The sequence below is a fragment of the Pogona vitticeps genome, chromosome 4 (genome assembly GCF_051106095.1).
Source record: "Pogona vitticeps strain Pit_001003342236 chromosome 4, PviZW2.1, whole genome shotgun sequence".
Lineage (NCBI taxonomy): Eukaryota > Metazoa > Chordata > Lepidosauria > Squamata > Agamidae > Pogona > Pogona vitticeps.
The window spans coordinates 204,628,312-204,700,400 of NC_135786.1; the positions used below are offsets into that span (position 1 = coordinate 204,628,312).

The 72,089-nt window shown below is 40.1% G+C and overlaps 1 protein-coding gene and 1 long non-coding RNA gene across 4 annotated transcripts; both read right to left on the bottom strand.

Annotated features, from left to right (window-relative positions):
- Positions 1–7,417: 7,417 nt before the first annotated feature.
- Positions 7,418–12,041, bottom strand: LOC140704835 (uncharacterized). 3 transcript variants are annotated; one of them, XM_078393530.1, is made up of 2 exons: positions 11,594–12,041; positions 7,418–10,364 (listed from the first exon to the last, which is right to left on the bottom strand). In XM_078393530.1, exon 2 carries the CDS (start codon positions 10,281–10,283, stop codon positions 9,162–9,164), a length of 1,122 nt encoding a protein of 373 aa, XP_078249656.1. In that variant the 5' UTR covers positions 10,284–10,364; positions 11,594–12,041; the 3' UTR covers positions 7,418–9,161. The 3 variants fall into 3 exon arrangements, with proteins under 3 accessions (XP_078249656.1, XP_078249657.1, XP_078249658.1); XM_078393531.1 differs by having other exon boundaries at positions 11,924–12,040; XM_078393532.1 differs by lacking the exon at positions 11,594–12,041 and adding an exon at positions 11,497–11,564.
- A 20,118-nt stretch (positions 12,042–32,159) lies between these two features.
- On the bottom strand, positions 32,160–40,954 carry LOC110075884 (uncharacterized). Its single transcript, XR_013545290.1, has 5 exons — positions 40,830–40,954; positions 40,253–40,387; positions 40,042–40,086; positions 37,166–37,242; positions 32,160–32,637 (listed from the first exon to the last, which is right to left on the bottom strand). It is a non-coding gene; the product is annotated as an uncharacterized LOC110075884 (long non-coding RNA).
- Positions 40,955–72,089: the final 31,135 nt, after the last annotated feature.

A 72,089-nucleotide genomic window follows, 5' to 3' on the forward strand; every position in this document is an offset into this window, starting at 1 on the left:
CCAAGACAAGTCCCCCATGGGGATGTGGCTGCATACTGCGCTACCCAAAAAACATAGCTGTGGCCCAGGATCTTGATGTGGTACCACTGTGGTACCTGTAAGACATAAACAAAACCAGCCCCCTGACTAGACATTAGGAAGTGCCCTTACATATCTACGATAAGAGGATGAAGCCCACCATCCTATTTGTTTGATATCCTCTGTGCAGTAATCAAGGGCTTACCAATTCTAAAGGAGTGCATCCCAAATCTCAGTCCTTGGACTCCCACCCCATGCAGAGCTAGATCAACTTCCAAAACTGGTACCGTTACAGAGGGGAACCATCCTCATGTGTAAAGAAATATCCTGGGTTGGATCCTCTAAGGATCAAGTATGCTTCAACAGCCTTCACTGGGCAGATTGGTTCCATGTAACAACATGACAGGGTGATACCTGCTCCTTTGCCCCACTGATAGGCCTTGGATTGTCTGACATGAATCTGCAATGTGTCATCCACTACTGTAACATCCTGCCTTTGTAAAGCTACCCTAGTTTTGTCCCCTTGCCTGAAGTGACTACTTTGCTAATCCTGAGGGCTCCAAAGAATGTTAATAAGGATGCTGTCCTGAATAAAGCAGCTTCGTAATCATCCCACCAGAGAACTTCCCACTGCTCACAAATGCCTTCTAACAGCTCAGGTGAAATGAGAGCTCTGATGTCCTTTACTCTGCCCCTTTCCTTAGACCAGCCTTTGATCTTTTTTCTAAGGCAGTAGTCTAAGGAATAGTCCTGGTACCCATTAATTTTTTCATACAAGGCTGGAGACGATAACCTACCCTGTATCATTCTTGGTGCCGAAACCTTTTCTATTTAGGTACACTATAAACTGCTGTAGATGTTCAGCTGGGGCAGGCCACATTGGGTCCAAGCCCACAAGTCTTCTAAATTCCTGAAATTCCATTCTCACAGCAGAGTACCCCTTTCGTGTCCTTGGTGCCAGGGCCAGGCCTATTGCCCTTTCCGCATCATCATGCCAATTTGCCAGACCTCTGGGGGAAGAGTCTCCAGTAACTCTTTGGCTCCTGGAGCTAACTTTCTGAACTGCTCAATCTGTTGGCGTGATAATGCATCCACTAACCTATTGTCTAAACCTGGGACATGCACAATGTGAAAGCCCTGACCAGAGTCATGACCCTTTCCGAATGTGAAGTCAGGTTGTTTACAATATAAATCACCGTCTGGTTGTCGCTTGCCCAAAGCCACAATGCACCAACTATGGAAAAAAAAACCTCCAAAAATATTACATTTCTGGTGACCCCGGCGTGGTGCCTTTCCTTGCTGGTGCACCATCTGCCTCTAAAATATATACCAAAACCCAAGGAGCCTGCGGCGCTCAACTGGACCCAAAACTCCGCTCTAAGCATCCTCTCTCCTCTCCAAAATGAAATGCCATTGAAATCAGCTAAAATCTGCCTCCAAACTTTCAAACCCTCTCACATGCCTTGAGTAACCCTGGTCCTATGAAAATGACTGAGCCCCTGCATTGCGGTACAAAGCCTATGCAGAAAGGTGTGACCAGGCACCACCATTCAGCAGGCAAAATTTAGGTGCCCAACCATCTCCTGTAGCACCTTCTTCTTTTGTAACATCAAAGCTACCCTGACCTTTAGGTCAACTAATTCTGGCAACCTGGACGTTTGCTGAAACGTGTCTAATACCATACCCAAAAACATCAAGGCCGTAGTCGGCCCTTCCATCTTTTCCTCAGCCAAAGGCAGACCAAATTCATCCGCCATGGAACGGAAGGTGTATAGTATAAATTTACACCTTCCAGTGTTCCTTTCCCCACAAAAAAGAAAGTCATCAAGGTAATGATGCATATTCTTACATCCCACTCTACTAAGCTTCCATTCCAGGAAGGAACTGAACTGTTCAAATGCTGCACATGAAACTGAGCAGCCCATAGGTAATGATCTATCTATATATAAAGCACCTTGAAAACAGAAACCTAACAGGTCAAAATCTCTTGGGTGAACTGGCAAAATCCAAAATGCGGATTTTATGTCACATAAATTCCAATTTATGCCAATTCTGCCTCCACACCACTCCTACGTACCATGTTAACTGCCTCATCAAATGAGGTATAACGCACAATACAAAGTTCCTGAGGGACAGCATTGTTAACTGAGCTCCCTTCAGGATAAGACAGATGGTGGATCAACCTGAACTCACCTTGTGCCTTCTTTGGTACTATTCCTAAAGGTGAGACCTGCAAAGTCTCCAAAGGAATCATTGCAAATCGATCCAGCACTCTCCCTTCTCATACCTCCTTGGCTATCTTGTCTTTAAACACTGCCTCCATGTCATGTACCAATCTGAGATTTTGGGTAAAGAACACTGTGTACTCCCCTAATGCTGGTATCCTAAATCCTTCCTTAAAACCTTCAAGCAAATAATTGGCATCATCCTAAAAATAATTGGCCTCATCGCGCAACCATGATTCTAAAACTATAACCTTAATTGGGCTGGGTCCCTTTTCCAGGGTTACCCATGCCTCATTGGGTTTCCTCCCACCTCCGATACCCTTATTTTGCCTTGTGGCACCGGTCCAGAAGCATGTAGTATGGAGTGCTGCCCCCCGCACACCGTACACTCATGCCTGAACCTGCAGCGTTTCTTGGTGCACACACCCCTGGAGTTGCACTCCGAGCAGAGCAGGCAGGGTTGGATCACCTGCCCTGTGCTTACACAGGGATACAAACTCGGAGCATTCTTCCTAATCAGGTGCCCACTATCAGTCCTGTCACCTAGATTGGGCCTGGACGGAGTCATAATCTGCAGCCAGAGACCTGGTAACGGCTCATCCCAGCGTAAATTTGGGTGAATCGCACTCCTCGTACGGAATGATTCGTAACAAAAAAGCCATGCCTGCCCTGCAAAGTCCACATATGCCCTATAGATGAGATCCAAGTATTGAAATAAGGATTGAGCCTGCCAAAGCTGTGCCTTTACTACTACCTTGGCATATATTAGGAATCTGGGTAGCCAATTTGCCCAATTCCTGTCAGGTCTCTTCCTTCTATGTCTCTCCTTATCCTTCTCATCCTCCTTATCCAAGTCCTTCTTTTCTACCTTTCTATTCATTAAATCAAATAAATCCACATAATTGTCCTTTCAGAATTTTTTTCTTCGTTGCAGGGGTGAGGTGGTCACCCAGGGGCATCGCACAATCCACAAATGGCAATGCTTCCAATGGCATGGTATTACAACCCGTGTCTGGAACCAAAGGGTACAGCCAGACACCTACACCAGCAGCTGGAGTTACTGGGGCTGGAAATGTCGGTTGTGGGCATGGCGTGGACCAGCCGCTAAACTGGGTGCTCAGACAAGGCCATGTAGAACCCAACGTCCCAAAGCTCTAAATATTATATGGTGTATACTGAGGTGAATTAAATTGCCACTGCCTGGCGAAAGCCACATAGGAGACTGTGAGGAGGTGCCGGGTTCACTGATTTGTCCACTGCCTGGCCAAGGCCAAGCCAGGAATTGTGGAGTGGTGTCAGAGTTTGTGGTTTATCTACTGCTTGGCCAGGGCCAGGCAGGGAACTGTGAAGAGGTGTCCAGTGTGACGGGTGACTCACCAGGCAAAGGCATGGTGACAGTCTCCTCCCTGCTGTGCATAGTATCTGGTCCAAACTCCTTCACTGCCCCCTGCACACCTAGAGTTCTGCAGCGGCTTCATCATTGCCTCTATGTATCTTAAGAAGACAGTATGTAGGCAAGAAAAGAGTGAATGTACATACTTGATTCTGGAATCATCAGTCTATGATCTTGGTGTAGAAACAGAACAACAAGAAGCTAGATGCTTTAACTTCGAACATCATAACTTTTTGATTTATTCGTGATTGAGACAGAAATATCATCAGATACAAAATACAGGGGAAAGCCAAATAGCTTAGGAAAAATGCAGAGCTTCTTGATTGATAAGACTTGGCATTCTGGCATCTCATAGCCTGAACCCAGAGTATGACAGCTAACATTATCCATCCACTCTGCAATATTGTACTCTGTCTTTTAACTACTATCTTGGAGGCATCACACTTCTATTCAGAGCAGCTAAGAAACATAGAAGCTGAAATAGTTAACCATAATATTTTAGTTCATCTCTTTTGTTACATACTCTACGAGTAAGTAACTATCTGATGCAGTACCCTCTGATCTGATCCAAATCCTGGATCTGGATGGACATTTGGATTTCTTTATTTTCAGAACTCACATTCATTTGAATATGGACACTGAAATGGCTATCACCTGGCCAGGCAGTGGGAGGAGCTGGCAAGATGGTAGGTCACAAACAGAGAGTTCATCATACTAAATTACAGACCACCACTGAGAAAGCTCTCTCCTTGTACCTACCAGCTTCACTGCTCTCACAGGCCACACGCATGCAAGACCTCTGATGAGTGTGGCTAGGTTAGCATGAGTAAATATGTGGGTACGATTCTATCAGACACCTTGAATAATATCCCAGAAGGTAAGTGTAATTTTTAAACGAATTATGCTGCAGTCTTTTCTACCTGCCATGTATTAAGTCATACAGTATTTAGAGCCATGGAGGTTGTTTCTTAGCATGTGTTTGTTAGATTCCATTTCATGCAGTCTTTCAAACATAATATGCAAACTGTGCATTAAAATAACAATTCTCCCCAACCCCATTTGATCTTGCATTAATACTTATGCGGTTCTATTGCAAACTAACACTCCTTAAATACATGCTAGCATTAATTACTATGGGATTATTAAAGACAGTATTATGTTGAACTTGTAATAAAGAAATATTCCAAAACATAAAAACTTAGTACATGTTCTGTTTCTTCAGTTCATTAGGAGCAACAAGAGGGTCCTTCCAGGGGGCTTTTCAAGTAATGGATGTACTGAAGAGCTTAGTGTTTAATTATCGGAAGTTCAAAATGAATGCTGAAAAGACGTATTACACTCCAGTGAAACTGAATGGAATTTATATTTGAACTGGGAAGGAAGGTGGGAACTGTGATATTTTGCTTAAAGCACAGGAGAAACAAGATGAACAAGGCTGGCAACTGAACATGTTGCATATAGTGACATGTTCAAGTCACTATATGCATAATTATTGTATCAGTTACAAAACAGGGTAGACATAATAGCTAACATGTTTGTAGTAAACTCTGCTTCTATAGTTCATCTGTATTTACTGTACTAACTAATGGAAACTGCAGACTTCCAAACATATAGCCTCCCAGCTTATTTCAAAGAAAAAGCCAGGTCAACATGGACGCCTGACAGAACAGCACCAATTGATATGGCTAAAAAATAACCTACACCAGTAGAGATGGGGGTATTTGTATACAAATATGAATATCCCCATGCAGCTGAAGTTAATGAGGGTCTGGCCCCTGGGGTTGGACCATCCACTCACACATCCCCTCTCTTCCTTCTAATCGCTCCGGATCGCTGCTCAGCTAGCCACTCAGAAGCCTTACAGGGAGATTCATCCTCCCTCCCTTGGCCAGGAGTGGCTAGATGAACAGGGCTTGGGAGCGATTGTAAGGATGAGTGGGGCTGCCACCACTACAGGACGTATGAGTGGACCCTCATTAACTCCAGCTGCACAGGGATATTCGTATACGAATACCCACATCTCTATACACTAGCATTACATTTGCCTGCAGTTTGGTAACAGTGCCACTGTGGTTGATAAATGAATAGCAAAGCTGTAACAAAGTTCACCTCCAATTACACAGCCCCATATAATTCTCAAAGTAAAATCTAGAGTTAAAGCTTGGCCTATTGCAGAGAACAACAAAGAGTCTAATGGCACCTTAAAAATTAGCACAATTTATATGGCACAGAGATGCAAGCATGCTATATATAAAACATAGCTGATGACTGCACCAGGTTCAGAAGCTGTATCCTAGACTCATTCAATGGGTTACCCTCCTCAAAATGAGTTTCAGTTCCACCTCAGCATGGTGGACAGGAGGGGGTGTGTGGAAGAACTCATAGGTAATTGGTAACATGGCTGTCCAGCACAAACCCTGGGAAGAATGTTCTCTCAATTTCAGTCCTGCAAAGTATTGTGCAGTAGAACAGATGCCTCCTTAAGGCCTTTACTTTAATGGCTGTTTTTGTCTGTCTGTCTGTCTGTCTGTCTGTCTGTCTATCTATCTATCTATCTATCTATCTATCTATCTATCTATCTATCTATCTATCTATCTATCTATCTATCTATCTATCTATCTATCTATCTATCTATCTATCTATCTATCTATCTATCTATCTATCTATCTATCCCCACCTTTCTCTTTAAAAGGACCCAAAGCAGGTTCTTTTCTATTTCATTTTTGGATGTTGTATATAAACCAGTAAGTTTGAACACCAATTTTCTCCTATTTCATTAGATGTTGCATTTGCTGATCTTTCAGTTTTAGGTTTGTTAGGTGTTAGGTTTACATCAATGTACTATTATTGTTGCCTCTATAGCTGCCTAAATAGGCAGCTCTATAGCTGCTGTTTGATGGGCTGGGGCAGATTTGACTAGATCTCAAGTCCCTTTACCAATTGTGTTTAAACAATGGTAAGTTTAAAACAGGGATGTTGGTCTTCTTGCCAAATAGCTTCCATCTTCCCTGATAAATGTTTATGGTGTTTGACACTGATGGGGCTTGCAATACAACATCTGGAGGGCCACTGGCTCCTTATTATTAAGTATCCTTCAGTCTCGAGAGACTATGGTAACGTGCTCTGAATAGAGGTCTTGGAACAGCATCTAGTGTGGCTGAGAAGGCCAACCTGAAAGTGACAATCCCTTCCACACTGAAGACAAATACAATCTGTCCCCTGTCCAGCTCCCTGATTTTGCTGGTTTTGGGACTGCCTCTTTGACTTGGCCTGCTGGACAAGGGTCTCTTCAAATTGGGAGAGGCAGTGAAGCACTGCCTGCCTCCAGGCTGAATGCTCCGATGTCAAGGTTTCCCATCTGTTGAGGTCCATTCCTAAGGCCTCCAGATCCTGCTTGCAGATATCCTTGTATTACAGCTGTAGTCTCCCTCTGGGGCGATTTCCCTGCACTAATTCTCCATACAGGAGATCTTTTGGAATCCAATAATCAGCCATTCTCATGACATGCATGAGCCAACATAGATGTCACTGTTTCACTAATGTATACATGCTAAAAAGTCTTGACAGGCCTTGCTAAAATGATTCATGTGTTGTTGCCCACTTTAGCAGAGTGGGCAAGAATGGCTGCATCATTGGCAAAGAGGAAGTCCTGCATGAATTTCAACTGGACTTTGGTCTTTGCTCTCAATCTAAAGAGATTAAAGAGCTTTCCATCTGATCTAGTCTGGAGGTAGACACATTGCTCCCCGAGCCCCGAAATGACGACGCAAGACAACCGATATTGGATTTAAATATGGGCCACACTTTATTGAACCAACTTAGATCAACCAAGTAACCAATACCAAATGTGAGGGGGCCTGCGGTAGTGCGGGGAAATAACGCCAAATGATTCCTTATTAGTCAATGGGCGAGTCCCAGACCCCAGGGTCCCGCTGTCTAACGACAGCAGGAACCTATAAGGCCTTCACTAACACCCCGGACCTCCAGCCATCGCATTTGATGACCTTTTGGCCCGTAAGTGGTCAAGCGTCTCAGTCACCTTCGGCCCTGTGACCGCACGATCCTCAGTGCCATCAGGACTGGAGCGCTGTTTATTTTATGCAAATTACCAAAGGGAGACACCGTGACAACCAGTTATTCCCGCACTACCCGCCAGTGTGACCGATTAAAATAGACCACCTTCCAAGGCCACCCTACAAAAAACCCTATTCCAGTGTGGGATAGGCGAAAAATCCCCCCATCCAACAGCCAATCAGGATGAAGGTCAAAAATTCCTATCCGGCCCCAAAATAGGCGACCCCAAACAGCACACTAGAAATCGGGCGGGCGGGTGGGTGCCAAAACCGAAAGAGCACAGGATGAGCTCAACGCTCCCTTAAAACCCCTTTGATCTCGCTTCAAACAACGCGAGACCCAGGCTGCCCTGCGTCATCCCGGGGCCAAGGGAGCAAACAACGAGCGGGGCTCAATGGCGCAACAACAGCGCCCTTCGCGCGCGCTACCCATTGCTCCCCGAGCCCCGAAATGACGACGCAAGACAACCGATATTGGATTTAAATATGGGCCACACTTTATTGAACCAACTTAGATCAACCAAGTAACCAATACCAAATGTGAGGGGGCCTGCGGTAGTGCGGGGAAATAACGCCAAATGATTCCTTATTAGTCAATGGGCGAGTCCCAGACCCCAGGGTCCCGCTGTCTAACGACAGCAGGAACCTATAAGGCCTTCACTAACACCCCGGACCTCCAGCCATCGCATTTGATGACCTTTTGGCCCGTAAGTGGTCAAGCGTCTCAGTCACCTTCGGCCCTGTGACCGCACGATCCTCAGTGCCGTCAGGACTGGAGCGCTGTTTATTTTATGCAAATTACCAAAGGGAGACACCGTGACAACCAGTTATTCCCGCACTACCCGCCAAAGCATGAGGACTAGCATAGCTATGTCCCATGTTCCCACCGAGCCGCCAAGCTCAAAAACCAGGCCCCCTCCATCTTCCAGCAGATGTCCAAACCTGCCTTACAATAGACTCAGTCAGTCTCCAGTATAACCAGACATCAGTGCCATTACTGGTGAACTGCGCCAACCATTGCCATCCAAATGTGCCACCAAAAAGCCCGAAGGCCTGTTTTCAAAGATGTCATTCCTCCAAGCTGTAAGCAATGCATACCAGGCATGCTTTTCCAAAACCTCCAAAGCATGGGCACCAAGCCCCTAAATCATTAAACATGAGCAGATGCAGCCCCACGTACTGCCCAATGGATGAAAATGTGCCACTAATCATGATGTGTCTTCAACACTCCCGGGTCTCGCCACCTGAAATGATACAAACTGCCTCTGCCATACATTAGTTAGTATTCTGATACTTTCGTATTATCAGCCAAACGACCAAAATCTGAACTACTTACTGTAATTTGTTCTGCATTACCCCCTATGATAACCGGTGTTGCTTCATCCCCAAATATAGTGTATTCCACCCCTCTCTCCTTGGTAAACTCGCTAATCCCTCTTCCCAGTTCTAATTCTAGTTGGCATGGTTCCCCTTTCTCATAACACCAGTACCCCCTTCTGATTTCTTGTTGGATCCTCCCATTTTGTCTTGCCGCTGCGACCCTGCTTTAGAGCAGTTGATTTTAGGGTGCTTTCCCCCACATGCAATGCAGACATGGTTAAACCTGCATGGGGACCTTACACATGTACCTTTATTATTAAATTCATAGCATGGCCACCGAGGCTGACCTTCCCTCTGCTGTGCATCGGTGGTCTCTGTAGATTGTATATTCAGATGACCACAGTCAAATCTGTCCCCCAAATTGCATTTGGCGGGCGTCATGTGTTGCAACCAAAGCCCAGGGTGTGTCTCATCCCATCTCATCTCAGGCCTGATTGCACTCCTCATTCTAAACGCTTCGTCATATCGAAGCCAAGCCAGGCCTTCAAATTCAGCTTGTGCTCTACGGATTATGTCGAAATACTGGAATAAAGCTGATGCCTTCCAGGGTTGTGCTTTAACCAGTACCCCTGAATATATAGTGAATCCAGTGACCCAATTATTCCAATCCCTATCAGGCCTCTTTCGCCTGTGTTTCTCTTTAATTTTTTCGTCGTCCTTATCTATGTCCCGGACCTCAATCTGCCGGTTAAGGAGTTCATAAAAATCAATGTACTGTCCAGTCCAAATCTTCTCCTTCACCGCCGGGGTCAAATGATCTCCCAGTGGCGAACTATAATCTGAATACGGAATCGCAGTTATTGGAACTGTATTATAACCTGTATCGGGCACCACCAGGTGCGGCTGTGTTGCTGAATTCTTACCCTCGCTGGCCGATGCTGATTTTAACGGGGTGGCGACCGGCATACCCCAACCAAACCATTGTGGGCCCATAGGGGGCCAAAAACCACCCGGCCAGGCCATAGTAGGTGTTGTGCAAGCATTTGGTGAGGCAAATGGCTGCTGCAAGCCTCCAAGCCATGGCCAAGATGCCGATTGACTGGCCGCGTTGTGTGCACCCCCATACTCACCAGAAACTGCCCTCGCTGTTCCCGATGCCTCAACAGCCCCTTGAGAACTCGTAGAGGGTTCATCATATGGGCTGTACCTGCCTGATGTCCCCTCTGCTGCATCTTGGCTGTCTGCTGTCTCCATCCTCCTGCGTTTCTGCCCCTCAGTCCCCAAGGGTGCTCCTGTAGAATCTTCCTCCAGATCTCGTCCTTCATCCTCGTGATCCTGCTCAGAATCAAGGGCATCAAAACGCCTCATTAAATCACGTGAAACGGCTCTCATTCCTGCCCTACGTTGTCTCTTTGTCTCCCTAGCAGAACGGCGTGGTGCAGCAGCACTGCCCCTCGGGGCCTGCCTTTCTAACTTTTCGGCCTCCAGGCTTGCCACTTTGGCCTGCAATTCTTTCAGCATGGCCCAGGATTCCTCATCAGAGGATGAATGCGAGGGGGGCACCTGGGAAACTGTCTGCTTCCTCACTGGGGCTTTCCCCTTCTTCTTTCCCCCTCCTTTTTTTGGAGGCATCTCTTCCACCAGAAACTTTCTTACTCTTGAATTATTAATATTATTAATATTATTAATATTATTATTATTAAATTATAATACCCCAGGCCTACTTTGCCAACCTACCCAGACACTGCTTACCACAACCAAGGCGAGCCCAGTGGAATAAAACTCAAATCTCTGGTCAGCAGGCAAATGCCCACCCTATAATCAATCCTCCACCTCTCTCTAAGGCCCTTTACCCCCTTTGTTTTCCGATGCCGCCTTATCAGTTCCTTAACTTGAATTTTTTTTTAAAACTATATATAATATATATTTAAATCAGTTCCCCAAATAAGCCCGCATTCAATTGGCCTAATGGAATTCAATATTTTATTTATTTATTTATTTATTTGTTTATTTTTTAAATGCAGATGAACTCCAAGCACCCAATTCACCTCCTAGTTTTAGTAAAGCACCCACACATTTTATTTTTATTTTATTTTTATTTATTTATATTTATTTTTTAATTTATTTTTTAAAAGTGAAACCACTACATAAAATGGCTGCCGGAGATACCACATGTGGCTTCCCCAATGGCTCACAAAATGGCCGCCTCTAGCCAACCTTTATATCTATTTCAAGGCACTGAAACCCAGCCTGGAAAAGACCCGGCCAGCTAAGGGACGATCCCTCACTCCGTTCCTCCTAACTCTGGGGGGGGGGCAGGAAAATTAGAACAACTTGAGGCCGGGCAAACGTAATATAAAACCTCACCCCCTTTACTCCCCCAAGAACCGATCAAACGGGCCGGGGGGTGAGATGAGCAACAGCCCGCTGCCCTCCAACACCCGGTCCTTTTACTACTCCCCCCTACCTGCCTGCAGTCCCTCAGCTCCAAGGGCCCCAGCTATGCAATCCCCGTTGCTGCTTCTTCTTTTTTTTAAAAAAAATTTTCCCCCACTGTTCTTTACCAATTGCCCAAGCGAATAGTAGAACTGCCGTAGATCTCTCTCTCTCTCTCTCTCTCTCTCTCTCTCTCCCTCCCTCCCTCTCTCTCTCTCTCTCTCTCTCTCTAACCCTTTAAGGTACAAAACGGCAGTGGAATATGCAACAATGGGGGGGGGAAGAGAAATCCAAAACCAGGGAGGTGCTTAAGAAAAATAAAGCCAGGGCTCGAAGCTCCCCAATGTCCCTACAGAAGCGACGCCACTGCCAGCCCCCAAGCTTAAGCCACCAGCAATCCAGGTAACAAGCTCTGTTAATTGCAAGATAGAACCAGTGCGGAAAAGTAGACGCCTCACCTAATCGTCCTCCCAGCCTCTGACTCCTTCTATTCCCCCACACACACAGGAGGGGAAAGCCCAGAAAAACTGCTCCCTTATTCTTTTTAAAGGAACTGAAGCACACTATGGAGGGAGGAGGGGAATGTAACGAGCTAAGCCACTGACTTAAGCCACTGTGTGGGTGGGGCGCGCTCGCGCGAGTGCACGCGCGCACAGCAAGCTACCCTCGCTCTCCTTAAACAGCTAATGCCACCTGGTCGCAATCTACAATTAAATCAATACAGTCCTCACACAGCCCCAGACTAAATTCAATAAGTAACAGGGAGGGAGCTCCAGGCTACCCCCCTCAAACCGTCATCCAAGCCTTGCGAAACAGCCAGCCAACTCCGTCTTTCCTGTCTCTCTGCCAAAACCGAAAGAGCACAGGATGAGCTCAACGCTCCCTTAAAACCCCTTTGATCTCGCTTCAAACAACGCGAGACCCAGGCTGCCCTGCGTCATCCCGGGGCCAAGGGAGCAAACAACGCGCGGGGCTCAATGGCGCAACAACAGCGCCCTTCGCGTGCGCTACCCATTCTGTTGCAGTTCCAAAGGCATGCTTCAGCATGACAACAAAAAAGATTCCAAACAGCCCTGTTTCACTCCGCTTTGGATGTCAAACGGATATGATGTTGAGCCATCAAAAACTACAGTGACCTTCATTTCCTCATGAAAGGACCTGATGATATTAAGGAGTCGAAGTGGACATCCAATCTTGGGAAGTATTTTAAAAAGGCCATCCCTGCTAACCAAATCAAAGGCCTTTGTGAGATCTATGAAGGCCACAAAGAGTGGCTGCCGTTGTTCCCTACATTTCTCCTGCACTTGTCTGAGGGAAAATGGTAGATCTATTTGCTCAAAATCCACACTGTGATTCTGGATGGACTGTCTGCAAGCACCTGGAGTCTCTTCAGCATTACACGGGCAAGCAGCTTCCCTAGAATGTTGAGAAGAGAGATGCCACGGTAGTCGTTGCATTGACTCCTGTCTCCTTTGTTCTTATACCATGTGACAATGTCTGCATCCTTCCTGTCCTGTGGTACTCCACTATCCCTTCAGCAAAGACAAAATATTTCATACAGATCGGTGGTGATGATCTCTTTACAGGAGTTCAGCAGGGATATTATCCTTCCCAGGTGCCTTCCCAGAGGTGAGGGAATCCAAGGCCGCTTTTATTTCTGCTAAAGTTTGGTCATTTTCCAATTCCAGACAGGCAGGACTTGATGTTATTTAATGCCTCTTTGGTTACTACATTCTCTTTGGAATATAGCTCAGAGTAGTGCTGCACCCAGCAGTCTATCTGCTGTTCTCGATCTTGGATGATCACGCCTGTAGCAGACATTCAAGGGAGCAGATTTCTTCTGTATTGGACCTAAAGCCTGCTTGATACCATCATACATTCCTTTGATGTTACCTGTGTCCACTGCTATTTGTATCTGAGAGCAGAGCTGAAGCCAATAATTGTTAGAACATCTCCTGGCAGCCTGTTGGACTTTGCAAGTTATACTCACTAGGTTAGACTTTGTATGCTGCTAGAGCTCTCTTTTCCTTGATGGCTGGCATCAACTCTTCTGGTTTCAAACCAGTCTGCCGTCTTTTTGGTCTTCTTGCCAAATGCGGATAAGGCAGTGTTATAAACAGTGTTCTTGAAATGTTCCCATCGTTCAGGTGCATTTGCATCAGTATTAAAGAACGTGTTGCTGACACAAAGACCATAATAACAGCAAAACTCCAGCAAGCATTGGCAAAATGGCCTACACAAGTGGGTCAAGAATTGTGATCAGCACCAACTCTAGCATTAAAGTCTCCGAAAATGAACAGTGGCTCTCTCATGGGGATTTTTCTGATAGTAACTGCCAGATCATCATAGAATTTGTCTTTGACTTCTGTTGTAGATGACAGTGTTGGTGCATATGCACTAATGAGGGTGACTGGTCCCGCTGATGAGTGGAGCTGCAGAGATAGGATTATTTCACTCCCCACAGTAGGTGGAACAATGGATCTCAGCAGAGTATTTCTGAACACAAAGGCAACACCATATTCCCTGGTCACATTTTATGGTTTTCCCTGCCAGAAGAATGAGAATTTTTTTCTTTGACAGATCATATGTCTGGCAATATTGTCTCTTGCAAGGCAACAATGTCCATCTGCAGCCCTCTCAGTTCCATGTTGATGACAGCTGTCTTGTGCATGTTGCCTATTTCATGCAGGTCATCAGAAAAGCCAGGTGTCATTGTCCGAACATTACAGGTGCCCAACTTTAGGGCAGTTGTTTTCTTAGGATTGTCGCATGGTGCAGGGTTATCGATCTGCTTGTCGGTTTTCACCCTAAAACCATGCACCCCATGAGGTTAACAGACCGTGGCGAGGCAGCATCTTACTAGCTGGGGACTGCCCAGCTTAAGAGCACAAAGCCTTGGTAAAATAATATGGAGTATAGGCTGTTACCCAAGCAGCAAATCCTCCCTCTCCATGTCACTGAAATAGTTCAATAGAAAGGCAAGAGCCAATACAACTGGTTCCAGCAACATCACAGGAGTTGCCAGAATGGCACAAACTGCCTTCAGGACTCTGATTCTCTGGATTTTGCTTCGAGGTTAACTTCTGAAGCCTTTTCCATCAGTGGATATAGCCACAAGGCAGTGGAGGTTTGAAATCATTGTTTTCCTCCTCCTAGATGGGTTGCCTTCCAAAGCTGACAAGCCCCACCTACACAGGACTGGCTCCTTACCCTTTCTTTAAATGTGTGGATACGACTTGCACAACATATTTGCAAGTGTATTTTTAAATTTTATATTTCTGCAGGAAAAACATGTTTTTACATATTTTATTTTATTTTATTTTAGAATTAAAGCTTGCCTTTAAATCTTAAACCCCTTCAAGGTAACTTAGTTTCCTTTAAAACCATGATAAACTATTATTTTTAAAGAAAACATAAACAAGGCAAAGCCAATTTAAAGAGCAGAAAATAGTACTAGACAAACAAGAAGAAACAGCAACAGACAACCTTAGGAATATGAATACCTTTGAAAACATTTGATAGATAAGAGTGACTATGTAACATTTCTAGTGGTAATATTATCGGGAAATTCATTTATATCAGCTATGGCTTGAATCAAGATTTTGGATTTTTATTGTACAACATGTTTTAGTTACCTTACCAGTGCCAGGGCTTTTGTGTTATCACTAAAGCAGCCTGTGTAATTTTCACAGCAGTTATTTTGATTTTCTGTCCCTTTTATAATTTGTTTTACAATGTTTGCACTCCTTTTCATCCTATCAACCTCAGGTCATGTGTGAATATTTGCCTGGTACACTTCATATGTTTAATCAAGTGAATTCTGGTCCACAAAAACATATGCCATCATACATTTCTTAGCCTTTCAAATGCTCAAGAGTTATTATACTAGATCATTACAAAGATTATGGAAAGCAAACATCTATCTAGACATAGCATTGTAAAAACTGGACAAGACAGTGCACTACAGAATAATTTTCCCCTGCTTTTCTTAATAGGTAGAATAGTGCAAATCCCAATGGAAAGGTAAGGACATAAGTTCTCAAATATAATTTTAAATCCTAATGTATGGTGTTGTACAGTATTTAACTTCCTAGTTCATTCATCTGAATATTAGGCTTTACCTTGTTTATTTGTTTGTATAAATTGGATCAGCACAATTTATGCTTGAAGAATATACAAGGATAATCTGCATATGAAGACAATGTTCCTATTTACAGTGTTCTGATTAATTTTAAGCTTCAGAAAGTGAGAAACAAAACCTTCTGTAATCTTCTAATTTAGAAAACAGTTGTAGTAATTCATGTTTTTTTTTAAAGAAAATCTGCTTGGAAAAGAGCCATAGGAAATGGAATAGCAGAAGAAATACATTCTTCATTGTTGCAATTTTTCCTCACATGTTCTGGGTTATTGATAAAGATCTTCTCAGAAAAGTTGGCTATGGAGGTCTATTTTAATACAATTGAGATACACATAAAGGCAGTCCTATAACATATTGCACTTATATACTATTGTATTTTATAAAGACAGAGAACAAGATTTGGTCCTTACTTAAAAGCCAAACCCCATCTCCACCAGGAAACTGAGCTGAGCCCCACCCCCTTATATTCTCCAACTTTGCTTTCAAATCCCCCCACTGTGCCAAGGCTACATTGGTAGGATCATGAAGGTAAGTAGTTCCCTTTGCCCCCAGAAATCCTGCATGAACAACACTGCCTGAATATCTGCATCAGAGGGTTCAGAAGCATTCCAGACCAGATTTCCTGAAGTCTGTAATAGGGGAGTCCTATGAATATACAATCCTATGAACTATGGTAAACGATAGTCAGACCTGGACTCTGTAATTATTTTTTAAAATCACATAGTGCTGGAAATAATTGGGAAGGGTCAGAATGGACTAAGAACACAGAGCTAAAATAGTTTATTTGAAGATGCCTGTGGAAATTATTGTAATTGGTATATTTAAAAAACAGTTTAAAAAGAGAACAAAATAAAAAAAAGATTTGTGGAACCTAACAGCTTAACAGAAGGGGGAACAGCCTGTATGTTGAGGTAAACCCGGTGTTTTGTCACTATATAATCTTTGCAAAGATGAAAACGAATGCCCTATCATTCTGAATCCAGCCAGTTCTATAATACTCAGCAAACTAGGGTATGACAGAATTGTGATAGGCTATCTGTCAAAATGCTGATGACATGCAGAGTGTTGATATAAATAGCTGATGATGCACAGTGTCTTGAAATAAGCATTTATTTCAGCACATTGTGCCTCATCAGACCTTCATTTCAATCGTATGGCAGAAAGTGAGTAAACCGCTAGGTTGTATCACAGGTAGAATTGCAGATGCAGAAATGGAATTCTGTTCAGCCTCAACCATCCAGTCCAACAAAACTGACAGGCAGCATCCAGCACAGGAGGCGGAGGGAACTCATTTCTTTCCTAGTAGAGAAATGGCATGAAAAATGAAGCAGCCACCTCAATTTTGGAAGTCACTGTGCTGTTTCAAGAGCATGGGAAAATGCAGAACTGGCTGTATAGTTAGGCAAAGCAAGGTAGGTATCTTCAGTAGCGTATACACAATGCACAGGTTAAATCAGATGAGGCACGGTCTGGATTAAAATAGGGTCCCTTCCCAAGCCCTGAACTGTCCTCCAATTGTATATATAGTCATGCCATTCACCCAATAATATATATCATTTTCCTCTGTCCTGATGAATTCTGTTATTCCCTCACCAGCATTGTAGTAAAATATACATATCACTGTGATTGTATATGTTGTGGACAGGCAAATGTTTATCTCAAATATCAAAATTCAATTCATCGCCATTTGGTGTGTGCCAATTTTGGTTGCTAGAAATGTCACTATTTCTGGAAGCTACTCATCAAAAAGTTTCTAGGCACTTTGAGTTCTAGAGCTCAAAATGGACTTTATCCTGTAACCAAATTTAAAGCAGTTTGACAGCAATGATGACACAATGTCGTTCACTTCCCTGGTTCCATGAATCTGAGAGCCCCCAGTAGAGTATAATAATAGGAGAACTGTCCAAGTGAAACTTCTGACACATACTGCAAAATTTGTATGTGAAACCCATTACTGTTAGATCTTTGTACTTAAGCAGATTCCCTACATAAGCGTAGAACAGAAATGACAAAATATGTTATTCTCAGTTTTAGAAGTGGTGATTTACTTACATTTCCTTTTTAAAGCAAAGGTGGTCAGTAGGGAATGAGACTTTCATGTTGCAACAAATGGAGAAAAAATATGAAAGAAACTCTTAGTTTTGCTTCCATGTTTTTTCATCCATGGTGGAGAGACTCCATATTTTGAATCTGTCATTTAAACCAGTGGTTCTTAACCTTTTTGAAAGAAACGCCCCCTTGAGCCATTGAGGAAATTATCATCGCCCCCCTCCCCGCGGTGATGATATCTTATTTATTTATTTATTTATTTATTTATTTATTTATTTATTTATTTATTTATTTATTTATTTATTTATTTATTTATTTATTTATTTATTTATTTATTACACTTAAATCCAATGACCCCTGAAAACAAAATTCAATTCCAAGAAAATGAAATGCCCCCAAAAAGTCACATTTAATGATTTAGTTGCAAGCGAATTTTAAGACTCAAAAAGAAATATAAAAAGGGCATAAAAACAAACCGCAATGCAGGAACTAAAAATTTCAAGATGAAAACTCTGAAACTAAATTAAGATTGGAGGAAAATATATATTCATGCACATTGTAAAAAGGCTGCAGCCATCTTCACAGGTTTGACTTGCTCCAGCGCCCCCCTACCGCCCCCCTTCTGCTCCAGTGCCCCCACGCCGCCCCTTTTTGTTCTGCCGCCCCCCTGAAAAATGAAATCGCCCCCTGGGGGGCATTATCGCCCAAGTTAAGAACCACTGATTTAAACAACAGAAGGGAACACTAAAATTAAGTGTCCTTTCATGTCCCCCTTCTTCATTTATTTGATCCTTCTTAAATTGTCTGGGAAATCTTTAATTTTTATATCCCTGAAACAAAATCGTGGCTGCAACAGCAGTTTGAACTGAAAGGATGGCAGAAGAAGCGTAAAAATACACCAACCCTCCCCCTTTCCATTTGTTTCTAATAAGGAGCAAACCGACTGTTTCAGCCAGTACCATACAGGGATTCCCCCCATTTTTCAAAAGAGAACTGCTAAAAATGTTTAGATAATTCCCTCATCCTCAAGAGTAGAGATGGAAACCAGCATGCTGAGCTCCTTCTCTTCATTCCCATCTGCCTATCCTGGTGGTTCCATCAACTGCTGCTCCACTACTATCTTTTCTTACCTTGCAAGGGAACAGGAACATGGATGGCATTATCTCCATGGCAAGATAACTAACACAAGAGATGAACAAGGCAATACCCTGCATGTGAGGCTGGAACTCAGCTTTTGCCTAGGGTCAATGGCAGCAGTGGGGATGTGGTAGTGATATTGTTATGTGGCAGTGGCAACAGTAACAGGGGTATTGTTATTGGTAGTGGCAGCAAAGCTCAGCTAGAGATAGATTGTGCTCCTGCTGTTCACTGTGGCAAGAACTATTTTTCACTCTCTTCTGCCCATATGCCTTTCCTTCCTGGAGAGAGACAGTGGGATAGCTGATCCATCTCAGGCCTCACTTTGGTGCTACACAAAACCATAAGCTTTAAATGTACTAGTTGGCAGCTGGTACCAGCTGAAAAGTGGGTAGAAAACAGAGTTTCACTGCCACTCACCTTGAGATTTCTCTCCTTACCTAGTGACCCAGGCGAGCACAGCAATATTCTGAGACTTCAGGCAGCACCCTAGGCCTGGCAACGCTTGAATAGAAAGGGTACATATACCTGAATGGATGGACCTATTTGAAGAGATGGAAGAGTTGTCTGTCAATGTGAGGGGATAAGAATTAGAACAATGATGATTTGAAGAGAAGATAATCACCAACAGATTTGCTCTCTTTTTCTCAATAGAAAAAAAAAAGAGTTTCCTCACTTCTGTTTCAAGTGTGCTTGAATGGATCTGGAATTAATATATTTAAATGAAGGCAATGCCTAATAAAGATGGACTGTGGGTCTTTAGCATTCACAAAGAATTTAAAACTGGGGAAATCACAGCACTGTTTAAAACCCAAGAGAGAGCACATTCAGGTTTCCAGACATCACTTCTCTCTATTTTCCGCCGTTACACATTAATTATTAAAATGCTTTAAGACTTACCTCAGTGCAAAAACTGTCTTCACGCGATACCGAAGTTGGGTAATTTATGTGAATCTTAACATCTGGCAGTAAGAATGTTCTAATGAGCTGCCTTTTAAAAGAATGCCTGTCTGCCAGAGGGAGTTTAGATGCAATTAGACACATTAGCACTTTTCTGGATTGTTTCCGAGTATTTTCATAAGGCAAATATGATTGGTGCAAGCTGTTTTAAAAAAAGAGTATTAACACCTTAGGAAGTTGAGAATTATGTGAAATTAATATTATTTTCACATGAAGAAGAGTACTTGTGTAGAAGAAATGTCAGAACTTGTATTCTTCACAAGTATATGCAGCTCTAGAAGTATTAATTGTCCAATCTTCTTTAGAAAGTCAATAGTCAATGTTCCAAAAATGCATAGATTTATCATCAATGGATCATCCAAAAGTGCTCGCAGAAAGGGCATTCCTGTCACCCATGAATGGAAAAGGGATGTGATTTTCCACATATTCCTTCCCTTTTTCTTTCTTGTTCTTCTCAGAAATGTATTTTGGAGATTTGAGATCCTTCTGAAACTGCATGGAAGGGTGGTAGAGGTATAGCACAGAGGAACATCAATAAAAATTCTGTTCCTCTTCCATTCCCAAGAACCTCCACTAAATGTCATCTATCAAAGAAAGGGTACCTAACTGAAGTGACACCATCTAAAGAGAAACATTCATGAGTGTCTGATCTGTTCTAAGTTAGGTAGCACTAAAATATACCAACAAATTAAAATTACCCCCTGCACTCATGCATGTGTGGACATATGCACAGAGTTTTACTTTGTTAACAAACAATGGGCTAAAAACATCCAATCATTGTTCTCAATTAGAGCAGACCCCCCTACATCAACAAGGGTTGTTAAGTCGCCTCTTAAGTAAATCTCACTATTGAGCTAAAAGGAGACACCTTTAATTCTTTCCCCTTGCATCCCTGATAATCACAATCATTGGTGACAAGGGAATAAGTTCTTGTTGTCCAACAAGTAAGGCCTGTCTATTCACACAAACATTTTGTGCACAGGCAATTTGGCTTTTGGCTGATTGGGTTGGATTGATTCCAGTTAACAGGATTTCGTTTTTTTCAAAAGTTGGATTTGGTTTTGTCTGAATTGTTAGTGTTCTGAAGTTTGTCAATTGTTGATGAAGAGTTATGACAGAAAATTATTCCATCATCTGCACAACTCCTCCTCTACATCTAGCAGGAGACCATGCATACCCTGCCTTCGCCTTGTAATACTGGAATGAGTATTATTAGCCATGAAAATTAGCCAGTCGAAACCCACTGTACCTCTTTCCAAACTGTTTGCCTGGCTGGCCCCTGTAAGCGCCAATATGACTCTGTATCTAAACCCAGCGTGCTCTCTTCCACATAGTATAAGCAGCCTGGCCTGAATTAGGGATTAGTGTACAGTATGTGTCAAGTTTAAGTTGGGGCAGTTTGTTGGATTTCTGCAGTAAAACTATATTGGCTAGAATCCTACGGGTGTTTGCATAAAGTATACATAATCTGCTGCACCTACTTGCTGATTGACGACAAAGAGCGAGAGTGCCCATTAGTAGCATGTGATCAGGTATATGACTGAGAAACACTCTGGAACCCTGACAAAAAAGTAGCAATTAGCACAGCGCGTTATCTAACTTTAAGTAAAAACCAACTGGACTCTGGTCGTTGTGTCCAATTTCTGCATTGATTTGTGAACCTTTTTCCTAATCTGCCTGAAAAAATGCATGTATTTCCAAGTGCATTTTTTCTAATCAATGACTTTCTCATATGTGTGCATTTCAGCACACATTTTAATCTCTCATCCCCACTCCAACTGGTTGATTCAATTTTGTGCACACTTTTTTCTTAACATGAGCATTTTAAAATGTATTTTGTAATTGATATAGTTGAGAGTAATGTTCATGAAAGTGTTGTTTATCAAGATGCAATTGTATTTTCTTTTGTGCTTTGTTTTGAAATTTGTGTCAAAGCTGCAAAATAAGGTTCTAGCATAGCCAACAACTTTTAAAAGCTTCTTGGTCAAATAGAAAGAGTGGTCATAGAAAGTTATTATTATTCTGTGAATTACATGAGGTTTAACATGCCATTTTGAAAGAGACTCTTAATTATGAAGTGCAATTCTATTTTTTAAAAATAACCTAGCATGGTTTCTAACTGATTCTCCTGTGCATTTTTTAAAAACAATTTGTAATTTCAGTTGATTTAAGATTCTTACATCAGGATTTGAATTATACAATTAGCATTGGTTTAAATGATAACAGCATGCTGTAAATAAGGTTCTTAATTGTGTTTGCAAGATTAAAATTCCATTTTCTTGCTCTACTCCCTCAAACCAACAGTCCCACCCCATACCCAGAGTCAACACCTTCTTTCTTTGGTGGCAATGTGGTATATTCACATTGCTACCTCTAAATGAATGTCAACTTGTTTTACTTCGACTGGAGACGATCGATCGATACTTCATTAGGCTGAATTGTCTTGTGCCCATGCAACCTTGAAGCTGTGGCTTAATTACCGCCCATATTATGCAGTGCCTGTGAAAGCTGGACTCAGCTGTGTTTGTTAGGAACAAAAGCCACATGCCTACCTATGTTTGGGTGGGGGAGGAGATACACTTTGGAACAGATGCCATGGACTATTTGATGGGTTAACAATTCCTGATGACGACAGCCCTCTTTCATAATGTGGAGAATTTCCCAGTTCACATCTTAAACCTCAACCATAAATATCCCGAAGAAGTAAATAATGCCTTAAACACTCTGATACTTTTAGCAGGTATTAGGAGCAGCAGTTGCAAAGTACTTATGTTTTTCTTCTCTGACCCATGGTTGATTTGGGATAATTTTTAAATTAACAGCAAAAATAACATTTGTCTGAAGAAGAAGATGGGAAAGTGCAGTCACATGGCAATCATGACAAATGACATCTCTTGTCTAAGAGTCATGTTTCCTCACTAGACTGATTTGTCATCCTCATTTTTGACATTTTTCATCCTGCTATGAAATCACATTGACAGAATAAGATATTTCTACACTTAACAGTTGGGCCACGAAAGATGGCTCCTTGCCTCCATTTATTTTTTGTTTTATGGCTGCACATTTTGATTTGTAAGCTGTTCAGTGCTGAAGTCAGAATTCTCTTCCATTTGCAAAATGAAAAGTTCACCCTGTACTGCAGCTGAATGGCAGAGGAATGGCTTTATTGACAGAGGAGCATTCCGTGATGCAAAAGGAAAATGTAATCATCTGTTCATCTGAGTGATCTATCAGAGAACAGGGTTCCTATTTTAATTCAAGCTCCTCTTCAGTTGTGCTCTTTACCATGGAATAATGTTCTATTCTTATTGATGTTACACACTAAACAATGTGTTTAACTTCAGTGTTGGACCTACTTACCAATATTGAACATATATTAGTGGCTGTCTTAACCAATGAGTTGAGTGAAGCCTATGAGAAAGAACACATGTCCTTTTGTGAGCCTCTCCAGGTTTTAAGAACTTTTTCAGAAGCTCTTATTTTGGTTCCACCACCCTCACAAAGATGTCTGGTGAGAGGATACAAGAAACAAATTTTGCAGCAGCTGTTCCCAAACTGTGAAACTCCATTCCCTGCGAGGCTTGAGTGACCCTCTCAGCTAATCTGCTGGCAGGCAAAGATGTCTCTCTTTAGACAAGCTTTTTGTAACATAGCGAGATGCAGTGATAAGAACTTTTAATGGGGATACTGCTCTTTTTTCTTTTTGAATTGTTTTCAGTAGTTTTGATGTAGAAGTCTTTCATTATTGTATGCTTAATTTCCTTCAAATACTATAGTTTTGTGAACTACTGTGGACCCATGCACTAGGAAACAGGTGGTATATAAATTAAATAAATAAACAAAATGCCAAGGTAAATCTTCCTGTTACACAATGGAGGTACACACAGGGGTAAGGCAGGCAAAAGAGTCAAATAAGTAAGCAAAGTAAGATAAAATCACTTCAGAACATTCTGTTTCCAAGGTAAAAGTAACAATCATGCAAAAACATAAAATGCTAGTAGTCGTGTTATCTGACGCTATGTTACATGCAAAAGTTTTTATTTTCTCCTCAGTATACCTAAATGTAATGGTTCATAGGTAACATCACTACATGTAATACATTGCTTACAAGCTGGGAAGTAATATATTACATCTACAAGGGGTTGGAGAGACAGCTCTCCTTCTTACTATTTTGATACTTTCAGTCCAGCAGCGTAGGCAGTAGTAGTCCACCTGAAAGGTGAAGGGAAAGGAGGACAGGCAAGCATTCCAGGCAACAATAAAGGAAAATAGGTGGAGGAAGGAATCTCTCCAAAAGTCAATTTTAAAAAAGGCAAAACAGCTAGGTGATACAAAATACATAAGAAATTCATCCATGTGGATGAAACATTTGAAAAACAAATTGCAAGCATTTCAAAGAGATGTGATATAGTAGTGATGGGAGATTTCATTTATCCTGATATCTGTTGGGAGTCAATTCTGCCAAGTAATTCCTAGCTCGTGTGGCGGATAATTTTCTCCCACAAATAGTGGAGAAAGAAACTAGAAGGCTAGCTATCTTTGACTTGATTCTAGCCACTCTGAAAGCAGTCAAAAACAATGCAGTAATAACTGGAAGCCAACATGGATTTGTCAAGAACAAATCCTGCCAAACTAATTTGATCTCGTTTTTTGATCATGGAACCTCATTGAGAGACAGAGGGAATGCTGTAGACAAAGTATATCTTGACTTCAGAAAAGCTCTTGACAAAGTGCCCCATGATATTCTGATTAGCAAGCTAACTAGGTGTGGGCTGGATAGAACAGTTGGCTATAGGATCGTACTCAGAGGGTGATAATTAATGGCTCCTTCTCAAACTTGGTGGAGGTAGCAAGTGAGGTACCCCAGGACTTAGTCCTGGGCCCTGTGCTCTTCAACATTTATATTAGTGACCTGGATCAGGGGATATAGGGAACGCTAATCAAATTTGTGGTTGACACAAAATCCACAAATTTGTGGATAACACAAAATAGGTAATACCCCGGACAGAAACAAAATTCAAAAAGATTTTGATAGGCTTGAGCACTGAGCTGAAAACAACAGAATAAAATTAAACAGAGATAAGTGCAAAGTACTGCACCTAGGAAAAAGAAAGCAACACACAGTTACGATATGGGGGATATCTAGCTTAGCAATATAAGTTAAAAAGATATTGGAATCATCATAGATAACAAGCTGAATTTGAGTTGACAATGTGATGTGGCTACCAAAAGATGAATGATATTTTAAACTGCACTAAGAGAAGTATACTCTCCAAATTCTGCGAGGTACTAGCTCCCCTCTATTCAGTGCCAGATAGGCCTCATCTTGAGTACTGTGTCCAGTTCTGGACACCTCATTTAAAGAAGGATGCCAACAAATTGGAACAAGTTCAGAGGAGGGCGACAAGGTTGATCAGGGAGCCAGAAAACAAGCCCTATGAGGAAAGACTAAAAGAACTGGATACGTTTAGCCTTGAGAAAAGAAGATTGAGGGGAGATATGATAGCACTTCTCAAATACTTGGAAGGCTGTCGTACAGAGGAGGGGCAGGATCTGTTCAGGATATGTAATAATCAGCTGAAGCGACAGGAAGCCAGATTTTGGTTGAATATCAGGAAAAAACTCCTAATTGTTAGAGCAGCACAGCAATGGAATCAATTACCTCAAAGGTGGTGAGTGCTCCAATGCTGAAGGCATTTAAGAGAAATTTAAGCAACCATCTGGCAGATATCCTTTGATTTGTATTCCTGCATTGAGCAGGGGGTTAGCCTCAATGGCCGCCTTCCAACTTCATTATTCTATTATTGTAAGTTTCATTAACGTGTCTTTTGGAATCCTGACTCTTTCGTATTTCTATCATAAAGCTATGAAAGACTCGGAAAATTTAAAAAGGAACTCTTTGATATTTTTTACCATTCAGGTTTAATCCAAAAGTCCCATCACTAAGAGTGATTTACACCACAGCATCGCTTACAGGATTCTTCAGAGCTGTGCTCTGGAACCCCTGCTAGAACTAAGAGCAAAATCATTGCATGGCCGTGCCCTAAACTTTCCATTCACAGAGATGATCCCTAAGGAGTTAACAAATTGTAATAATGAATGTCATTGTATTAAGGTTTTAATAATAAACTTTCTATTTCCTTGAAAAATCTAGACAACAAACATCAGAAAGTTCATAAATATATTGTGCTGAGTAGTTTAAGCAATCATTATGAAGCAAAATATTCCAAATATGATCAATTTATTTTGCAACTTTCTAGACTGCCCTTCATCCTGACAGATTCCAGGTGGAGTATAATTAAAACACCACCAAATAAGAGCAACATGTATCACATATTTGTTTATTTAACTTCTAAAAATTATTTTAATTTATTTATAAATATAAATATAAATATAAATATAAATATAAATGTATATATAAATGTATATAAATGTATATATGTATAAATCTTTCCGCCTTCATGGGCCTGGAACTTTTACCATCAAAAAGGTCAAAAGTTCTCCTTCATACACTAATGAAACTGAGAGTGGAAAAAAAAACCCATAAAACGGTAATGTAAAGACAGTGAAACTTATCTAAAATACCTATGGTAATAAAAAATTATCTTGACCTGGAATAGAAAGAGTTATTGCAACTAGTCAGACATCCTTAGGGAGAACTTTCTGAAGCTGGGTTACCACCACATGAAAAAAAGTGCCCTCTTTTTATATGTATAGTTACAAAACTACAATGAAAACAGAAATAAGAACCAAAGACAAGCCAGAAACCTGATCCCACATATACAAGCAGTCATAAGCAACACAGTTCTCCTGTTATGTAAAATTGGCTCTTGGGGTCAAGAACACCTACTTTGTTCCATTCTTTTTCAGAGCAGCAATTCATTTCGATCAGGGTTCTAAATGAGAAGCCGCCCTAAATAGTGTCCTAAATATGCCATAGACAACCATAGGGACAGTATGTGAAAAGATATTTCGTCCTGATTATAAACCATGATTGCTGAATCAATCCATCCTGCGAAGAAATGTGCAGGAGAGTGCTGTTCTGAAATGTGTTCTGAAACTTCTTTCAATGCACTACTCGAGTCACAGCTTTCCACATTTGTCTATGTCTTTGTCCAAGATAATGTGATATTTCTCACTGTCATTATACACAATAAGCAGTGAATCTGCTGGCTGAACAAAACTTTTTTAAAAAAGAAAATCCATACAGTTCAACTCTTAATAAGGAAGAGCTTGAAGAGATCTTCTGTTGGAAAGTGAAATTTATTAAGTAAATTGTGAATACCCTCATAATTCCAAGGACCTGTGGATTATTGAGTGTGCAAGGCATGGTTTATGCTGGATGTGGGGCTTTTATCATCTGTCATTTTCTTCTTCCCAACTGCTTCCTGGCTCTGTTTGCTTTTGCTGATGTATGAAATGACTTCTAAAAGCATATATAAAGGGTTTTAAATGGAATTGTCTCTTATGGTGATCTCTGTAATGCTACCTGTGAACTCTTGCAGTTAATTGGACTACAACTGGTGCCGAATCTGTTTGCAGACAGTGGGAATTAGAAACTTACTGGCTGTTTTGACATCCTCTTTCATGACATTTGCCTCTCTTCCGCTTTTTATTTGAGGGGTCTGAGAGGCTAGATCTGATTGGAAAGCAGATTGGGGGGGGGGGAGCCCTGTAAAGGTGATTGAGCTCAAGATAAGATGGCAAAAGCTCAATTGTAGATTTGGGTTACCTTCCTGGCATCTCTAGTTTTGATTCTGATTTTTATTTTTTATTTTTTTTTTAAAAAAAACACCCTTTAGCTGATGATGTGAAACAATGATTCACAACTTACGGTAGTCTGGTAATTTTGGATTTGGACCCCAGGAATCCCTGACTCTAACTCCTGCTGGCTGGGGTTTCTGGGAGCTGATGTCTGTAACATCTGGATGGCCAAAGGCTGAGAACTACTGATGCAGAAGTTTTCTTCCTAAGGCCTTGGAGAACATGGCCATCCATATTAGGTAGCACTGGGTCAGATCTTGGAAATGTAATTTTTCCATAATATAACTCTCAAAATGCCTCAGCCATCATGGCCAGTTACATGCTGTCCAACAATTGGTATCAAACAGGCTTATCCATCATTCCTCTGTATGATTTGCACATAGACCAATAGGGCCTGTGCTGAATGACCATTGGCCAGAAATGGGGCCTCTGTGTCTTCCTCTGGCTTCGTCTTAGGCTACTGATCTGGAGGCAACCCAGCACCACCCAAGCAGTTGCTGATACTGCCACCTCCTCTTTCACTTCTGCTTCTAAATTATACCACTAATTGTTTTATGGAAATAAAGCCAGTTGTCAATTAAAGGTGTGGAAAGGAAGTGGGTGCCTAATTGTCTTCCCCTAGCAAATGATCTTTGTCATTTTCTTGTGGGATTTCCACATACCCTGACAAGTTATATTTGGCTTTAGGGCATCCAACAAAGAATGTAGTTACAATGAAAGTTTGGTGATTTCTTTACATGTTTCATTCAAGTGCCTAGGGCCTAAGAATTCACTGCTAAGCACATAGTAGAGACAAGTATGCCAGGCTGATGTTGGCACTTGGCAGATAGGTAAGACACCTAGCAAAGGATGTTTTTTAAATGCAGAAAAGCTCAGGTTCACTCTCCAATATGTCCTGGTAGGAGAAGACCCTTTTCTGAAACCTGAGAGCTGTTGTTAATCAGTGAAGACAACACTGAGATCATTGAAACCAGTTTGTGGCAGTGTCTTCCTAAACCACTGTCCATCAAACTACTCAGCCCACCACTAGCAAATGGGCCATGGCAGCACAAGCTACCAATAGCACCAGGAGGCTCTTCTTGTGGAAGGCTCAAACAAAGGGAAGCTATATCCAATAATGTTTGTATGGCTTTTAAATCAATAGTACAGTGGTGCCTTGCTTAACGATTGCCTCGTTTAGCGATGAATTCGCATAACGATGTGTTTTTTTAGAAAATAATATGCACCGTATAATGATGTTTCCTATGGGCGATTTTCGCTTAGCGAAGTTTGGGACCATGCTTCGCATAACGAATGCGATTTTAGGTCCCCTGCTTCACTTAATGATGTTTCCTTTTTCAATTAAAAAAGTGTCTTAGAAGGGTCAAAAATGGTTCTAAATGCTTGGATTCGTTAGAGGAGCCCCTAAGTCATGTGCAAACCTGATTTGGCTTTGATCTGATTTTTCGTTAATTTATGGTTAATTTTTTTTTTCGGCCCATAGGAACCAATGGACCTGTCAAAATCTGACAGCTCCATGCTTTCCTATGGGGGAGAAAACAATTCGCCATAAATTAACGAAAGTTCAGATCAAAGCCAAATCAGGTTTGCACATGACTTAGGGGGTCCTCTAACGAATCCAAGCATTTATAACAGTTGCTGAGTCTTCATTAATTTTTTGTGAATTTTTTCTTCCCCCATAGGAAATAATGGAGCTGTCAGATTTTGACAGCTGTCAAAAGTTGGGGGGGGGGAAATTCACCATTAATTAACGAATAGTCAGATCAAAGCCAAATTAACTTTTGCATCCATTTTAGAGGGTGCAGAAGCTAATCCAAGCATTTAAAACCATTTTTGACCCTTTTATGACACACTTAAATTTGCAAAAATTGACTTCCCAAAGCCATTGAAATATATTGAGTCAGCTTCAATACATTCCAATGGAAGAAACATTGTATCGTTTAACGATGTTTCCTATGGGTTTTTTCGCTTAAGGACGGCAATCCGTGCCTATTGGAACGGATTAACCGGTTTCCAATGCATTCCTATGGAAAATGGTGTTTCGCATAACGATGTTTCACATAACGTTTTTTTTTAACCAATTAAAATTATGCGAGGCACCACTGTACTAGATACTGGCTACAAAGATAGGAAGGCAACCTTGTACTGAGTTAGACCACATGTCCATTCTTGTCATATCTAACTGACAGTGGTTCTCCAAGGTTTCAGACTAGATTCTTTCCTAACCCTACCTGGAGATTCCTGGTGACACGCTGGTAATTTCTCATCCAAATACAAACAAGACCAGACTTAGTTAACTTTTGAAATCAAATAAAGTTGGACGTGCCAATGGTGGTATGGCGGATGTGTGTGGTAGAACAGTAGTTTTTTGTGTGTGTGTGTTTTTTTTTTTTTTTTTGCAGGGCCAGCTCTACCTCTGGGCAGAATGAGACAATTGTATCAAGTAGAAAATGGTGGTGAGTGGTAGCACCATAAAGTGTTGTTTCTGAGCCCCCCAAGGGACATTCTCCTGACTTGAAGGCCATAACTCTGTGTGCCACCCAGCACCCATTAAGCAACTCTGCTTTCCAGTGCCAATGTGGAACTATTTAGTTGTGTGAGTAAATAAACATTCTTTAGCTCTACAGAGTACTTCTAATATAGTGCTATGATGTCTTTATTTTTGACTGACACAATCCATACTGAACATAAAACACAGACAATTTGGGTAAATCTGAAATAATAAGTGTTGAAGGGTGACAATGTAGACAGGAAGGAATCTGTATTTGGTTTATTACAGGGAGGTGGTAATGCTGACAATCTCTTCCATATTGATTTAAGAAACATTTTAAACAATAGGAGAGGATTATGTGCTTTCACTCCATCTTGATCACTGTTCCCTATGGCACAATGATTGTGATGGTTCAGCAACAAGTTTGAAGCAGATAACTAAAGCTCACTCATGTACTCAGAGCCTGTGACATACTCACAGAATAGTGTTCTAATAAATTTTTCTCCTAGTGAATATCTGCTATTTTGATACTATGTGAATTAGCAGAATTAAGCCAGAATTAAGATTGCCGAAAGAAATATCAACAACCTCAGATATGCAGATGATACCACTCTGATGGCAGAAAGTGAGGAGGAATTAAAGAACCTTGTAATGAGGCTGAAAGAGGAGAATGAAAAAAAACGGCCTGAAACTCAACATCAAAAAAACTAAGATCATGGCCACTGGTCCCATCACCTCCTAGGAAATAGAGGGGGAATATATGGAGGCAGTGACAGATTTTACTTTCTTGGGTTCCATGATCACTGTAGATGGTGGCAGCAGCCACGAAATTAAAAGACGCCTGCTTCTTGGGAGGAAAGCGATGACAAACCTTGACAGCATCTTAAAAAGCAGAGACATCACCTTGCCAACAAAAGTCCGAATAGTCAAAGTTATGGTTTTCCCTGGAGTGATGTATGGAAGTGAGAGCTGGACCATAAAGAAAGCTCACCGCCGAAGAATTGATGCCTTTGAATTGTGGTGCTGGAGGAGGCTCTTGAGAGTCCCCTGGACTGCAAGGAGAACAAACCTATCAATTCTAAAGGAAATCAACCCTGAGTGCTCACTGGAAGGACAGATCCTGAAGCTGAGGCTCCAATACTTTGGCCATCTCATGAGAAGAGAGGACTCCCTGGAAAAGACCTTAATGTTGGGAAAGTGTGAAGGCAAGAGGAGAAGGGGACGACAGAGGATGAGATGGTTGGACAGTGTCATCGAAGCAACCAACATGAATTTGACAGAACTCCGGGAGGCAGTGGAAGATAGCAAGGCCTGGCGTGCTCTGTTCCATGGGGTCATGAAGAGTCGGACACGACTAAACGACGACGATGAATTAGCAGAATTTTATAAGTTTCTGCAGACAGACAGACAAATCCATCAGTTTTGTATCTTTCCATACTCCAATGTTTTTAAATTTAAAATTCTTTCCCTTGAATTTATAAGAAGTTTGTGGATTTTGGAAAGTTCTTACATTGGCCAATTCTACAGGAACTGCTTTTCCCAGCATGGAGAGGATTACGTCATACCTTCATGCCATGTAGCAATTAAAGATGAGGAGCATGTAAGAAAAGAAAAGAAGCAGCAAACCTAATTGAGCCTTAGAAAGGTGGGCACATAATTCAACCCAATATTTTAAGATCTAAATTAGAGATTGGCACAAACTGCTAGTACAGTGGTTCATTTTACAGCTGAACAGATGTTTGGTGCTTCAAAGCCCCACCTCCTCCAACAGGTGGAGGAGGCAGGGTAGGGAAACCAGGCCCCTGCCTCTGAGTGGGTGTCTGCTGGAGCAGTGGTCCCCACCTTGGGCCTCCAGATGTTCTTGGACTTCAACTCCCAGAAATCCTGGGCAGCAGGGGTGATGGTGAAGGCTTCTGGGAGTTGGAGTCCAAGAACATCTGGAGGCCCAAGGTTGGGGACCACTGTGCTGGAGGAAGCAGGACTTGGAAGTGTTGAACTGGCCATTAAACAAACCAGCATGACCTGCCGAAAATGCCCACCTTTGATAAATATCCAAAGTCTTCTACCTGGATAGTATGTTTGCCTGGTCTGCTTTCTTCCATTTTCAAAATGTTGAAATCTCAAGTTCTTTCCACTGGTTTTGCAAAGAAATGCATGCATTTAGGAAAGTATTTATTTAAAAAAAGGAAGTGAAATTCTCACACAGTAACCATTGTTTTTTTTTTCAAAAGGTGAGCAATCTGTATTCCACCACTCTGGTTACAAGCATTTAAAGCTTAGCAAGAAGCTGAAACACTAATTTTTAAAAAGCCATGTTTCAGTAACAGTTATATTTCTAATATTTTGGGGAATACATCTTAACTTGATAGCATATCTCAGTATATCTATGTCAAGAAACAACATTTAAGACTGGAAAGATTAATCACAGAGCTATGGAGATTACATATGTTTTGGATATTTTCCCTTAAAAACTATGGAGAAATTGAGAAGTTATCAAGTGGAGCTCTGAAGTTGTATTACATTTGCTGGTATGAAACTCTTGCTTCATGTGAGATTTCACTCAAAATTCTTGTTAATTTTTCCTGGAATAGTGGTAGAGGTGTTGATTTTCCCATGGGAGTTTAGCAATTTTTCTGAAAGAGAAAGAAATTTAAAATATTGTGCAACATTTTTTTAATTAAAGCAAAAAAGCCATATCTAGATTTTGTTTCAGAATGGCATTACCATTCATGTTTGGATGGTTCTACTAATTTCATCTTCAGTGAAATTTCTTCTATATGAGACTAAGTTGCCATAGGTATGTTTTAACATTTGTTTGTGGAATATATCTGAATCAGGCTCACACATAAGCAAAAATACCATACAGTCGTGCCCTGCTTAACGATTCAGCACATTACGATGAATCCGCTTCACGACGATGTTTTTGCGATCACAATTGCAATCGCAAAACAATGGTCTAAATGGGTTTTTTCGCTTTGCGAAGATCAGTTCCCAGCTTCAGGAACCGATTCTTCACATTATGATGATCAAAACAGCTGATCGTCGGGTTTTCAAAATGGCCACTGGGTGCTCAAAATGGCTCTCTGCTGTGCTTAGGGACGGATTCCTCGCTATATAGGCATCGAAAATGGCCACCATATGGAGGATCTTCACTGGACAGTGAGTTTTTAGCCCACTGGAATGCATTAACAGGGTTTTAATGCGTTCAATGGGTTTTTTAATTTCGTTTGACGACGGTTTTGCTCTACAGCGATTTTGCTGGAACGAACTAATGTCATTAAGCAAGGCACCACTGTAGTTCCTTTCACATGCTTGTTTGTTCTTCCCTGCCATTTAAACACAGTTTCATTGCTTAGCTTACCATGGGCCAGCCGGAAAAAGAGTGTGCAGAAGAACAGTCTTGTAAATATTTAGCAACTTCAGCAATGTCATCTAAATTTATTTTATGGAGAGTGGGCTCATCCCTCTTGGTTGATAAGGAACATGATCAATAGCATTGCTTGGAAAAGTTTATTTTCATAGCACAGTTCTCAAAACCTGTGTAGACCTATGCATTTCTGTGAACTTGTCCTTTTCACAACTTTATATTCAGTCCTGGTGTTTGTTTCTTTAAAGGAAAAAAATCTACTCACGTTTTTAGCATATTTCTTTTTTAACAAATGTGACTTTTTCAAACTTCACATACTATTTGTGTATGTTCAGTATCAACTATGACTTTGTATGCATTTTTTTTTGTAAAACAAAGGTACTTTTCTACATCCACTTGTCAAGTATATACATTCTATCAAATTAATTTAACACGCTGTATATGGTGCTTCCTTTGAAAAGTACTTGAAAACTTCAGTTGGCCCAGGTAACTGTGGCCAAACTATCAACCTACAAGTCACAAGGTACTTGTGACTCCCTTACTACAAGTCTCCATCCAGTAACTGTATTAGTATGTTTTAGCAACAATGTCTACGTCTTTGGACACCACTTCTGCATGGGATACAACCAACTACGATACCTGAAGATGTAGGTTAATATACAGTGGTGCCTCGCTAGACAATGATAATCCGTTCCACTGAAATCGCTGTTTAGCGAAATCATTGTCTAGCGAAAAGCATTTCCCTATTGGAATGCTTTGAAACCTGTTTAATGCGTTCCAATGGGGAAGAATCGTTGTTGTCTAGCGAAGATCAGACATAGGAAAGCTGCTTTGCGAACCACTGATCAGCTGTTTAAATAGCTGTCTTGCGAAGCTTAGGTCCCGAAATCACCCGTTTTGCGAGTGCGGAAGGAGCTGTCAAAATCGTTGTCTAGCAAAAATCGGTTTGCGAAGCAGGGACCAAACATTGTCCAGCGAAATTCCCCCATAGGAATCACTGTTTTGCAAATCACAATAGCGATCGCAAAAAGTCAATGTCTAGCGAAAAAACTGTCATGTGGGGTAACTGTCTAGCGAGGCACCATTGTACACATATTCTGAAGCAAACATGAATTTATTAGTTTTAAATTTATTAGTTTTCCTTTGGTTTTGCTCATGCAGTTTCATAGGTCATTCCTTTGCTCCCTGAAACCATTACCAATGCTTGTTAAGATATGTAAAGCACTATATGACTTGGGACATGGAATATCAGAGCCATCTTAAACCATTAAAGACTATACTCTCCCATGCAAGGTGTCAAGAAACTGGAAAATAGGGAGATGATGGTTTCAGTTGCACTCCATGCCTTTGACTGCTTTTGGGGCTTTTGAAACTATCTTTGAAATTGTTTGGAATTTTATTCTTTTTAACTTCTTTTTCCAACATCTTCCATAAAATAATGAAATAATTTTTTTACAGCTGTTTGGTTATTTTGGGAAAAGAGGAGTTGTTGGTACTAAAAAGGGCCCTGCCTCAGTCACTGATCTTTACATTTTGCAGGTATTTTGGTATTCCTACAAGGCAGGATTGGTATACAGGCTATATGATTAAACCTGGTAACCCCCTGGAAGACTGAGTAGTCAGTGTGACTCAAAGGTTTGGGAGGGATACCAAGGAGAAAGATATTATCCACCCATCATCAAACCTGGTTCTCTTGGAATTCACTCACACCAGGAAAGTTTGGGCAGTGTGGCTGAGTGGTTTGTGTGGGTCTCTCAGACTTGACAATAATCTTGACACAAGCCTACCTCTGATGGAAACACAAGAATTCCTAAGAGAGTTTAAACTGACCCCTTATATGTTAATCTGATGCTTTTTTCAGAGAAGCATTTAAGACAGAATATAGTTTAAAGAGGACTTTTTGTTTCTTCTAATTGGTTTTTTTAATAAATCCTTATGGTTTTATTGCCTTCGGTCTTATTGTAATTGTAATACTAAGTCAACTTTAATGCCATGTTGTGGAAGAAAGGTGGGATATAAAGTTAATAATGAAATAAATACAACTATTTTATTTATTATATTATTTTGAGTCACCCATCATTCTCATGGGTATCAGACAGAGCAGGTGTGGAAATATAAATAAAACAACAGCAACATCTAATATTGCTTTTGCCTAATTTGTATTCTCATGCTGCCATTGGACCCGGAAAGTGACACATGTTGAGGAAATGAGAGCGGAGTGAGGGAAATCTGAGCAACCACAAACTGCCTCAGAACAGGAAATGCTGCTTCTGAATGGGATATTGTGGAAAGAACTGGGTTTGGATAGGTGCTGATAACTGGCCACAGTAAAAGTGTACAGTACTTATTTAAGGTGGCCTTGGTAATGAAGCTGCCTCAGAACAGGAAATGCTGTTCAGACTTGCCAGGGGAGGGTGCTGAAGTCTGTTTAACCAGCCTTTGGACCATCTGCTTTGTGAATTGGTCCTCATCTGGAATAACGGTGGCACTCTGCGCTCTCTGTGACAATTCTACCATTCAGGTGGATATCATCTGGCTCCTCAGAGAAGAGCATGGTGAAACATTCTGTTCCACAGCAGCTTCTTCTTTAATTAATTTACTTCCTTAATTAAGGAGTATGTAACTCGATACTGAGGAATCAAGATATAATAAGACATATAAAATACAGAAGACTAGAAATCTTTGGCCATGTAATGAGAAATGAACAGTACGGATTGCTATATGTGATCATTCAAGGTAAAAGAAAAGAGGAAAGAAGCAGAGAAAAGAGGAGAATATTTTGGCTGAAGAGTAGTTTGGATGAAACACAATATTATTGTTTAGAATGACTGCAGTCAAGATAACCATGATGATCTCCAGCCTCTGGTAGGAGAAGAAAAAGTATATATATTGTTTCATACCACTGGTGAGTTAAACAATTGAATATCCAGTTCATTGGAGACCCAATTATCACAGTAGATATTTTGGAATTGTAACATTAGCCATTCTCAGTCTGGAGTCCCCTTTTAATTTAAGATTTAGCCGTGGTTTGGCCAAGACCCCATTCTTTCTTTACTTTGAAATGTCTGACTTTTTCATGAATGCATATTTGCTTAAAAACAGAGCTAGCAGCAAAGTTGTGTTTTCTACACTTATTCCTGGATAGCTGTCAATAAACATGCCAATGGTTCCCTTTCACAACACAACAAAACAGAGCCACTGTTCCCAAGCTTCTGCAGAGCAAGATGAGAAGGCAACAGAGGTACAGCTTATTAAAGAGGATGAGGATAAAATAGGAGCCTATTGAAAGACAGTGTGGGAAGTGAGGGTAAAGTCTGGAAAAACACCAGTGAGAGTCACTGAGCCATGTGAAGACTTTTATTTTTTTTTCCTGACTCTTGACACAACTTTGTAGTCAGGTGGGCACCTGAAGTTCATCGCTGAAACAAACTATGGTACTGGACTTATATGTAACAACAAGCCATAGTTAACACAAATGGCAGTTCACAATGTGAAATCAAACTATAAATAGATCACAGTTGTTGCACTATTCAAACAAATAAAATATTAGCTAAACAAACCATAATTTTGTAGTGTATTTAAATGTGATCAAGGAACTGCTAATAGAAAAGAGTTCTGCACAAAAACCATGTTTTAGTTTGTTGAAATTGTAATTGTTCATTTTTATAGCTTCATAATAAATGTGATCTGTGTCACTAGTCTTTCGAAACCACAGCACCTTCAGGTCTGCTAGGAGCTTAAGGACTGAGCTTCTCTTTGCTAGAGGAGAGAGAAACCTGGATGTAGCTACTTACCATGGTGACTGATATGCTCCTGCAAATTTCTGTTTTCTTTTCGCAACATCTCCCCGGGGTCTGCAATTTCTGGCAGGCTGTAAACCAGCAGGGGCAATATCAGTCTCTAATTCATAATCACTGGGTCCACATCAGAACGGGCTGGATTATATGCTGATGGGCCTGCCTTTATTTAATTAGGGGATGTGAACATTTAAAGCACAGTAGTATAATTGTGTGAAATGTAGTCTCATTGTATTAAAATTGTTTTCTATGTGCACCTTTCATTTTGCAGTAACCATAGTACACTGTGGATCCTTATTATTAGCATTAATAACATTTGGCATGGTGTATATTTTTCAACAAAAATTGTTTTTGCAAGAGGGGGAACAAGGATTGCACCTTGTAGAATTGAATCAGCCTGTCTTCTTCTGAATTCTTACCTTTTCCCTGTGCATACACCCTATTATTAATGTACATTATTACTTCAAGTATGTCAGAAAAGGAGACAAACAGTCAGAAGCAGAAATTTCTCCCTAATTCACTCTGCCTAGCCAGCAAAATGTAAGGCAAAATTATTCAGGGAAAAAAATGCAATTTTCTGTCATCTCTGCCATACACTGATAACAAAGCTACAGGCTAATATGTTTTGATATTTTTGTCACTCGTTTATCATGTGACCTTTCATGCTATCATTAATACAGCTGAGGGACAGAACAGACACACTGAAATAAGGGTGTGGAGAAGTCAGATTGCTTCTCTAACAACTAACGGTCAGTCACAGCAATTTATGCTTTTCTTCACTGTAGCTCTGACTGAAGAAGAGAAATTGTTATTAAAATTTGATATTACTGTCTAGGCTCTGCCACCTAGAATTTGCAACTTTTAACTCTGATGAGAATGTTGGGAGGAGGGTTTAATAAATTTCCCTTTGAATTATGATATTAATACAATACGACATGCTTGCTTAGATATTCAAAGAGTGGAAGGGGGAAAATCGGATTCAGATTGGAACATGGAGCATTTTCTCCACCCTTCCAACATTTTGACTAAACAAGTGAACTGAGTAACAACATATCTGAATAACATGTATACAAATGGCTGCTAAGAGAACTAAGCAAGTTCTCTTTTAGTTCACAAGGTTTTAAAGATAAATCCCTAATGAAGTTTTTTGTATTAATCAGCATGGTGTTCAGGACACACTAGGTGAATGCAGTATATCCTTTTGATTTTCTTTCATGATGCAAGATTCATACATTTGCATTTATGCTGACAACACTTCAAAAAATTACCTAGCTTTTTATATTGGATATAGACAATTCTCTTCTTAAAATTTCACTATACACCTAATTTACATGTGATATTACTGTATTAAAATTATTTTGCACAATACACAAAAGGTGAAAATGAATATTATGGTTTTCTAATGAATGTAAAGAGTACTGCCTTTTTGTGAAAGAAAGAAAGAAAGAAAGAAAGAAAGAAAGAAAGAAAGAAAGAAAGAAAGAAAGAAAGAAAGAAAAAGAAAGAAAGAAAGAAAGATCTCTCACTAACCTAATGCCTTCTCACCATTTCAAAATATTGCACTTTTAAAATATTTGTATTAAGAAATGATTGCAGATTTCAAGACAGTTTCTAAATGTAATGTATAGAGAGGGTTTGGAGGTGTATACAGGTGAATAGTCATACATGAAATAATTATCAACCCCTCCACTATCACTACCACCCAGCTTTTTTAGTACATTTGAATCAGGTATAATATGAAATTACAAATATTCACTAAAACAATGCTTTAAAACTTGACGTAAAACAAAATGCTGCCTTGAATTGTTTCTCCTCAGAGGCAGTGTCTAATCAAATACATTATATAATTAATTTTACATACAAAAGAAAACAACAGTAATTTCCATATTTCAGCATGTTTTAAATAGTTCCCAAAGAGAGAAGATTTGCTTAAATGGACTGAGTACTGAATCATGCTGCTGTACACAGAAAATGGAATAACATTTCTCATTTCCAAAGTAAAATTTTTAACACCTGAAATGTGGAAGCAAAGGTTTATGGATACTAGTAATTCAATGCACATATATATTTGCTAGTGTTTGTGAGCAGGAGAAAATCCTAAAATATTTCATCATATGGATCAAATGTTTGATTTTTTTTAATCAGAAGGAATAAAAAATCTACCATTACTTATATGTGCATCCTATGATGTCATAGCTATCTGTAACTATGAACAAAGCATGAGCATTTGTATTTAACATTTTAGATTTTCACAGTATTATTCCTACTTAAATAGACAGGTACACAATGGTGATGTTTATACATTTAAAACATTTTATTCCTCTTGTAGGTTGTAAATATTCAAAATCTGAAGAGGGGGGAATCTCTTGACAATTAAGGATGTTTGGCAGTAAGCAATTAATGTGTAATATTAAATATTTTGAAACCAAATTTGACATAATGCTTTGTTTCTGATATATAGTTCACAGGTAATATTAGGCTAAAATTGAGTCTGAAAGCGTGCTAGTTAAAAAAACATCAGAATGCCTAAGTATTACTGGGAGTGAGGGAAAAGAAATATTATGTTAGTTAAAAATGGGGTTTGCAAATAAATGACTACTAACTATGCAATAAGATGGTTTGGAGCTTTTAAAGTGTTTATTAAACAAGAAGATTTTTTGGTCCTTATAAAAGCGACTGATGCACTAAGAGAAATTAATATTTTATCAACAGAAAGGGTATCTCGATATTGTGAGTGTATGACTATTTCTTAATGCTACACCATGAACAAAGAGTTTTCTTCCCTTACCATTCTAGACCTAATAGCAACCCTGACCTGGAGATATATCCTCTACATAAAGAACACAGCAGTAAATACAAACGTGTCTTCATACTTGCTGAGCCTTCTACCACTGCAGAGCATAGATTATTCATCCATCCTGGCGTTATAGAGAATTCCATTTTCATTTTTATAGTGGATGCATATGGGGAAAAAGAAAGGTGAGGGGTGACAACGAGGGAGAGTGTTGTAATATTAACTGCTATAGCTTCAGCCGTTATATTATCTAACTAATTTCACATAAATCTAATGAACTTTAAGCTTACGGTTTTGAAGGGAAAGATTTAATATTTTAATTCTGGAACACAGGGATGCAATAACAGATTTCTGATTTCTTTTCCTTCTTCTTTTCTTCATCCTCTTCTTTCTTTTTTTGCACAATAAGGTTTTTTTCAGTGATTCTAGGACACAAACTTTTATCACTTAAGAAGATTCTTTTCCTTTATAATAAAAACAGAAGATGCTAGTAACAGGTATAATTAAAGCCTATCTTTTATATTTATTTGTATTTTGAACCCGAAGTGGATCCTATTGCACTATGAAACAAGTGGAATAATAAAAATAGTCTTAGGAGCACTTAAAACTCAGAAGTACATAAAAAAGTGATGCTGTGGCTTTTTCTAACCTGGTGGCACGTGCACATTTTTGCTTAACAGGATGTGATGCAATCATTAATGCTAGTGTTAATTTGATTGCAGAACACCCAACCACAATTGTCCTTTCCTATTCTAGGCACATACATTTTTGCCAACCTAGTTTAAAGCAACAATAACAACACCCTGGCATTCATGTTTGCATGTAAATAAAGCAAGAACCACAAACAAAGCCAGCAATCTTACATACTTGCCTTCAGTGGTAAAGGATGGAACGCCTGCCTGCTACCAATCAGCAAATGGTTGCTATGGTTACAAGGTCAGGAAATATGCCTTTTCCCCTGTTGTCCAAGGCTTGCACATGTCACTTCTGAAACTATGAATTTTATATACAGGTCAGGAGATGCATACCAAAGAAATAAATAGTGTATTGGACCATAATGACAGCTAACGTTCAAATGTCCTTGAATTTTTTTTTCTTAATTCTATCCAAACACATTTTATCATTTTGAATGGGTTGTTTTTTTGTTTTGTTTTTTTTTGTATAAAACTGTAACAATTCCTTCCTGTAATGAAATTTGGCAATGCAGGTATGAGCCATGCCTATTATTGAAGCTGCATTAATGTTTTGCTTCAAAAGGAATCTTGCATTGCTTAGGTTAATTTATTGATCTGCCTAGGTTTTTTAGATTCAAAATTACAGCATTGAACTATTTTACAAAGTACCAGTTGGTGCAATCTAAAACCTCCAATGATCACTGCTTAAAAACACCAAACAAATGTGTCAATGCTGCATTTCTGTAGAGGCTACGTAGTAGTTAAGCTGTTAATTAAATGCACACAGTCTTGTGCAAAACTATGACTACTTATTTGCACATATACATAAGAATACATATGATATGGGATATACCAAAATAATCTCTGTAAAATTATCATGTTTGTAAAATGGGTATTCATAAAATGATTGAATCATGAATTCAACCCTTTATGGTTTGAGTATCAATGAAGACTTTGCTAAGAAAATTAGTGAAAGGCCTCTCCAGGGACTTTACATTTTGCAACAGATAAGGTAGGTCACATAAAGGTGGTTATTTCAGGGTCTATGTTATTTCTGACTTGTATTCTTTTGCATTAACTTTTTGCTGCTCTTCCTTTTCAAAATAACCTGTTTGAAATTGAGAATCTTTATGCATCAGATGTGACAAGAACCATTGTTTGCTGTCAAATTTGCAGTTCTGAAATCTCCTGGCTTAGGACCTTTATAGATGTGAAATGATATATAAAATATCTAACAATATTTGATGCTTGAACCACACTGTTAATTAAAAGCTTGCTACAGTCAGATTCATCCTTTTATTTGGAGCACCTCATTTTTTTTTTCAGCTGAAAAATGAAAGGACAATGAAATGATGTGTACCATTTACTAACCCAACCTCCGGTGCAGATACATCAGTCTGTTCTAACACCATTATTCTGTGTGAATATACTGTGTGTAAATTTTACATATGACTTTTTCTAATGAAAAGTAAAAAGAAAACCCTAGTATTAAAATGCAAATCCTTGATACATTGTATGCCATTGTTTCTTCATGATTCGTGTTTCTTTTTTGCTTTGCAAGTTTGCTATAGTTCTTAAAACTCATCCATTGATGAGAAAAAGCCTAATATCTATTGAAACATCAATATACCGCAAGGAAAAGAGACATGTTGTTCCCTTTTTCCTTTTGGCTTGCATCTTTTGTTCAAATGAATATTCCCCTCCCTGCTCTCTCTCACTCTCATTTGGCCAGGAAAGATTAGTCTGTACCTTGATAACAATCCTTCCAATTTTTCCTCTCTTTTTTTCCTTGCAGAAAGCAGCATTCAAATGAGAAACTAAGCACAATTCTTTTCAACAGGCAATTTACCCCATGACGAGATATGCTTTCACTTATTTTTCTCTGACATTCTCACATCTAGCAGCACAGCAGGTATCCAAAGGTTAGGCTTCAAATAAAGGATAACTACCTCCTTATATTAATAGATGCCATTGTATGAATGTCATATTATTGCAGCATTTAGTTCCTTTAATTGTTTTTCCCCCTAAATTATATATGATAAGGTAGGCCCAGACAAGTGAGAATGGGGGGAGGATCTACCCTCCCAAACTACTCTTTTATTGTGATGTTGATTGCTCTGTTTGCATGTAACCTTTAAAAAAACAGAAACAGATTTTCTTGCATGTAATGCCACTTGAAATTAATAAATTGTTTTGAGAAATTAGGTTTGCATTTGAACTACAGGATACTTCAATTAACCATTGCTACTTATGTTTCACATCATTTCAAATATCTGTACCTGTTATCTCATACTGGAAATGATGGGTGGGGAGAACCAACCACTGAATATTTTAAATGTCTCATATCAGATGGTCAAAGGCAAATATTCCCTTACTGAAAACGGTTGGCTATTTTTTTTTCTTAAGCAGTCAGACGAACCGCATCGTTCAGTTCTCATGATTATTCTATGAGACCATATCGGGCTGTGTTCGTATACGTGTGTGTGTGTTCTCTTTCTTGGCTTTTTTAATGTAGCCAGATGAGTCCAGGTTACATGTCTTGTGGCCTGTGTGCAACCTTGTCCATTAGCCAGCCCCTGCACCTTTGATGTGAACCATCAGCCCTCTGGTTTCTGTGGTTCATTCATTTTTGTGGTTCTGTAACGATCTCTGCCCTAGTCCTGAATCCTGCCTTTCTTGTAGACACAGCTGACAACAGGCAGCCTTGTCTTTCATTTCCTTGATGTACTTTGTACTGCAGTATGGCTTTTGTTAGTATTGATGCAAACATTACCATAAACCACCACCTAGGGACTGAAAACAATTGACTAACTGTTTTCAAATCCAATACACTTAAGTTGATCAGATACAAAGTTTAAGTACAGTTAGCTTGGAAGAAGAAGGGGGGAAAGCGCAAATGCTGTGTGGTCTCAGCTTCTTGCGTTCTGAAAAAATAAAGAGCAGTGGAATGTAGCTGTGAAGACAAATGGCAACACAATCTATTCAAGAGGTGAATATTGGAGCCAGAAACGTGTCCCTTTCTGTGGCTGATCGGACCAGTTTTGCTTCTTTTTGGCCTCGTTTAAATGATTTCCCCTTTATCTCATTTTAAAGGCTCATTCCAGGCAAGAAAAGAAATGGGATTATAGAGAGAAAGCAACCATGTTATGAGCCAGTTCAGATTCTGATGAGATGTGCATTTTAAATTGGCTGATGTTAAATTTCTCCGTTAAATTCTAAACAGCAGGCTAACAATCATGGCACTCATTATAATGGAATATTTCATATCATCTGGAAGAATTTCAAAGTTGACTGTGTTGTAAATGCAAAACTATGTCTGACCCTTTTTGAGGAAGGAGCAGTAGCAGGGTCATTTGCTTTTTGAGCCTTGTTAGATCCTGGATTCAAGCCTTTGTAACAGAGGCTATTCAGATTCACTTTCCGTACGATGCTTCAAAGATGTCAGTTGCATCTTTGAAGTCTCTTCCTAAATTAAGCAGTGGAGAACTTGAGAACGTGAAACAACAATAAAAAAAATCACAAAATGAATCAGGTTCAAGGTTCTATGCATATTTCAAATCAGATAAAGCCCTGCTTCTTATTAAGCATACAAGAATACTGTGACTATAACTTCCCAATTTGCTCCTTTTCTTGCAGGGCTAATGTGTTGCAATGAAACCTAATATTTGGGAATGGGAAAATAAAAGCTTTAAACTGTGTTTGGACTCATTATAAATGAAGTGCTCTGGAAATGGATTAGGAAGTTTCTGCTTTTTTGAAATGAACAGAACACACCTACATTCTTACATGATTTTATCAAAGTTACCTTAAATTAGCAATTATTACCAGCAAGCACTTTATCTTATTGATAAACACAAGAATGGATGTAGATTTAGGATGCAGTCATTGGGATCAATACATTTAAATAGCCTACGTGTTCACAGGATTGCATTTCCAGATAGTTGTCTTTATCTTGTCATGTTAAAAGAAGCCCAATAATCCTGAACTTTGGTTGTTTGTCAGCACCTGCCAAGATTGCAATGCTAAACCAATTAACCCTGTTGCTAACATACCCACTGATGCCTCTGACAACCAGTTTGTGTTATAATTTTTCATAATAATCTAATCTCTAATGTTTGAAAGTAACAAGCTTACTTTTAATACAACTTTAGCTCTCTTGCTCTCAATGGCAAATGGTTGCCTTTAGATACAACAACAAGTTACTTCTAAATACTTTTGCTTAAGACTGGGGGCTCATAAAGCAATTTTTTAAACAGGTAAACATGATGAAAAGCATGCTTTATTATCTGTGTGTGCGAGTGTGTGTGTGTGAGAGAGAGATTTATGTCAATAAAGGACCTGCTTAATCTAAGTTAAAGAGCTGTTTTTAAGCAGTTTCCCTTTCCTCTTTCTTTTTACTTCTTTCAATAAAAATAATCAGGGCATTGTATAATAGGGTACACAATACACCTTTCACAATAGTAATAATATTTGAAATAAAGTATTATTAGATATACTTCCCCTATGGTTATAATTATAGTTATATGCATACAGTTATAGAGTTTATATGACTTTTTACTAGAATGCTCATGCAATTCATTGTCAAATTTAGCGCAAAGATTGTTGTACTGTAAAATATCCATTGATGTCATTTATAAGAACTTTATTTAACATCTCTGTAATTGTACTGGCTATTGGAAGTATCACACAACTGTAAAAGTTATCAATAATAATTGACTGTGACTCTTTAAGAGGCAGCATATCCAAGTTCAGTTCATACAATAAAGATGCTGGAGAGCCATAGTGATTTAAGTCTTGAGTTCAATGTGTCATAGCCTCCCTGACATCACTTTATTTTTTAACCATCATCCAGTGGACCGTATAAGATATATAGGGGCTGGTGGCTTCAGCTGCTTGAATTTATGTGTGAAATCTCTGGCTGAATTGTCCCATAATTGGGTTCTTAAAATAGATTTTCTTGTCTAAGTACAGTTGTGGTTGTGTATTGTAACCAATCGTAAGCTTTTGTGCAATGCAAACCTTCAGTAGGAATTAATAGGGAAAAATATAATAGTTAATTGCTAATAGTGAGCATATAGATTAAATGTCATATTTGAGAAGAAGAATAACTAATAGACCAAGAAGATAGGGAAGATCACATATATGTAACTTTAGAGTTACACAACCCCAGAAATTACACAGTCATAACAGTAACACTACACTATTATTTCTAACTTAATTTAAGTACGTTTATGGTTTAACTAGGAAAATAACTTTTCTGGGTGTATGATACTGAGATGATTTTGATGCTAGAATGAAGTATTTGGTATTTATAAGTGACCACATGTACATTACATCCTGCACTGAAATTAGGGAGACATAATTTGCAGCGTCCATGATCCTGTGACTGTAATCTTAAATATGCTTAGTAGAGTACAAGTCTCCCAAAATTCAGTATGCCTTCAATTAAGTAAACAAGCCTACGTTTAGGCTATAGGAGGAATTTGGTTGTTCATTTCTTCTTTATTACCATGAACCACAAAATGCTGACATTCTGACATAGCTTCATCAAGCTTCTTTTATTAGTTTAAACAGCACTCTGTTATGCCATTCTGACTTCTGGTACAGTGTTTCTGTTTACAGTTATATGTTTTACCATGGTGTTCCACAGAGTTCCACATAATTTCCCTCCCACCCACAGCACATGGGTGGGGGGAGATACATCAGTGTTCTCTTCCCATTCACGATGCATAGTCTCCACTGGGTTATTGGGGACAGGTGTAAATGGGAGTGGTGCTGTTTGAGCTATAGAAGCAAAAGATGGCACACCTGGACATCATAAATAGAGGGACAGACAGACTAAGCTAACTGTGGCTAGGTTTGCCACAGAATTTGCACTAAACCCCTTCACATTCAGGTAATTCTGGGTCTGGAGTCTAAGTAAAATATATACCGTAAATAAAAATTGAGGCTGGCCAAAAAAATAGGCATACTACTAAGCAGTTTGTTGTAGATCAAAGGAAACTGCATTTGGGACCTTTAAAATTTTCCCTTAGGGATGGGATTAATGGGAATGGAAGAAAATGGAAAAAAATACAAAGCCTTGGCATATATGTGGATTTGCTATCTAATACTTGTGTGTCCATAAGATTTTGTCTTTCTGAAAGCTGAAAAGGGTATGTAGAAATACTTCTTCTGTAATGCTTTATTTGAAAATGTGACCATTTTTCCAAACAAAATTTGCATAAGCATTTTACTGTCCACAGTTAAGTCAAAATGTATCAATTAAATGTATCCATTAATAATGATGATGACTGTAAAATGTATGGCACACAACATTCTGTAATTTGGGCATATAAAATATTTGGGATAGAATCGAAGCACAAATTCCAATTACTCGATTATTATTTTAGGCTCCAGCTCATATAATATGCACACATTTGCTGATTAGATTAAATTGAATCAGGATACAAATTGCTGTAGTGACTAATTCAGAAAGGGTGTTTAGTTTGACATCAGTTGTCGCAAGCACAAACTGATTGTAAAAATGTGTTATTACTCAGAAATGCAACAGAAGTTAAGAGATGAAAGAAAATGCGGCTTTCTCTGACTGAAGTGGACTTGATCTCTCCAAGGAATAACCCTCTTAGACCACTTTATGTCAAGCTGCAATCATGGGTGAAGTTCTGAGGCTCTGCAGGGAAACCCATAGTGGACACCTATGAAGCACAAAGCATTGTAATGTCATTTTGTTTGAAGAGCAGGAGTCCCACATGTTCATGTGCTGGGAACAAAATAGCAAAGGGATCTGGATAGTGTGGAGGTAGCTGAAAATGTACAGGCAAGTGCTACTAACCAAGCCTGCTTTTTGTAAAGTAATCTTGAAAAACTACTGTAAACCAAGCCCAGTTGGGTTAACCCTATTTTTTCCTGACACCATGCATGTTCCATTGAAAGCTGAAAGAAATGAACGTATCTGGGCATGTTTGGCAGGGATGTGAGAGAGCGACTCACAATGGCAGCTGTGTAACTCCTTACCAAGGGGTATTGGGCTAACTTGCTTTCTGCTGTTCTGAAAGATTTTGACAACTGACTTGCAGAGGCATATAATGAATCACCAATTTTTCAAAAATGTGTTTTTAAATTGCCCTTTACATTCAACAGTAAAGTATTCCTTTAATACTTGTGGCGCAGTGGTTAAACCACTGTACTGCAGCCAAAACTGTGCTCACGACCTGGAGTTCAATCCTAGGTAGCTGGCTCAAGGTTGACTCAGCCATCTATCCTTCCAAGGTTGGTAAAATGAGTATCCAGCTTGCTGGGGGGGAGGAGGCAATGTATAGCCTGCATAATTAACTTGTAAACCGCCCAGAGAGTGCTTGAAGCATTATGGGGTGGTACATGTGCTTATAATCTCAAGACTAGACCACTGTAACACGCTCTACGTGGGGCTACCTTTGAGGCTGATGCGGAAACTTCGAGTGGTGCAGAATGCAGCGGCGAGAGACTCCTTACCGGAGTGAGAAAACACCAACATATTTACCCTATTCTAGCCAAGCTGCATTGGCTGCCCATCCGTTTCCGCATTGACTTCAAAGTTCTAATGCTTACCTATAAGGCCCTAAATGGTTTAGGACCTCGATACTTGGCGGAGCGCCTGCTCCCACCAAGATCTACTCGGATGACCCACATGAGTCAGGAGGTGAGGCTAAGGAGCCTGACGCACGGGAGGCCCAGAGGGAAAAGACACGAAGCCAGGCCTTCTCGGCGGTGGCTCCTCACCTTTGGAACAGCCTTCCTCTGGAAATTCACAAGGCCCCAACGCTGGGTACTTTCAAATGCCAACTGAAAACATGGATGTACATCCAGGCCTTTCCTCCTGTCAACTACTGATTGCTTTGCTTTGCTATTTATTATTTATTTATTCCTGCACTATTTGTTATTGTTGTATGCTAATGTTTTTATGTTTGTTTGTTTTTAAAATTGTTTTTGATATTCTGTAAGCCACCCAGAGTGGTAGAATATACCAGATGGGCGGGACATAAATTGAATGAATGAATGAATGAATGAATGAATGAATGAATGAATGAATGAATAAATAAATAAATAAATAAATAAATAAATAAATAAATAAATAAATAAATAAATAAATAAATAAATAAATAAATAAAGATAAGCAGCACCCTTTTTGCTTTTTAATGTTATAATTTGTTTAGTTGTGATTTTGCATTATAGCCTGTTATCTGTTTTCACCTGCACCTGCTTTCTTTTTCGTTCTTATCTGAATCTGCTGTGAGCTGTCTTGCATCTCAGTCCTGGAATAAAGGCACTTTATAAACCAGCTAGATAGAATCAGTACTTGGGTACAAATGTGGCCGTGTACCCTTCCAGCTGGAAATCATTTTCTGTTCTTGGGATTTCCCAAGCTGGGTATGGCAAAGAAATCTGGAATTTTAGAAGATGGCAGGAATACCTGTCTTCTCCTTGTTTTCTTTTTCTAACTTGGATGGTGATAGGAGATGGTAAGGTCAAAACTGAAATATGCAGCCCCTTGAACATATAAACCTGTACTTTTTCCTTGTCTACGGGAATATGACAGAGAAAGTGAAGTCTGTCATTAATTTCTCTATCCCTTTATTTAACCAGAGTAGGGAATGGTACACTTGTATTTTACGCAAAATCAGAGGAGGTAGTCACATCCCTGGACTAGATAATTAAGTATCATCATCCTCTCGCAAGCATTCCTTTCTGGATTGTGGCATCTGACAGTAGATGCCTGCGCTATACATTTGTCTGCACCTAATAGATGAAAGACATTGAAAACACTGGACATATGGCTGAGACTAGTTGGAACTAGCGAAGAAACGAGTTGGAACTGAAATTTTTTAGAACCACACACAATCTGATTTTGACATTTAATTTTGTGTGCAATGCAGCTAGGCTCAGCTGGAATTCTGGAGACAAATAAATGTTCCCTTAAAGAAGAGAATGCTTGCCGGAGGATGATCTGGATATGTGTTTTTATGAGGTGGTCCAGGCATCATTGATTTTGTTTGTTACCCACCGATGTTTCCCCAATACTTCATTATCATTTTTTCTTTCAAGAAAACTGAAAGAAAAAGTAAAAACTGACACAACTCGACAGTGACATTTCACAGAGGTTAACAGTAGACTCATCTGACTCATTCCACTCACACCACTAGGCCTGGCAGGTACTGGATCTAAAAAACAGTCAGGAGATTCCTAATTCTCATTGATGGAGGCTGTCTCAAGATTACGGGATGCTTCAAGTGAAGAATCTTTAAACCCCTTGGGATTCGTCACCTCCACTGCCTGAGATTGGTGCTTATTTTCTTGAGGTTTCAGCCTTTTGTGCAGAATATCTTTGGAAAACTAGTGTTTTCCTTTGTGACACTAAGTACATACAGAAGGACAGAAAAACTATCTGATAGGTTAAAAAAAAAGGGCAAACACCCATTCATGGCTTTTAATTTTTAGAAGTCTATGCAATAAGGCAGTCAACTATCATAATTCTGTGCGGTTTAGTTTAGAAGTACACAATTCTATTCTTGCAAACACAGAAACTGAAAATATTTTAAAATCTCTCAGCAGAGGAGAAAAAAAAAACCTGTTTCTCTTTTTTGTGCAGGAGGACAGGATGAGTGAGGATTTATACCCCTAGCTGTGGTTGAATATAGAATTGCTTTTAAAATTTTCTTAAGTAGAATTCTTGCAGCATATAACCTGAAGTTAATGTATTGCTGTGAGAATGGAATTAAATATCTACAGAATTCTGAGGGAGGCCAAACAGTTTTAATATGAGTTGTAAAATGTATGTCCATCCCTATGCATGTGTGCATGTGTCTGTCTGTCTGTCTGTCTGTCTGTCTGTCTGTCTCTCTCTCTCTCTCTCTCTCTCTCTCTCTCACTCACTCACTCACTCACTCACACATATATGCCATGGCTATAGGTAGGGCAGGATAGGAGAGATTTACCTCAGGCATGCAAAACTGAGGGCTACTCTTAGGTTCCATTGGATTCAAATGGACCTACTCTAGATGCAAGTTACTTTAGAGTAGTAAGTAGTAGTTAGATGAAGCCCATTTAAATCAATGGAACTTACAAAGGACTTGGCTCACTAAATCCCCACTGATTTAATAGGCCAACACTGGTGCAATTTACTATACTAAGCAACAAGATTTCAATCATCATATCCCAAGAGATATCTGAAACACAGACTAAATGGCACTGTCTTCCCAATTTGGGGCCAATATGTGCTGCTTCATTTATTTCTGCCCACATGGGAGTACCTGGAACAGACCACTTTCCTTCACTGCTTAATGAGGTTTCTTTGGGGGATAAGAAGCCAGACAGTTAAGCAAAAAGGAAGCTTACCAATACATTCCATGTTAAATTTGAAGGTATCCTATGTAATACCTTTTCAGTTCAGTAATAAGTGCTTCAGTTCAATAAAGAAATAGGTTTAGGGTCCATTGCTTGGTGGTAAAACCCATGTTTTGCTGTGAATATAACTCCTTTAATAAGTCCTCATTCAACAATAGGTCATGTTAAACACGTTGAAATAGGTATTAATGTTAATCACATTCTAGTTTCCTTGACATGTTTCCAGTGTAATGTGAATGCAAAATATGTTATTGAGTGGTATATTTTTCTTCCCAGTTACCTTCCCGGTTCATGGTTTTACAAACTTTGAGACCTGTAAACAGTGAAGGGTATTTCCATACTATGCTTTTACAGCCAGCCTGCCTGTTGCTTAGAATTTTACAAGCAGGGATTCCATTTCTAATGTTCCTGTGTTTTCCCACTGCTTTCTCTCTCTCTTTCCTTCCACAAAAACATATGTTAAGGTGGGGAGGACAGAATAGCTGCACAATACTTTGTGACTGCTAGTGTTAGAAGACAACCTAAATGTCATGTGCAAACTGTAAAGCTCGCTAAGCATATTATCAATGATTAAGGAGAAAAGTATTAATATACATTAAATATCAAACTCTGGGCTGGCATCAGGGGTCAGCTTCAAAGGCCAGGTCCCTTTGAAGTCCCTTCATCCTTCTTATGGATTCCTAATTCCTCAAAATCTAATTATCACTTTTGTAAAATTATATGGAAATGGATTCTTAGGCTTGTGCAGGGACTTCACCTAGCCCACTGGAACCTATGATGCATTCCTCCATTATTTCATAAAGTACTTTACATGTCCCCATCAGTTTCAGAAATGAAGGCCTGGATCCAACAGAACTCTGCTGGAGCAGAAAGTAACATGGGGCAGTCCTTGCTTACCATGGCACAAGCACCAATCAACATTGTGTTGATGCAACTTCTTGTGCAAGGATGTCCTGGATGCCTTGTTGCATAACAGGCAAAAATGTCAGACTACTTGAGCTACAGACATTTGACACAGTAAATTACTGGCTAAGTTGTTTACTTGCCTTGTTAGACAGGGATCCTGCTATGCAAAACAAAAATAAATCCCCACAAACTGGTGGAATTCATTATCCAATTGTTTTTATCCTGCTTATCCTTTTCTACTTTACATCTATGTTACAAGGATTTGTCCATGCTGGCAGGTGAAATGGTTGCTGTCCAAAAAAACCTGACCAAGCTCCAGTAGTTGCTCATATCCCACAGGTTCTTCTATACCTTTCTCTCACTTAATCTCTCCTCTGTGTCTCTGCCTTCAGAAGGTTTATGTTCTCAAATCTTTAAATTAATAATACGAGGGTCAGAGTAGATCCTCTCTCTTTGTTCATGTCTGGAGCACCATAGTACAATTAATAAATAACAGATAGTTTTCAGATTCAGTGCATTTGGAGGCAGATAGCCTGAAACCTCCCATGGTACATGTTGAGGGGCATACATTGACAAATTTAGGTGTAAAGTTGCCTATTCTCCACACTCACAAAGGCCTGTCACTGCAAAAGCCCCATTTTCTTAGGTTCACCTTGTTTTTTCCAGCCCCAATCCATAGTCTATTACCTAGGTTCTTAACCTTTGTTACTCGGATGTTTTTGAACTGCAGCTCCCAGAAACCCCAGCCAGCACAGTTGGTGGTGAAGGCTTCTGGGAGTTGCAGTCCAAAACTCCTGAGTAACCCAAGGTTAAGAACCAGTGGTCTATTAAATGGCTTCTAAGTAATCCAATTCTCTGTGTAATCCCGGAACTAGACTTTCTTGAAGTTCCATCAATTTTAAGAAGGTAGTTATTCTTTCCACATTATAACCCCATATTCTCTGCTGTTCCTTTAAGATCCACAGATGTTCTCAACAAACTTTTCTTTTGATCTGGGAGGTGTGGCATGATAACCAAAGAAAGTGTGTGCTTTTGATGTAGATCTGCTTTGAGTATTCCATTGTTAGCTGTCATCTCTCTCTGTATGTCACTCGGTGCAATGCCTGTGCCCATAAACATGGAAGGAGCCTTTCTGAAAAAAATGTAAATACATTTGGACATCCCTCTGACAAAAGCATCACTTGTCAGCTGATCCTTCGATTCTATAAGAAGATCAGCTGATACATTGCATATGTAAAGATATGGTGCTCTCTCAAATGATGGCAGCTGTCTGTTTATCTTGACAGTATTTTTGTTAACTCTGTACTACATGTTCCAGGGTGTTTTGTTTTCTGATTGCTCCACAGAAAAGTTAACAAGGGATTGATTTTTCCAGTCTGGTTTTAAAGACATATATTTGTAAGGAATTCTCACTATTAGAGAGAGAACATGTTAGTCCAATTCTTTAAAAAAAACCCTCTGGTTTATGAATGTGGGATACTGTGCTTCTGTATCCATGATTCAAAATACCAGGAAATGGTCCATACTACTGGACAATTCCACGCCCGTGTTGCCAGCACGAAAAATTATGCCAGGCTTTACATAGCAAAGAGCAGCCTGAATGTTGACAATACCAATGGCAGCAGTCAAGATGGTCTAAAGCAGAGGTTGTCAATCACAGTCCGTGGCCCAGTGCTAGTTTGTGGTGTGAGCCAGACTAGGCTGCAGAGATGGACCTCCCCCCCCACGCACTCCCCTCCCCACAGCTGCTTTGCACACACGCACATGTGTCAGTACAGCATAAGTGCTTCCCCACCCCTTCACATATGCGCCTGTGTGAAGGGGTGGCTGCGCAGACGGGCAAGCAAACGCTCCTGAGTGTGCACGAAGGGGTGAGGGACTGCTCATGCCAGTGCTGGTGGGCATGCACGTGCTCCCCCACCGCCTGCACCCAAGAGTGTGAGTGTGCCCATGTGAGCACACGGGGGGTGCCCCACTTTCCTCAGAGGCTCAGCCAGTCCATAGTCCCAAAACGGTTGGGGACCGCTGATCTAAAGGATACCCTCTTATGATCACTACCATTCACAAAGTAACACCAAACAAGGGAATGGCCCCAGAAGCTGACTCCTTTTTCTGTCAGTTAACCACCTCTTTCCCAAACACAAAGCAATTGTCAGTGATGGTTTTTTATATTACTCTTGCTGGTAAGCCTGTTCCACACATACTCAGTCTTATAATAAACTGCCCCCACCCTTTTGAAATGCATTTTTAGAAGATCAGTAATTTAGCCCCTGCAGCCTGGGTTCTTTCCAAATTAAAAACAAAAAAAGATAAATAGGATTGATCTCTTCAGTTTGTATGAGCTGTTTTAAATCTGGGGACTTTTAGGATTGTTTGTTTCTTCATAAGGGGGGGTTAAACAGTTTTACATTTTAAAAAAATCATAACTCGAAAACCATTTGGACAAACAGCACCAAATTTGGAACTGAGTCAGAGCAGACTGTCTGCTACATTTGCACCAGATTTGGAGCTGCTCTGCAGTTCAGTTCCAGAGTTATAATGTTTTGTTTGAGCTGCCCCCATTTTTTTGGATTGCCTTGTAGAATGTTGATTTGCTCTACCAGCAATGATAATCATTGGGGATGCTCAATTTTCTTTTAGTTTGACCCCAAAATAAACAGCAGACCATGAAATCCAAATAGGAAGAAAACATGATTACCAATCATATAGTGAGTTCAGAAGCCCCGTTAAAGCTGGGGCTCTAAGTAGCTACCAGCTCCTCTAGCTGAAATAGGAAGGATTAGATAAGGAAAGGTTAGAAAAGGATGTGGTAAATTAAAGAAAAACTTTCCTTCATCTTTTCAAGCTCAAGTGCTGGAAGTGTCGTTAAATAGCTTTATTAGTAGTATAATTGAAATAGTTCTTATTATTTTATAAAATATTTAAAAATCAATACATTGTAATTTATAACACATCTATCCTGTCCTTTTCATACTCCATTTACTTGTTATGACACTACTTATACAAAAACTTCAAATAACTTTTTATTTTTGGTCTTTTATCTCATCCCAGCTAAAGGTAGAGAGCAGGTGTTACTGTAAGGTGCTTACAACAATAAGAAGGCAACAGGGGAACAAAAGTGAAAAGAATTGTGCTTCAAGTTTCAAGATGTTTTATGCCCTCTAAAGAGCTTTGTGACAAAAATCAATTATTTATGATACCATAATGCAGTATTTATAATAACAGGATTTTTGCATGCAGTGGCTTGGATGTGTATAAAAATAAATTGTAAAACACTTTTGCTTAGTTTTCTTTTCTTCTTTTCTTTGAAAAGAAATTAGGGAAAAATCTCACTTTTACCCAAATAAGTGAACAAAGTGTGCCTCATGCCATACAGAAAGCATCTAGTTTTGCTTGATGAATGAAATATTCAGCATTACTTCAAATACCAGCTCAGGCAAATACAGAGCAGCCTTGAAGCCTTATTTCATACCATCTGCATATATAGCTGTGTACAGAGGCACAGTTTAAAGGTTGTTAAATCAGGCTTATTACCTTGAGATCAACACCTGCCATTCTCACTCATCCACAGCAATCTAGACCCAAATTTTCTCCACTTGGAGCAGTTGCAGTTAGCAGTGGGGTGAATGCTTACAAAAGTGACTTCGTTGTTTTATATTTCTATGCCTATTGCCTCCTGCTGCTTTCAGAAGGGGTATTCACAGAAACAACACCATGCATTCAAGTGCTGTGGTAGTCATATGGGCAGCATTTGTCAGGAAAAAAGACCCTTCCTTCTTGCATACACTAGCTGGCTAGATAGCTCAGTGAGTTACATACAGTGGGGTCTCGACTTACGAACTTAATCCGTATTGGAAGGCAGTTATCAGGTCGAAAAGTTCTTAAGTCGAATCTGCATTTCCCATAGGAATGCATTGAAAACCATTTAATCCGTATCTGCTCTTTTCGTCCATAGAAACTAATGGGAAGCTGCTATTCCACCTTCTGCCACTAGAGGGGGATATTTTTTCTTTTTTCCTTTTAACCTAAGATGACTTAGCTTTAAAAGAAAGGGAAAAAAGAGTTCGTAACTCGAATCTAAGTTCGTAAGTTGAGTCCATATATTCCTATGAGAGCGGTTCGTAAGTCGAAACGTTCGTATGTTGAGCCGTTCGTAAGTCGAGACCCCACTGTATCTGGCTGTGGATCCAGAGGTCAGGAATTCAAGTCTCCAGTGTTTGTCCTGGATGATGAGTCACCCTGGATTAGCCTTGAGCATGCTGTACAGACCCAGAGCGCCCCCATGAAAAGGCAATGGTAAACCACATCTGAAAGGGATGCCAGAATTGACTTGATGGCATATAATAATTATTATTTGCATGTAATCCCTTATCTCTCTAGTGCCAATTTGGGTACCAGTTCCTAGTTATAATGTTTTTTAAAACTACCAGTTGAAATGGCAATAATTTAGGGACAGGATGTTTTTGGCCTGCCAGCAAAACTAATAGAGTGGCTGCTTCCCATCTAACATTCCTCTGTTGCAGCCTGGTTATAATTTACACAATTTATCATTATTATTTTTTTATATTTATAACATTTTTTTACCCAGTTGTCTAACTTGGGTTGAAGCATATGGCTGCATATAATTCATTTGTTTGTGACATTTTGGCAAAATATCCAGTTTTCAATTTAAACTATTTTTATTTAATTTGACTTATATAGCTTTGACTCTGCTATTTAACCATGCTGGCAACTTTGACTTGGTATACTTTAACATCTTAATGGAGTCTCTATTATGAAATTTTTAAAAATCGACCATACAGCCTAAAGGCAGTGACCTTCAAAATGGTATCTTTTTAGTTTCCTTTGAACTGTCGTGGTCACATTTCAATTTCTGCCTTTGAAGTCAGACTAAGTTTTGGGGGGCAATTTCTTGCAAGCACTTATGATGAATCTAATAGGATTATTATTATAGTTCCTGTTGCTAAGTAGCTCAGCAATACTTAACCCCTGCAATATACCCTGGACACCAGTTTCTCTCCTCTTGTTGGTCCTTGCTGCTCCAAGGCACAGAGATTTATTTTCTGAAGACATTTTAATCTGTTTGTCATGACCTGAATTAGCATTTACGTGGTCATTCCAAAAGTTACCTTGTCTTAGTCTCTGTTTTGATTACTTCTCTGATTTTGTATACATTTCCACATTAACATCATCATTTGGAATTTATTAGAATCCCTAAATATGTGAAATCTGTGATGTCTCCCTGTCTCTCTCCCCCATACTTCAGTACAGATTTCTAATTTATTTGATTATAAGTTCCTTTATATATGGTGGTACACAAATTCCATTTCAACATGCATTGTTCTTGTTTTTCTCAAACCAACAAAGGGCTCAGATTGTCATGTTTGTGGTTTTTAGAATCTTAAACATAGGTGTGAGCAGGAACTTTGTTTTTTCTGTCAGTATATTCATTTTATACAATTTTTGTGAGATCATTGGTAGATGAGGCCAGAAGGACTCCCTCTCACATTCTTTCCTTCTCTTGTGAATCTCTGGGAAAAAGAGAAAAGGAAACAATATGTGTTGGTGACTATATTAAGCAGAATGTGGACAAGTCACCTTTTGGATTAAACACTTGCCTTGTTGACTTAAGGATTCTGGGAATTACAGTTCAAAAAGTAATTGTCTAATATATGATCTTAACTTAAAATTAGGGGCATGCAAATACCATTCCATCCAATTTGTACCCAGTTATTTGCCTTACTAATAAGGACTGACCCACCCAGAGCTGATTTGGAGATGAGCTCAATTGATTTGTTCTCAAGTTTCTGCACAGATTTGCATGTATTTCTGTGTTTCCAGATTGGGAGGTGGGGACTGAAAATGTGGAGAATAGAGGAGTATGATCAGCACCATCAGCTTTGGGAATGTGGTGGACTTTCAATATGCAAGCAGAATTCCGAGCAGCTTCCTTCTTTCCTTCCTCCCCCTTGGACCTGTGCTTATGGAAAATCTGTGCTGAGCGTGTGAATGATAACCCAAAGAATAGCCTGGTTTGCCCAGATCTACTCGTTCGTTGACTAGCTCTAATCAGAGGGCTGCATGCTTGGGACCCACCCTTTCTGGAACATATGCAGGCACTTTCAGCAAAGCAAATAGAAAAATTCTGGGGATGGAAAGGCACATTTTAGCCTCCAAAGCCAGAGAAAACTTCAGTGATTTTGCAGGAACATGCACACTGACTAACATGCAACTGGAGGCTTCTGAAACTGCGGTATCTCTTCCAGGACATCATAGCTATCTCTGTTCCACCTTGCTCAGACAATTTTCTCCTAACTTAGTAAAATTATCATCTTCCCTGCATCCTTTGTCTTGCTTTTTCACACTCACACACAGCTCTTCCATCCATCCATCCATCCATCCATCCATCTTCCGCACAAATTCACACATACACACAAATTGATTGATCCTATTCTCCCTTTCCCCTCCCACAACCTTCCAGTTTCTATCTCTTTCTCTTAGGCCACAGTAACACAAGAGAAATACCCCTCTTCTTTCTCACATCTTCTCCTTCCTGTATAGTCATGCACTGTAGTTATATGTTGCCCAGGGACCTTTGGGTAGTGTGGGTGGCATATAAGTTTCAATCAATCAATCAATCAATCAATCAATCAATCAATCAATCAATCAATCAATCAATCAATCAATCAATCAATCAATCAATCAATCAATCATATCCTATGATAGTGGTTCACACTTCTTTAACTGTTCTGCTTTTTTGGGGTGAATTAGATGTGGTACATTTGTCTACACCCCTTGAGCAGGAAATATTCCCTTCCTTTTCTTGTACCTTTCTCTGCCCCCCTTCCCTTTTTAAAAAAATGTGTGCGTACATCACTGTGTTGGCAAAACATCATTGCTGGTCATGTACTCATCTGGACCATTTATTTCTATTTCTATGTTTCATTGTATGTAAGAGACCCCACAGCACACTGCAGTGGTGGTGAAAAGACAGTAGGGGGACTGATACACCACATTTGATAGAAGCATACCAATGCGCTAACATTCCCATTTGAAAATTAATTTTAAAAAATTAAGGGAATCGAACTGTAGCAGGTGCAGATTTATTTATTTATATATTTGAAGTATTTTTATCCTGCCTTTCTTTTCAAAAAGAACCCAAGACAGCATACATCATTAAAAAGACAATATGTAGAAGCTAAAAAGAGTAGGTATACAAATATTTTAAAAGAATTAAACAAATACTGTATTTAAAACAATAATATAAAATCAATACTGTGTGTTTAGTCGTTTAGTCGTGTCCGACTCTTCGTGACCCCATGGACCAGAGCACGCCAGGCCCTCCTGTCTTCTACTGCCTCCCGGAGTTGTGTCAGGTTCATGTTGGTTGCTTCGCAGACACTGTCCAGCCATCTCATCCTTGGTCGTCCCCTTCTCCTCTTGCCATCACACCTTCCTAACATCAAGGTTTTTTCCAAGGACTCTTTTCTTCTCATGAGATGGCCAAAGTACTGGAGCCTCAGCTTCAGGATCTGTCCTTCAAGTGAGCATTCAGGGTTGATTTCCTTTAGAACTGATAGGTTTGTTCTCCTTGCAGTCCAGGGGATTCTCAAGAGCCTCCTCCAGCACCACAATTCAAAGGCATCAATTCTTCGGCGGTCTGCTTTCTTTATGGTCCAGCTCTCACTTCCATACATCACGACAGGAAAAACCATAGCTTTGACTATTCGGACTTTTGTTGGCAAGGTGATGTCTCTGCTTTTCAAGATGCTGTCAAGATTTGTCATTGCTTTCCTCCCAAGAAGAAGGCACCTTTTAATTTCAGGGCTGCTGTCTCCATCTGCAGTGATCATGGAGCCCAGGAAGATAAAATTTGACACTGCCTCCATATCTTCCCCTTCTATTTCCCAGGAGGTGATGGGACCAGTGGCCATGATCTTAGTTTTTTTGATGTTGAGTTTCAGACCGTTTTTTGCACTCTCCTCTTTCACCCTCATTACAAGGTTCTTTAATTCCTCCTCACTTTCTGCCATCAGAGTGGTATCATCTGCATATCGGAGGTTGTTGATATTTCTTCCGGCAATCTTAATTCCGGCTTGGGTTTCTTCCAGTCCAGCCTTCCGCATGATGTATTCTGCATATAAGTTAAATAAGCTGGGGGACAATATACAGCCTTGCCGTACTCCTTTCCCAATTTTGAACCACTCAGTTGTTCCATGACCAGTTCTAACTGTTGCTTCCTGTCCCACATATAGGTTTCTCAGGAGACAGATAAAGTGGTCAGGCACTCCCATTTCTTTAAGAACTTGCCATAGTTTGCTGTGGTCCACACAGTCAAAGGCTTTCGCATAGTCAATGAAGCAGAAGTAGATATTTTTCTGGAACTCTCTGGCTTTCTCCATAATCCAGCGCAAGTTAGCAATTTGGTCTCGAGTTCCTCTGCCTCTTCGGAATCCAGCTTGTACTTCTGGGAGTTCTTGGTCCACATACTGCTGAAGCCTACCTTGGAGGATTTTGAGCATAACCTTGCTAGCGTGCGAAATGAGTGCAATTGTACGGTAGTTGGAGCATTCTTTGGCACTGCCTTTCTTTGGGATTGGGATGTAGACTGATCTTTTCCAATCCTCTGGCCACTGTTGAGTTTTCCAAACTTGCTGGCATATTGAATGTAGCACCTTAACAGCATCATCTTTCAAGATTTTAAATAGTTCAACTGGAATGCCATCACCTCCACTGGCCTTGTTGTTAGCCAGGCTTTCTAAGGCCCACTTGACTTCGCTCTCCAGGATGTCTGGCTCAAGGTCAGCAACTACATTGTCTGGGTTGTCCAGGATATCCAAATCTTTCTGATATAATTCCTCTGTGTATTCTTGCCACCTCTTCTTGACGTCTTCTGCTTCTGTTAGGTCCCTCCCATTTTTGTCTTTTATCATGTTCATCTTTGCGCAAAATGTTCCTCTAATATGTCCAATTTTCCTGAACAGATCTCTGGTCTTTCCTTTTCTGTTATCTTCCTCTATTTCTTTGCATTGTTCATTTAAGAAGGCCCTCTTGTCTCTCCTTGCTATTCTTTGGAAGTCTGCATTCAAGTTTCTGTAACTTTCCCTATCTCCCTTGCATTTTGCTTCCCTTCTCCTCTCTGCTATTTCTAAGGCCTCGTTGGACAGCCACTTTGCTTTCTTGCATTTCCTTTTCTTTGGGATGGTTTTCGTTGCTGCCTCCTGGACAATGTTACGAGCCTCTATCCAAAGTTCTTCAGGCACTCTGTCCACCAAATCTAGTTCCTTAAATCTGTTCTTTACTTCCACTGTGTATTCATAAGGGATTTGGTTTAGATTATACCTGAGTGGCCCAGTGGTTTTTCCTAATCTCTTCAGTCTAAGCTTGAATTTTGCTATGAGAAGCTGATGATCAGAACCGCAGTCAGCTCCAGGTCTTGTTTTTGCTGACTGTATAGAGCTTCTCCATCTTTGGCTGCAGAGAATATAATCAATCTGATTTCGATATTGCCCATCTGGTGATTTCCATGTATAGAGTCGCCTCTTGTGTTGTTGGAAAAGAGTGTTTGTGATGACCAGCTTATTCTCTTGACAAAACTCTATTAGCCTTTGTCCTGCTTCGTTCTGAACTCCAAGGCCAAACTTCCCTGTTGTTCCTTTTATCTCTTGGCTCCCTACTTTAGCATTCCAGTCCCCTAGAATGAGAAGAACATCTTTCTTTGGTGTCAGTTCTAGAAGGTGTTGTAAATCTTCATAGAATTGTTCAATTTCAGTCTCCTCAGCAATGCTGGTTGGTGCATAAACTTGGATTATTGTGATGTTGAATGGTCTGCCTTGGATTCGTATTGACATCATTCTATCATTTTTGAGATTGTATCCCATTACAGCTTTTCCCACTCTTTTGTTGACTATGAGGGCTACTCCATTCCTTCTACGGGATTCTTGTCCACAATAGTAGATATGATAATCATCTGAGCTGAATTCGCCCATTCCTGTCCATTTTAGTTCACTGATGCCCAGGATGTCGATGTTTATTCTTGCCATCTCCTGTTTGACCACCTCCAGCTTCCCAAGGTTCATAGATCTTACATTCCAGGTTCCTATGCAGTATTTTTCTTTGCAGCATTGGATTTTCCTTTCACTTCCAGGCACGTCCACAGCTGAGCGTCCTTTCGGCTTTGGCCCAACCACTTCATTAGCTCTGGAGTTACTTGTACTTGTCCTCCGCTCTTCCTCAGTAGCATGTTGGACACCTTCCGACCTGAGGGGCCCATCTTCCAGCGTCATATCTTTTAGCCTTTTGTTTCTGATCATGGGGCGTTCTTGGCAAAGATACTGGAGTGGCTTGCCATTTCCTACTCCAGGTGGATTGCATTTAGTCGGAACTCTCCACTATGTCCTGTCCATCTTGGGTGTCCCTGCACGGCATAGCCCATAGTTTCTCTGAGTTACTCAAGCCCCTTCGCCACGACAAGGCAGCAATCCATGAAGGAGAAATCAATACTAAGGCACATTTAAAACAACATAACATAAACATTCATTTAAAAATCCCTCTCAGCCCACCAGTTATTAAGGGAAAGCTTGCCTGGACAGAAAGGTCTTTGCCCACTTGCAGAAGAACAGCAATGATGGGGTCAGCCTAGCTTCACATGGGAGGGAGTTCCAGAGCCTGGGAGCAGCAAGAGAGAAGGCCCACTCACATGTCCCCACCCGATGCATCTGCAAGGGTGGTGGGACTGACAAAGGCCTCCCCTGATTATCTTAAAGCCCAGGCAGGCTCATAGAGAGAGATGTGGTCTTTTAGATAGCTTGGACCCAAGCTGTTTAGAGCTTTATAGGTTAATATCAGCACTCTGAACTGTGTCGAGAAATGGATCAGCAGCCAGTAAAACTGCTGTAATGGGGGGGGTGTCACATGATCTCTGTAACCAGCCCCAATCAGCATTCTGGCTGCTGCATATTGGACCCCCTGGAGTTTTCGAACACAAATGCATAGAAAATGGAGTACACACTCCATTGGGGTGTCAATTGCACTGCATGATGAAATGCAGGACAAATATAGTAGTAGCCTACCAGCAGGCTGAGTTTTGTGTGGCCTTGCATTTTCTGAACCTCAAAAAAGGATCAAAATTCATGAGGAGTAACTCAGAAACATTTTTCTGGTGTGCCACAGCCTTCATAGGATTTTTGAATGCTCCTGCCTCCGGTTTCTCTCTTCCCACTTTTGCCAGTGATGTGAGGCTGCAGATTGCACATGGTATGAGGGCGAGGGCTACGTGTAGTAGAGCCTAAATGCTGTGGAATTTCCACATCTGCTTTAAAATATTACCCGTTTCATTCAACTGCCTTTTGCAGATGTACAAAATTATGAGTTTCGAGATTTTTATTCTAAGACGGAAAACTCTGGTATTGCTTTACTCGGAAATGCAAGCAATGCTAAACAAAACTTTTCCCCCCTCTGCTGAGCAATGACTGATTTCATTTAAGAGATAGGAAGAACAGCAAAATACAGTTGCTGGAAATAAATGAGAACTCTATCGGAAACAATGCAGTAAGTTTTTCTGTAAAAATGAATAGCTATGAAAGTGATATATTGGTACGGTTATTGTAGTATTGCCACATCCCTGCACTGATGAATGGTGGCATTAAAATGTTTGTCAAAGAAATGCAGAGTGCAAGAGAATATCTACCCAGAATATGAACAGAACTATTTTATGTTTGCTTCACTTGACTTTTTAATGGACTTTTTTGATTAGTGGGTGTCAATGTGAATCTTGGATTGCCACACCCCTCCTGCAAAAGTTCTTTTGAATTTGAGCACAATGCAATCCTTCTACGGCAAAAAGAGAATGTCATTTTTTTTTGTCTTCTCTTGAGCTTCTTCTAGATTCTTGCAGAACAATTGGTGAAACATTTCTTAAAGCAGGCCACCTTTGTTTTCATTTTTTGCATGACTTTTTGTTAGAAGGCTTCAATATTATGCACATTTTGCTGGGATTAAATCCTGGTATGCTTAGTGGTGCTTTCTTCAGAGGAGAATTACATAGGCTTATGTTGGAAATCCTGGCCAGTAAAAATATTCATAATACATATTCATTCTTCCTATTGCTTTCATTCTTGCTCTCTCTTGCTCTCTCTTAGACCCTCACACTCATACACATGGATACTTAATTTATGGAAGGGTTGAAGAACCTTTCTGATGCTGCTGAACTGCAACTCTGTCTCTCTTGCTCATCTGAGCCCGATACCTTAGACCACATACTACTCCGCTGCCCGACTCATCAACATCTACGAAACAACATTCTCGAACCCCTCCTGTCGTCCCTTTTTGTTTCCCTAGCTGACCCCCTTCCCGTCCTTTTAAGCGATTACTCGGCGACCATCACTAGCATGGTAGCGGATTTTTTATTAGCGGTCTCCAAGCCAAAATCCCTCCCCCAACCTCCCCCCACATCACCTTCCCAGCTCTTACCCTCACGATCGTCCTTTTTGGTTTGTAATACTATGACATAAATTGTTACTGCTGCTTTATCCCCTTTTAATGCCAATAAAGGTTTTAAGAAAGAAAGAACTGCAACTCCCAACCACTATGATCAATGGCCAGGCATGAGTGAGTTGTAATTCAGCATATTATATGCAATGCTCTGAATACATATTATTTTGGGGGTATTCAAAGGATTCCATATATGTCATCTCAGTAACCCTGCAACAAACCCATAGCAGATGTCACTATTATACTTCTCTTACTGCATGTGTCAAAGCCAGAAAAAAAGAGCTAACAATACAGAGCAGACCATCTACTTTTTTCATGGCCAGGATACAAAACTGTACTTGCTAAATGCTTCATTGTCTCATTGATTTAAATTGTATTGCCTCAACAAGACACATCAAAAGGACTTTTCAGGGTTCACAGGCAAAGGCAAGAAAATAAGCCATTTTTTTTTCTTGAGGTCTTCATAGCTTGTGCGAACAGACTCTGCCCATTCTGTGTTCTGAAAAGCAGCACACAGAATGACTTGTCTATTGGTTTAAAAGAAAAACTATGCTAACAACCTGAAAAATCCACACAACAAAGCAGCAACCATTGCTGTTTTGCATCTTTCACTTGATCTTAATTTTTCTAAATTTGTGCTAAAACATGCCCCTAACAACACCCAAACACCATTCTCCTTCCTGTTCTTGTTCCTGTCAAGAGTACCAGAGTGTTGAGAATAATTTGGAAGTTCCTTATCCTTATGAAACAAATAAGGTTTTACATCCCTAGTTTGTGGCTGATGCATGATGTAGCCTACATGCACCCAAACAGTCAAAATATAAAGTTGGCTATGGAAGAAAGACTGTATGGAACTGCATGCCCCATACTATGGAAGAACAATGACAATGCAGTTCCATAATTACTCCTCAAAGATGTGGGTTATAATGGATTATCACTAAATATTTTAAATAATGGATTTTAAATGTTCTAAGTTAGAAATATGCAGCAAAGAATGTAGGGCTTTAACACCCTCCAGGGCTGACACTTGTGTCACATGTTTCTTCTCTCTTCATTTCTCATTTGACTTATCTTTTGTAAAATTATCATGATGGTATTTACTGCTCTCTTTGTGGCTTGGACTGGACAACAGAATGCTGTAAGGACACAATAGGAAGAAACGGAATGGTTTCTAATTAGCCAAAATGACAGACAAAGGTGTGTTTTAGGTCCCTAGCTGTTCAACCTATATGCAGAACATATAATATAAAAAGGTGTGTTGAATTCAGATAAAGAAGGAATGATGAAATATGGTAGAAGAAGAAATATGGATAACTTAAGATGACACTATATTACTGACAGAAGGCAGCCTGAACTTTCTCTACAAACAAAATGATCAATTTTTGTATTGTATGTTGGACATTGTATGTTGGCTATTGTATGTTGGACATATCATAAGGAGCAAAACAATTATGTTAGGAAAAGAAGAAAACAGTAAGAAGATCTAATGTGAAATGGATTGATTAAAAAAAAAGAACTATGACCGTTTGTCTGCAAGACCCAATCAGGACTGTTAATGATAAACAGTTTGGATGTCATTAATTCATAACATTGACTTAAATCTGAAGTGAGTTGATGGCACAGAGGTTTTAAAATCACAAGTTTGGCTTCTGGTAGCCTTATCAGGTAACAAGCTTATTATATGCAGAAGGCCATAGAAACAGTATGGAACAGAGAAGGGCACTTACTGTGATTTGGCCAGTTGGTACAGGTTGGAAGATCAGGCCCACATGTGTTGTGTGGGCACCCTGAATTTTGCATCCCACCTCTTCCCATGGGCACCCAATCAGAAGCAGTGCCACAGGCTTCCCTGCCCCACCTCCTCTCATGGTACTGTCTCAGAGGAGGAGGCGGGGTGAGGAATCCAGGGCACTCATGCAAGACCTGTGGCCCTGGTCCTTCAAACCATAACAAACCTCAAACCACAGTAAGTGCCCATCTCTAATGTTGAATTGAAAGGTTGAAGTGACCCAAAAGGTCATCTAATCCAACTTCCTGCCAAGGAAGGGCTCTACAGCTGAAGCATCTCTATTATCAAGTGTCTCTTGCCAAGAAAAGCTCTTCTCAATATTTAGCTTGAGTTTCCTTTCTTGTGATTTGAATCCTTTGGCTTGGGTGCTATTCTCTAGACCGGGAGATGGTGATCACAGGAAAGAAGATTCTGACTAAATTCTGCCATTGTGAGCCATTCTAGGAGGGAGTACTAGTAAAGGAACCAAGAACAGAAAACGGCAGAAGTACAGCAGACATCTGCTACTGCCCTTCGATAGCTAGAGGTTTTCTGGACTAAACCTAAGTTTACCACATTTTGAAAGCTGCTGGTCACTGCTGTGTGCATAGATATATAATTTGTTGTAGATAAGAGGGGAAGTGTTCAAGAGACTGGACACAGTATTATATTGCTTATTGCTGGCCAAGACTGGAAACAGCATGCTACACTGCTGTTTTAAGCTTTTGCCCTTGTAGCCCTAATGAATGCGTGCTGTGAGAAAAATGAAGATCAAGTTGGGGTAAAAAAAAAGAAAGAAAGAAAAAAAGCAGCTAGGGAAGAAAAAGCCCATAGTAGCTTTCGGTTCATGTTTGCCTAAACCAGTGGCACCTGCTATGGCCTGGAGTACAGTAAATGTAAATTACATCTGCAATGGAGTTTGGCTTAATGAAGCTTTTGAAGTCCTGCAAATTTTATATTACAGAGCCACCACTGTGTGTGTGATCACATGTAGAATTGAAGACAGTAAAGCAAACTGCTTCTATGAATAAATGCTCTGAAATTTACCAACTTTCAGAGGTGGATTAAGCATTTGATATTTCTAAAGACATATTTTGAAATCAGTTTTTCCTGCTGAGCACGGCAGTCTAGGAAGAAGGGCCTGGCTGGACCATCATAGGTTCTCAACATCTTTTAAATTACTGCACATCTGTAGGTTTACAATCTTAATAATAATAATAATAATAATAATAATAATAATAATAATAATAATAATAATAATAATAATAATAATAATAATAATAATAATAATAATAATAATAATAATAATAATAATAATAATAAATACTTCATTTATTCAGACATCCCATGAGCAGAAGTGATACACTGACCATCATTCATGTCACTTTCTATTTTGTGACTGTTTTATATATTTTGTGCTGTTCTTTGTTTCAGTGCTTCTTATATTTGGGAAAACATTACCAACCAGATGTGCATATAACGAGAGTCATATCTGAATGGTTTAATATGTATGAGAAGAATCTAATAACAGTAACAAATGGCAGGTGTACATTTACAGACATATATAACAGTCTCTTTATTTTTTAAAATGACAACATCCAATTATTTTATTGAAATCATATATTGTCTATTGCCTTTAGACTCAGTGAAGGCATAATGGAGTCTTCCTTGACCTGGGGACTGGAAAACTGGACAGTTAATCTCTTTTCCAAAAATGTATGATTATTTGCTTGAAAATAAAATGAGAGATGGTAAAATAATGTTTGATTAGGTGGGCACAAAATATAGGACATAATATTGATATTGATCAATGGTTGCAAATATGGAAAAATAACATAAACCTCACAAAATCGGCAAATTTCAAGGAGAACATATATAAGATGTTTTATAGGTGGCCTATGACTCTGGAAAAATTGTCAAAGATTTATACAGAGGTGTCAAATGTTTGTTGGAAGTCTGAAGTACAAGATGGAAGCTTTTACCATATGTGGTGGACTTGTAGAGTAGCGAAACAGTATTAGATAGCAGTACATACCCTGTTACAAAAAATACTGTTTTGTAATGTTCCATTAACCCTAGAATTGTTTTTACTGAGCATTATACCAGATAATATTGATAAAACAAAGAACTACCTAATTTTATATATATAGTCACTGCAGCCAGAATTCTTTATGCTAAGAACTGGAAGAAATTGGAGATACCAAAACAAGAGTAACTCATTGAGAAGGTATGGGAAGTGGAAGAAATGGATATTCTATCAGAAGTGTTGAAAGGCTGTCCAATACAAAAGGCAACTGAATGATTGGATTTATTATATAAATGGCTTGAGTCACCAGATAGTGCTTGAATAACTTAGAATTAAACTAAGATGTAACTGTAACTTGAAATCTGGAGGGCAATCAAATTGTAGAAAGGTGTAAAGTTGGCTTCATATCACAACATGGACAAACAGATTGGATGACAGTGTATTTTGTATTCTCCTTCCCCTTCTTTCCCCTCCATACCCCCTCTACCTTTTGTACTCCTTACCTTATCTCTAGTTTTTAAAAATAAAAAATATTTTTTTAAAAAGTTTTTAAAAACAACAACTCATCTCTTTTCCATGCTGATCATTGACTATGGGGACCAGGGATGGATTTGGGATGGTGCTGGTTTAGCGTGCCCCCCGCAATCATGCAGTCTTCGGAGCTGGCGGACTTCATCACAGCAGTGGCATTGAGGTCCCCCAGGCTGTTCTGGGTGACTACAATGTTCATGCTGAGGTTGGGGCCACAGGTCCAACTCTTGAGTTCTTGGAAACCATGGCTTCCTTGGACATGTCACACATCAGACCTGGTGTTCTCAACTGGTCAGAGAGAGGGAGTGAGCCAAAGATGATTCTTGGTGTTGTTCCCCTTGTCATGGTCAGACCACCACCTGATAAAATGCAATGTCTCAGTGGCACTCCCTCTCTGCAGGCATCAGGGCTTATTAAGATGGTCTGCTTGTGCAGGCTATTGCATTCTGTTGGTTTCCAAGATGCAATGCAGGGGATACCAGCTGATCTAGTTGGTGCTCCTGTTGAAGCTCTGGTGGATGAATGGTGTGCTGCCACCACCAGAGCAGCCCATCCAGCTGCTTGGTATAACCAGCAGCTGCAGGCATTGAAGCGAAATAGGAGGCTAAAGAGCATTTGGAGACAGGTCCCAATGATAGCCAATTTACAAGCCACAAAAATGTGTCTAACATCTACAGTGGTGCCCCACATACCGATGTTAATCCGTTCCAGGATTAACGTCGCTATCCGGAAACATCACTATCCGGAACGTAAAACCCCATAGGAACGGAATGAACTCCATTTAATGCGTTCCTATGAGGGGAAAACTCACCGGTAAGCGAAGATTCCCCATCCGGCTGCCACTTTTGCCACCTCGGTAAGCGAGGGCATGGCATGAAAACGTTGCGGGCGGCCATTTTCTGCACCCGGCGGCCATTTTGGAACGCTGATCAGCTGTTTTCTAAACATCGCAATGCAAAGATCAGTAAGCGAAATGCTTACTGATCATCGCAAAGCGATGTTTTGCCACCTAAAACATCATAATGCGATCGCATTAGCGATAGGAAAAAATTCATCGCTATGCAGATTTGTCATTAAACGGTGCGCTCATTAAGTGAGGCACCACTGTATCTAGCCAAAGTGAAGGCTACAAGGAGATCCTACTTCGCTTCCCATATAAGCAAAGCCCGAGACTATCAAGGTGAACTTTTTCATATTGTACGCAATTTATCCGGGGCTGGTCACAGTGACAAGCCTCCCAATAGCATTTCTTGTGATCAATTTGCAGCCTTCTTCAAACGCAAAGTGGAGGCCATCCACTGGGACCTGGATCTCTCCTCGTCATCACTAGATTGAGCCAAGACATCCTCTGTATTGCCTTGCTCAGTAACTCTAGCACAGTTTCAGCCTGTGACATCTGTTGAGGTTGACAGAGTGCTTGATCACTGTAGGGCCACCACCTCTTCACTAAACCCTTGCCCAGCCTGGCTCCTGAAAGTGGCCAGACTGTTAACAACAGAGTGGGCAGTAGCTATTATCAATGGGTCTCTCCTTGAGGGAAGGGTCCCCTTGCCCTCAAGGAGATGCTCATTAAACCAATCCATGAGAAGCCCAATCTGGCAGTGGCTGATATTAACTATCAACCTGTCATTAATGTACCTTTTATTTGCAAGTTAGTGGAGAGAGTGGTGGCCAACCAGCTTCAGGCACTTCTGGAGGAAACCAAAGCCCCTGATCCATTCAAGTCCAGGTTCAGACCACATCATGGCATGGAAACAGAATTGGTCACCCTGCAAGATGATCTGAGGAGGCCAATAAGGGCAAAATGTCTTTATTGGTCCTCCATGACCTATCAGTGGCCTTTGATACCGTCGACCATAGTATACTCCTGGAGAGGTTCTCTGGGTTGGGGATCAGAGGTCAGGCCTTGGCCTGGCTCTGATCCTTCCTGAAGGACTGTCTTCAATGAGTACAGCTTGGGCAGATGCTGTCCAATCTGTGGACTCTTGGGTCAATCATCTCCCTAATGCTATTTAACATCTATATGAGGCTGCTGGGGGAGTTCATCAGGAGTTTTGGACCTTTGTGTCACCAGTATGCAGATGACGCCCAGCTCTATCTGTCCTTCAATAATTAACCCTCTGCAGTGGATGCCGTCCCGTCCCTTGAGCGCTGCCTGGGCACTATGCTGGGATGAATGAAGGATAATGGACTGAGGCTGAACCCAGGAAAGACAGAAATCCTGCGGGTGGGTGCCCCTAGTGTTTGTGGTCTGGGGGCCTCCCTCTCCTTTTTTGGGGAGCTACTCTTTCCATGAAGGATGAGGTGCACAGCTTGGGCATACTCTTGGACCTGGCCCTATCAATGGAATCTCAGATAGCATCTGTGGTCCATTCCGCCTATTTCCATCTAAGGCAGATTGCCCAGTTGCATCTCTACCTTGACACCAGGTCCCTCACCATGATGGTTCATGCACTGGTAGTCTCAAGATTAGACTACTTCAATGCTATCTATGTGGGGCTGCCCTTGGGGCTGTTATGGAGACTCCAACAGGTCCAAAACTCAGTGGCCAGATTTTTGAGAAGCCTTAGGAAATACCAACACATTTCCCCTACCTTGGCGGCCTTGAACTGGTTACCAGTTTACTTCCGTGCCAGCTTCATGGACCTTGATATCTGGGAGAACATCTCCTTTCGATCAGATTTCCCTACTCTGTAAGATCTTCATAGGGTGGGTGGTTGAGAATTCTGACCCTGAGAGAGGCCCAAAAAACAACGACCAGAAATCGGGCCTTGTCGGCAGTTGCCCACAACTGTGGAACAGTCTTCCACTTGAAAACCGCCTGAAACCTTAATTGGGAACCTTTTAAAAATCATTTAAAATGTGGCTATTCAGACACACCTTCTCAGATTTTAAAACACCCTAATACAATAGTGACTTCAATAATTAACATCCAACCTATTTTATTATGTGGTTTTTATTGTAATTCGTGTAGTACCTTTTATATTTTATTTGGATGTTGTTATATACCATTTTTATTATGTTATTGTTTATAGAGAGCCATGTTTAAATCTTTGCTTTGACACTAAACTCCTTGTCAAATTTAGGGCCAGCCACAACTTTCAAGAGAAAACTGTACAATCATCAGTCAGATCTCCTGCACCTAGCAGGGGATTAGACCTGATGGACTTAATAGGTCTCTTCTAATTCAATTCTTCTATGATTTTGTGATTCACCTAGCCCTTGTCATGGAGTTGTGATGACATAATATGATTACTCCAAAGCTCCATGTCCCACTGCTGTTCTATGTTGTCTCAAGCTCTTTGGAACAAGGATAGGCTACAAACATGATAATCAAACATCTGGAA

Bases quoted from the DNA above. Each gene is read 5' to 3' on its own strand.
- LOC140704835 (XM_078393530.1), bottom strand. From the start codon at position 10,283: ATGGAGACAGCAGACAGCCAAGATGCAGCAGAGGGGACATCAGGCAGG.